The sequence below is a fragment of the Sapajus apella genome, unplaced genomic scaffold (genome assembly GCF_009761245.1).
Source record: "Sapajus apella isolate SASKATOON/1434 unplaced genomic scaffold, GSC_monkey_1.0 scaffold77, whole genome shotgun sequence".
Lineage (NCBI taxonomy): Eukaryota > Metazoa > Chordata > Mammalia > Primates > Cebidae > Sapajus > Sapajus apella.
In genome coordinates, this window is record NW_022437017.1 from 1573797 (window position 1) to 1640365 (window position 66569).

Below are 66569 nucleotides of genomic sequence, written 5' to 3' on the forward strand. Positions count from 1 at the left end.
CCTGTTCCTTTCACCCTTGGTGACTTCTGACCTCGGGCCCCCAGAGCGTGTGGAACGGATCCCCTGGATGGCCCCCGAGTGCTTGCCAGGCGGGCCCAACAGCCTAGGCACCGCCACAGACAAGTGGGGCTTTGGTGCCACCCTCCTCGAGATCTGCTTTGATGGAGAGGCCCCCCTCCAGAGCCGCAGCCCCTCCGAGGTATGTCTAGGGAACCCCTGGGCCCTCCCCACAAAGGGGGCCCCTCCAAAGATTCCAGAGGACAGAATCAGAGCTCAGAGCTGCCTCCCCTCTGGCTGCGTGACTTTAAGTCTCTCTGGGCTATCTGCAGGCAGTCCACTTGGGGTTCACTGCCGTCCTTTTTTTTTTTTTTTTTTGAGACGGAGTTTCACTCATGTTACCCAGGCTGGAGTGCAATGGCGCAATCTCGGCTCACCGCGACCTCCGCCTTCTGGGTTCAGGCAATTCTCCTGCCTCAGCCTCCTGAGTAGCTGGGATTACAAGCACGCACCACCATGCCCAGCTAATTTTTTGTATTTTTAGTAGAGACGGGGTTTCACCATGTTGACCAGGATGGTCTCGATCTCTTGACCTCGTGATCCACCCGCCTCGGCCTCCCAAAGTGCTGGGATTACAGGCTTGAGCCACCGCGCCCGACCTCCCTTTTTTTTTTTTTGAGATGAAGTCTCCCTCTGTTGCCCAGGCAATTTCAGCTCACTGCAACTTCCGCCTCCCGGTTTCAAGTAATTCTGCCTTAGCCTCCCAAGTAGCTGGGACTACAGGCGTTCGCCACCATGCCTGGCTAATTTTTGTATTTTTAGTAGAGATGGGGTTTCACCATGTTGGCCAGGCTGGTCTCAAACTCCTGACCTCAGGTGATCTGCCCGCCTCGGCCTCCCAAAGTGTTGGGATTATAGGCGTGAGCCATTGTGCCCGGTCAGTCCCAGCCTTTTTGGGTCCTTGTGGAAGTCACTTGTACCTGGCACACAGAAGGCAAGTAAGAGACTTGGCTTCAGTTTTAGGCAGAGTGACCAGGGCAGTGATGGGAGATACCCAGGCTGCAGAGAGGGGAAGAGGAACGGAGGATGTACCCTAGCATTGGGGTCAGATAAGGCTTCCCAGAGGAGGTTTATGTGTTGTTTTTGTTTTTGTTTTTTTGAGACGGAGTCTCACTCTGTCCCCCAGGTAGAGTGCAGTGTCATGGTCTCTGCTCACTACAACCTCCACCTCCCAGGTTCAAGCAATTCTCCTGCCTTAGCATTCCGAGTAGCTGGGATTGTAGGCACCCACCATCATGCACAGCTAATTTTTTGTATTTTTAGTAAAGACAGGTTTCCCCAGGGTCCCAGCACTGGGATGGATCTCAGTGCGGGGCTGCAGCCGGGTGCACAGCTAAATGTTGACCAGGCTGGTCTCAAACTCCTGACCTTGAGTGATCCGCCCTCCTCGGCCTCCCAAAGTGCTGGGATTACAGGCGTGAACTGCTGCGCCCGGCCCTGGAGGAGGTTTTATCTAAATGTAAAATTATGCCAACGAGCCTGGCTAGGAAGCACAAGGCAGAGTGCATGTGCTGTGCAAAGGCTGAGGCTTTGGTGTATTGAGGAGCTGTGGTCCATAGGAGGGGGGCGGAAGGGAACCCCAGACGGGAGGCTGACTGTGACACTCCAGTGCCGCATCATCACCGGACCTGGTTCCCAGTTCTGGCTCTGCAGCTGTGAGCACATCCCATTTTGCAGAGCCTCAGTTGCCTCATCTGTAAAATGAGACTGTGACAAGAGAGGGCACCTGGCCAGTCCAGCCCTGCAGCTCTGGGGCTTGACTCTGCCTCTTGGGGAAGGACGGGGGCGAGGGAAGGATGTTGACTCCTCGGGGTCTCTTCCCCAACAGAAAGAGCGTTTCTACCAGAGGCAGCACCGGCTGCCCCAGCCCTCCTGCCCAGAGCTGGCCACACTCACTGGCCAGTGTCTCACCTATGAGCCAACCCAGAGGCCGTCATTCCGCACCATCCTGCGTGACCTCACCCGGCTGCAACCCCACAGTGAGTTCCATCCCAGCGCTGGGACCCTGGGGAAGCGGGACAGAGCTTGGATCCCTGCTCTATTTCCACAGTACCTGCGAGGTCTCTGCACTGTATTTCAGGGTGTGTGCCAGTTTCTTGTGGTGGCGTTCACAAGTGTACCCTGCCTGGCTGCCCTGAGCTCTCCCTAATGTATTTATTTGTTTATTGTAAGGAAATCTTGTTCTGTCGCCCAGGCTGGAGCACAGTGGTGCTATCTTGGCTCATTGTAATTTCCACCTCCTAGGTTCAAGCTATCCTCCCACCTTAGCCTCCCAAGTAGCTGGGATTACAAGCATGTGCCACCATGCCTAGCTAATTTTTTGTATTTTTAGTAGAAGTTGGGTTTTGCCATGTTGACCAGGCTGGTCTCAAAGTCTTTTTTTTTTTTCCTGAGATGGAGTTTTGCTCTTGTTGCCCAGGCTGGAGTGCAATGGTACAATCTTGGCTCACTGCAACCTCTGCCTTCTGGGTTCAAGCAATTCTCCTGCCGCAGCCTCTTGAGTAGCTGGGATTACAGGCACATGCCACCATATCTGGCTAATTTTTGTATTTTTAGTAGAGATGGGGTTCCGCCACGTTGACCAGGCTAGTCTTAAACTCCTGACCTTGTGCACCACCCACCTTGGCTTCCCAAAGTGCTGGGATTATAGGCGTGAGCCACTATGCCTGGCTTCCTTAATGTTTTGTTTGGGGAGAGATACAACTTCTTTGGATTAATTAGAGAATTAGACCATTGCGGTTTTTTCTTTTTAAAAAATTTTTGTATTGTTTTCTTAAAAAAATTAATATGGTATTTTCAACTGGCCATATCCCATTTTTGTGTTTTTTGCTTTAAAGACTAGGTCTTGCTGTGTTGCCCAGGCAGGAGTGTGGTGGCTATTCACAGGCATGATCATGGCTCACTGCAGCCTGGAACTCCTGGGCTCTAGGGATCCTCCCGCCTGGGTCTCCCAAAGTACTGGGATTACAGGGGTGAGCCACCATGCCTGGCCAGTTTTCCCCTTTTCTGTTTGAAACATCTGTGTCCTCTATCCAATCTCAGAACATCCAGATGTCAGGTTTGTTTTTTATTTTTAAGAGACAGTCTCTCTCTGTGGCCCAGGCTCACTGCAGCCTCAAACTCCTAGGCTCAAATGATCCTCCTACCTCAGCCTCCAAAGTAGCTGGGACCACAGGCACATGCCACCACACTGGGGTAATTTTTTTTAAGCTTTTTTTTTTTTTTTCAGAGATGGGGTTTTGCCGTGTTCTTCAGGCTGGTCTTTAACTCCTGGGCTTAAACGATCCTTCCACCTCGGCCTCCCAAACAGGTGTCAGTTTTCATGCAGCCAACTCTGCATCATTTTGGCCAGAAAGTGGACTCTTTTAGCTGTTGCTGAAAAAGTCTTCTTACCTCTGGGATCAGAGGCTGGGGTAGCTGTGGCCAGCTTTGTGACTCCCAAGTGTGGGCCTGCTGGGAAAGGGTGGGGGTCAGGCCTTACCCCCCGCAGCTCTTCCAGGTCTTGCTGATGTCTTGACTGTGAACCTGGACTCACCTGCGTCAGACCCTACTGTTTTCCACAAGCGCTATTTGAAAAAGATCCGAGATCTGGGAGAGGTGAGGCAAGGGCCTGGGCTGCCTGCCTGGTAGGGGAGGAGTTTGGGGATTGAGGATAAACTCCTACCTAAGGTGACTCTCAGGAGATCTAGGTGCCAAGGAGTCTTAAGAACTTGGAGTAGTTTGAGCCTGGGGTATTCCAAATGGATCTGCCTGGAGGAGTGGCCTGGGAAATCGTGGGTTTGGGAGGGGTGCCGGGATTGGTGAGGTGGAGCTGATCCTCGTGGGCGCCCGACCAGGGCCACTTTGGTAAGGTCAGCTTGTACTGCTACGATCCGACCAACGACGGCACTGGCGAGATGGTGGCGGTGAAAGCCCTCAAGGCAGACTGCGGCCCACAGCACCGCTCAGGCTGGAAGCAGGAGATTGACATTCTGCGCACGCTCTACCACGAGCACATCGTCAAGTACAAGGGCTGCTGCGAGGACCAAGGTGGGCGGGACCCGGCGAGCCCCAGAGACCCGAGGGGCATGGTTACAGCGTGGGTGTGGCGTTGTGGCCGGGGCCATCTGGCCCAACCAATTTGAGCCTCAACCTCAAGCTGCTGGACGCGGTTCTTGGCAGCTGGGTGGGCATGGCCAGGCTGCCTCCTTCCCTTCTGGGGGGCGCTACCTGCTGGGGCCAGGATGGGTGGGAGCCACTAGCAGCTCCCTTAAGTTAGAATGGGGTGGTGGATGGGTCCATCCCATCTGAGGAATGGGTCTAGTGTGCGTGGGTCTTGGCCCTCGCTCCCGACCTTGGAGGGCCACTGCTGGGCTCAGGGTAGGTGGTCCCCGGCCCTCCCTCTATCGTCCCCCACCGGGGCCGCCCCTCTCTGCGGCAGGCGAGAAGTCGGTGCAGCTGGTCATGGAGTACGTGCCACTGGGCAGCCTCCGAGACTACTTGCCCCGGCACAGCGTCGGGCTGGCCCAGCTACTGCTCTTCGCCCAGCAGATCTGCGAGGTGTGTCGGCCCCGCCCCTGCTTTTGGAGCTTGCCCTTTCCTCTTCAGCCTGGGCTGGCCTGAGCTGTCTTGTCCCGTCTGCTCTCACGCCCCGCCCCTGCTCATTTGTCCAGGCCCACTTGTCCTTGCACTGACCTCCCAATTGGCCGGCTCACTTGGCCACACCCCTCCCAAGGGACCACGCGCGGCAGGCTGTGCCCCTCCCAACTCGCCCTCCAACCCAGCGTTGCTCTTCAACCCCGCCCCTGCTTTCTGGCTCAGATTCCTTTTGCTTGGTGCCTCCTGCTATCCGGCCCTCTATAGCGGCCGGGTCGCCACAGGCCTGACCTGACTGTCCCCCAGCCATCCGGGCTGCTCAGGTCCTGCCACCGCCCCCGGCCGAACCCCGCCTCATTGAAACTCACAAGCCCCGCCCCGCCCCCAGGGCATGGCCTATCTGCACGCGCAGCACTACATCCACCGAGACCTAGCCGCGCGCAACGTGCTGCTGGACAACGACAGGCTGGTCAAGATCGGGGACTTTGGCCTAGCCAAGGCCGTGCCCGAAGGCCACGAGTACTACCGTGTGCGCGAGGATGGGGACAGCCCCGTGTTCTGGTGACCAGTAGGGGTGCAGTGTGAGGGGGTGTTGAGGTCACTTGGAACAAGCAGGGTGGAGTAGAAGGATGCTGGGTCTCATGACAGGGCGTGGTCCCAGTGAAGTGGGGCGGGGCTTAGTCGTGCGGGGCGGGGCCTATGGTTGCAAGGAGCGGGGCATAGAGTGCGGCTTGGCTTGGTGGGCGGGGTTAAACCGGCCTAGCCTATAAGCGCCTCACCCCGCTCAGGTTGCGCTGTTAAGGGTGGGTGCCACCTGAGCACGGAAAGATCCTTGAGCCCCAGGTGAGGGCTTCAGCTTGCTGTGATCCCCTAAACCCTCAGTGCAGCACATCCTCAGTACAGCCTCCCCAGGCCTAAGTGTCCTTCTCCCCCTAGGTATGCGCCAGAGTGCCTGAAGGAGTATAAATTCTACTATGCGTCCGATGTCTGGTCCTTCGGGGTTACCCTGTATGAGCTGCTGACGCACTGTGCCTCCAGCCAGAGCCCACCCACGGTGAGAGCCAGGCCCGCAGCCTCACCTGGAGTTTGCTAGAGGAACTAGAAAGGCATGCAGTTTCCCTAGTCCATAGCAAGTGTTAAAAAACAAAACAACAAAAAAAACGGTGGGCGCGGTGGCTCACGCCTGTAATCCTAGCACTTTGGGAGGCCAAGGTGGGCAGATCACTTGAGGTCAAGAGTTCGAGACCTGCCTGACCAACATGGTGAAACCCTGTCTTTATTAAAAATACAAAAATTAGGCTGATGCCTTTTTCGGCCTCAGCCCGCCCACACCTGGGTGAATTAAAAATATATATAATACAAAAATTAGCTGGGCGTAGTGGCGGGCGCCTGTAATCCCAGCCACTCGGGAGGCTGAGGCAGGATAATTATTTGAACTCGGGAGGCGGAGGTTGCAGTGATTCTCCTGCCTCAGCCTCCTGAGTAGCTGGGATTACAGGCATGTGCCACCACACTCGGCTAATGTTTGTATTTTCAGTAGAGATGAAGTTTCACCATATTGACCAGGATGGTCTCGATTTCCTGACCTCGTGATCCGCCTGCCTCGGCCTCCCAAAGAGCTGGGATTACAGGCCCGAGCCACCGCACCCAGCTTTTTTGTTTGTTTTTGAGACGGAGTCTCGCTCTGTTGCCCAGGCTGGAGAGCAGTGGTGTGATCTCTGCTCACTGCAATTTCCACCTCCCGAGTGCAATTCTCGTGCCTCAGCCTCCTAAGACCTCGTATCTTAAAAAAAAAAAAATCAGCTGGTCATGATGGTGGGTACCTGTAATCCCAACTACTCGGGAGGCTGAGGTAGGAGAATTGCTTAAACCTAGGAGGCGGAGATTGTAATGAGCCGAGATTGTGCCACTGCACTCCAGCCTGAGCAACAGAGCGAGACTCCGTCTCAAAAAACAACAACAAAAAACACCTGGTGTGCTGGCTCACACCTGTAATCGCAGCACTTTGGGAGGCTGAGGTGGGCGGATCATCTGAGATCAGGAGTTAAAGACCAGCCGGGCAAACATGGTGAAACCCTGTCTGTACAAAAAAAATACAAAATATACAGTGGCTGCACAGGGGGGACTCCTGCTCCCTAACCCAGGAGGAAACCAAGAGGGGGAAGTCAGTCTCACCCACACACTGTGCCTTACTCCTGTCTAGAGACCCCACCTCTGTGAACCTATTTTTCTTCCACGGCCATTGTGGCGGGTGCCTGTAATCTCAGCTACTCAGGAAGCTGAGGCAGGGAGAATTGCTTGAAACCAGGAGTTGGAGGTTGCAATGAGCAGAGATCCTGCCACTGCACTCCAGCCTGGGTGACAGAGCAAGACTGTGTCTCAAGAAAAAAAAAAAAAAATTCTGGATGATAAGAACAGCCTGCTCTGAGGCTTAATAACAGCAAACACCTGATTCAGGCTTGCTCTATAACTATTACTTCAACGTTCACAGTTGTCCCAGGTGGCAGATGTTATCCTGTTTTAGGGATGAGAAAACTGAGGCCCAGAGAAGTAAACTCAAATTCAAAGTCACAGGGCCGAAAAGTGTAGGAGGGGGGATTAGAATCCATGCAGTCAATTTTGTGAAGTTGCATAGTGATATATATATATATTTTTTGAGATGAAGTTTCGCACTTGTTGCCCAGGCTGGAGTGTAATGGTACAATCTCAGCTCACCACAACCTCTGCCTCCCAGGTTCCAGCAATTATTTTGCCTCAGCCGCCCCAGTAGCTGGGATTAAAGGCATGCAACACTATACCTGGCTAATTCTGTATTTTTAGTAAAGATGGGGTTTCTCCATTTGGTCAGCCTGGTCTCTAACTCCGGACCTTAGGTGATCCACCCACTTTGGCCTCCCAAAGTGCTGGGATTACAGGCATGAGCCACCACACCTGACTTTTTTTTTTGAGACGGAGTTTTGCACTTGTTGCCCAGGCTGGAGTGAAATGGTGCAGTATCGGCTCACTACAACCTCCACTTCCCAGGTTCAAGTGATTCTCTTGCCTCAGCTTCCCAAGTAGCTGGGATTACAGTGCCTGCCACCATACCCAGCTACTTTTTGTATTTTTAGTAGAGATAGGCTTTCACCATATTGGCCAGGCTGGTCTCGAACTCCTGACCTCAGGTGATCCACCTGCCTCAGCCTCCCAAAGTCCTGGGATTACAGGCATGAGCCACCTTGCCTGGCCTTCATTGCCTCTTGAAAAGAGCTTGTCTTGTTTCTACCGTAGAAATTCCTTGAGCTCATAGGCATCACCCAGGGTCAGGTGACAGTGCTGAGACTCACCGAGTTGCTGGAACGAGGGGAGAGGCTGCCACGCCCCGACAAATGTCCCTGTGAGGTGAGACTTCCTTTGTTTTTCACTGTCCCTGCCATCCTGCTGTGGAGAGGGCAACCCCCACCTGCTCTGGTTTTTCCTTCCAGGTCTATAACCTCATGAAGAACTGCTGGGAGACGGAGGCATCCTTCCGCCCAACCTTCCAGAACCTCATACCCATCCTGAAGACAGTCCACGAGAAGTACCAAGCCCAGGCCCCTTCGGTGTTCAGCGTGTGCTGAGTCACAGTGGCAGCCCTGCCTGGGAGGATTGGGCCAGGCAGCGGCCGCAGAGGGGGCTTCCTGCTCCTTACCCCAGGAGGAAGCCAGGAGGGCGAAGTCATCACCCACACCCTGTGCCACACTCCTTTCTGGAGACCCCACCTCTGTGAACCGACTTTTCTTCCATGGCCGTAAGCCTAACCATGATCTTGAGGGACCCAAGATGTGTGGGGCACTAATCCAGCCCCTGAATCCCCAGCTCCTAAACTTGAGCCCACCATTTCCAACGTCTGGTAATAAACTCCTATTTCTTCTGCTGGAGCCCGTGATTCCGTTTCAGCAAGGTGTGTTAGCTAGGGATCTGGTCTCCTGTGGGCTGCAGCTAGCATAAGACACTGAAGTAGCTGGATTCAACTATTTATTTTTTGAGACAGAGTTTTGCTCTTGTTGCCTAGGCTGGAGTGCAATGGCATGATCTCGGCTCACTGCAACCTCCACTTCCTGGGTTCAAGCTATTCTGCCCCAGCCTCCCAAGTAGCTGGGATTATAGGCACTGGCCACCACGCCCAGCTATTTTTTTGTACTTTTAGTAGAGACAGAGTTTAACCATGTTGGTCAGGCTGGTCTTGAACTCCTAACCTCAGGTGATCCGCCTCGGCCTCCCAAAGTGTTGGGATTACAGGCCTGAGTCACTGTATCAGCCAGGATTCAACAATTTTTTTTTTTTTTTGGATAGGGTCTGGTTCTGTCACCAAGGCTTAGAGTGGAGTGGCTCGATCTCACTCACTGCAACCTCTGCCTCTTGGGCTCAAGGGATCCTCCAGCCTCAACCTCCCCAGTAGCTGGGACCATAGGCATGTGCCACCACACCAGGCTAATTTTTTTCTGGTAATTTTGTAGAGACTGGGTTTTGCCGTGTTGTTCAGGGTGGTCTTAAAATCCTGAGCTCAAGCCATGCATCCGTCTCAGCATCCCAAAGTGCTAGGATTGCACAGTGATGAGCCACTGCACCAGGCCTCAACTATTACACTTTTACCTACTCCCAAACCAACAGCCAGTCCAGTACCTGGTACACGGAAGTCACTCAATAACTACTTGTTTGTTTTGAGATGGAATCTTGCTTGTAGCCCAGGCTGTAGTGCAATGGCACAATCTCAGCTCACTGCAACCTCCACCTCCTGGGTTCAAGAGATTCTCCTGCCTCAGCTTCCTGAGTAGCTGGGATCACATGCCCAGCTAAGTTTTTTTTAGCCGGCTAAGTATTTTTAGTAAAGATGAGATTTCACTACATTGGCCAGGCTGGTCTTGAACTCGTGACCTCAGGTGATCCACCTGCCTCGGCCTCCCAAAGTGCTGGGATTCCAGGCGTGAGCCACCGTGCCCAGCCAATAACTACTTGCTGAATGCACAAAGTATTTGGTTGGGGTGGTCACATGCTACACAGGTTGGACTGCTAGTTTCACCCTTTCACATTTCTGTGTGACTTCAGGCAAATGGCTTCACCTCTCTGGGCCTTAGTCCTGCATTATGGGACCTTCACACTTGTTACTTCATAGGATTTATGTAAAGAACTCATGAGGTGGTGTCTGTAAAATGCTTAGCAGAAAGACATGCAAACAAGTGCTTAATAGTCAATATTATAGTTGGCTGGACACAATGAGTCATGCCTATAATGTCAGCACTTTGGGAAGCTGAGGCAGGAAGATTCCTTGAGCCCAGGAGTTCAAGATCAGCTTGGGCAACATAGGAAGACCTGATCTGTATTATTTTTAAATGAAAATTTTAAAAATGAGGTTGGTTGGCTATAGTGTCTCATGCCTGTAATCCCAGCACTTTGGAAAGCCAAGGTGGGCAGATCAGTTAAGGTCAGGAGTTTGAGACCAGCCTGGCCAACATGGAGAAACCCCGTCTCGACTAAAAATACAAAAATTGGTGGGGTACAGTGGCTCACGCCTGTAATCTCAGCACTTTGGAAAGCCAAGGTGGGCAGATCAGTTAAGGTTAGGAGTTTGAGACCAGCCTGGCCAACATGGAGAAACCCCGTCTCGACTAAAAATACAAAAATTGCTGGGGTACAGTGGCTCACGCCTGTAAACTCAGCACTTTGGGAGGCCAAGGCAGGTGGATCACCTGAGGTCAGGAGTTCAAGACCAGCCTGGCCAACATGGTGAAACCCCTTCTCTACTAAAAATACAAAAATTAGCTGGGCATGGTGGTGGGCACCTGTAATCCCAGCTACTTGGGAGGCTGTGGCAGGAGAATCACTTGAACCCAGGAGGTGGAGGTTGCAGTGAGCCGAGAGCATGCCATTGCCTCCTAGCCTGGGCAACAAGAGCAAAACTCCAACTGAAAAAAAAAAAATTAGTCAGGTTTGGTGGCATGTGCCTGTAATCTCAGCTACTGGAGAGGCTGAGGTAGAATTGCTTGAACTGGAAGGCAGAGTGCAGTGAGCTAAGGTCACACCACTGCACTCCAGCCTGGGCAAGAGAGCAAGACTCTCTCAAAAAAGAAAAAAAAAAAGTATTGGCCAGGCATGGTGGCTCACACCTGTAATCCCAGTACTTTGGGAGGCTGAGGTGGGTGGATCACGAGGTCAGGAGATGGAGACCATCCTGGCCAAGATGGTGAAACCCCATCTCTACTAAAATACAAAAAAATTAGCTGGGTGTGGTAGAGTGTGCTTGTACTCCCAGCCACTTGGGATGCTGAGGCAGGGGAATTGCTTGACCCAGGAGGCAGAGGTTGCAGTGAGCCAAGATCATGCCACTACCCTGCAGCCTGGCGAAAAAGGAAGACTTCGTCTCACCAAAAAAAAAAAAAAAAAGTATTATTGTTATTCTGGTGTTTGGCAAAGTGTTTCCACTTAACCTGTGTGACTTGAGATGGTGAGATAGATTATAAGTCAGACACATTTGTGAAAGGCAGTTAAATATCCCCCAAAAGGACTTCTTTTTATGGGGGTGGGGACTGAGTCTCGCTCTGTCACTCACACTGGAGTGTAGTCGTGCTATTACAGCTCACTGCAACCTTGACTTCCCGGCCTCAACTGGTCCTCCCACCTCAACCTCCCTAGGAGCTGGGACTATAGGCTTCCGCGGAGTCTGGCTCTGTCACCCAGGCTGGAGTGCAGTGGTGTGATCTCGGCTCACTGCAACCTCAGCGTCCCGGGTTTAAGCAATTCTCCTGCTTCAGCCTTCTGAGTAGCTGGGATTACACGTACATATCACCATGCCTGGCTAATTTTTTTATTTTTGGGAGAGATGGGGTTTCACCATATTGGTCAGGCTGGTCTCAAACTCCTGACCTCAGGTGATCCACCCACCTCAGCCTCCAAAAGTGCTGGGATTACAGGTGTGAGCCATTGTGCCCAGCCATTTGGCTAATTTTTAAATTTTTTGTAGACAGGGTCTCACTCTGCTGCCCAGCAAACTGCTGGACTCAAGTGATCCTTCTACCTTAGCCTCTTGAATAGTGGGATAACAGCTCAATTTGTTTAGAGCAGTTTTAGGTTTATAGCAAAGCTGAGTGGAAAATACAGAGTTCTCCTATACCCCCTCTCCCTATACCCCCCTGCACAACCTCCCTTGCTGTCTACATCCTGTGCCACAGTGATATATTTGTTAGAATCTATGAACCTCTGCAGTCACAGTGGCTCACGCCTGTAATCCCAGACTTTGGGAGGCCAAGGAGGGTGGATCATTTGAGGTCAAAAGTTCGAGACCAGACTGGGCAACATGGTGAAACCCCATCTCTACTAAGAATACAAAAATTAGCCAGGCATGGTGGCAGACAGCTGTAATTCCAGCTATTCAGGAGGCTGAGGCAGGAGAATCACTTGAACCTGGGAGGTGGAGGTGGAGGTGGAGGTTGCAGTGAACTGAGATAGCTCCACTGCACTCCAGCCTGGGCGACAGAGCGAGACTCTCTCACACAAAAAAAAAAAAATCTATGAACTTACATTTACATATCATTTTTCCCCCGAAGTCTGTACATGAGGGTTCACTCTTTGCCGTTGTACATTCTGCAGGGTTGGACAAACGTATAAGGCATGAACCCAGCATTATAGTATCATGTGGAGTAGTTTCACTGCCCTAAAAGTCATTCATGCTATGCCTACTCATCCCTCCCTTCTCACTAATCCCTGGCAACTACTGATCTGTTATTTACTGTCCCCATAATTTTGAACAGAGTCTTGCTCTGTTGCCCAGGCTGGAGTGCAGTGACGCAATCTCTGCCTCCCACACTCAAGCTAATTTCTGTATTTTTTGTAGAGGCAACATTTCGCCATGTTACCCAGGCTGGTCTCAAAGTCCTGGGTTTAAATGATCCTCCTACCTTGGCCTCCCAAAGTTCTGGTCTTTCAGGCAATGAGCCATCACGCCCAGCCAATAGATCATTTCCTTTCAGTTTTGAATAAAAAATAAAAATACAAACAAGGTCCCCAATTGCATTTGGTTGAGGCCAGTTTTCTGTAAATCTCTTTTTTTTTTTGAGACAGAGTCTCACTCTGTCGCCCAGGCTGGAGTGCAGTGGTACAATCTCAGCTCACTGAAACCTCTGCCTCCCCGGTTCAAGTGATTCTCCTGCCTCAGCCTCCCGAGTAGGTGGGATTACAGGTGCCTGCCACCACACCCAGCTAATTTTTGCATTTTTAGTAGAGGGGGTTTCACTATGTTTCCCAAGCTGGTCTCCAACTCCTGGCCTCAAGTGATTCACCCGCCTGGCTTCCCAAAGTACTGGGATTACAGGCGTGATTCACCATGCCTCGCCTGTAAGTCTCTTAGTTCTAAAAAAAGAAAATGGAATAGAAAAATAAAAATACAGGCCGGGGATGGTGGCTTACACCTGTAATCCCCGCATTTTGGTAGGCTGAGGCAGGAGGATCACCTGAGGTTGAGAGTTCAAGACCAGCCTGACCAACATGGAGAAACCCCATCTTTACTAAAAACACAAAATTAGCTGGATGTGGTGGCACATGCTAGTAATCTCAACAACTTGGGAGGCTGAGACAGGAGAATCGCTTGAACCCAGGAGGCGGAGGTTGCCATGAGTTGCGATTGTAGCCATTGCACTTAAGCCTGGGCAACAGAGTGAAACTCTGTCTCAAAAAAAAAAAAAAAAAAAATAGGGGATTCTGTCTCTCGGCTTTGGAGCCCCCCTCCCCCTGGCTCTGTACAGGGGAGCTGCTTCTTTCTTTCTTCCCCCTTCTTTCTTGCCTATTAAACTCCCTGCTCCTTAAAACTAATTAATTAATTAATAATAAAAATATAAACAAGGTCCCCAGTTGCATTGGTGGAGGCCAGTTCTCTGTAAGACTCTTGGTCTGTGGGTTCCTCTTTCTGTCTTTTGCCCCCTTGCAACATATTTATTGATGAAACTATGTTTTTTTGTCCTTTGACTTTCTTTTTTTTTTTTTTTTTTTTTTTTGAGACAGAATCTTGCTCTGTCACCCAGGCTGGAGTGCTGTGGCATGGTCTCGGCTCACTGCAACCTCCACCTCCTGGGTTCAAGCACTTCTCCTCTCTCAGCCTCCCGAGTAGATGGGATTACAGGTGTGGGGCCAGCATACCTGGCTAATATTTATATTTTTAGTAGAGATGGGGTTTCACCATGTTGGCCAGGGTGGTCTCGAGCTCCTAACCTCAGGTGATCCATCTGCCTCTGCTTCCCAAAGTGCTGGGATTACAGGGATGAGCCACTGCGCCTGGCCTATACTGTTGACTTCGCCAATATGATGTCATCGTCATGGTATGGAGTAATGTGTTCTCTGTCAGCTGAAGTTGACTTGCTAAACTGTTAGATTCACTTTAGATTTTTTGGTAAGATTGCTTCCTGGAAGGCATTCATGCTCTCAGAGGAAGCACACAAGTTCTGCTTGTTCTTCCTTTTGCGACATGAGTAGCCACCACCCAGATCCATCAAAGATGCAGTTTGTATTTTCCTTTTTTTTTTTTTTGAGATTGAGTTTTCTCGATTTATCGCCCAGGCTGGAGTGCAGTGGCACAATCTCGGCTCACTGCAACTTCTGCCTCCCGCGTTGAAGCAGTTCTCCTGTATTAGCCTCCAAAGTAGCTACGACTACAGGCAGTTGCGCCCGGCTAATTTTTGTATTTTTAGTAGAAATGGGGTTTCACCATATTGGTCAGCCTGGTCATACATGGTGGCGAGTGCCTGTAGTTGTAGCTACTCAGGGAGGCTCAGGCAGGAGAATCACTTGAACCTGGGAGGTGGAGGCTGTAGTGAGCCAAGGTCTCGCCACTGCACTCCAACCTGGGAAACAAATCAAGACTCCATCTCAAAAAAAAAAAAAAATCTTTCAACATGTACATAGCCGAATGTGTCCCATGCTTTTATTGAGGATTCCCAAAAGGCTTTTAGAAGGTTTTTTCTTTATTCTTAATTTTTTTTTAATAATAGAGACAGAAAAAATAATAATAATAAAGACAGGGGTCTCCTTATGTTGCCCAGGCTGGTCTCAAACTCCTGCACTCAAGTGATCCTCCCAAAGTGCTGGGATTATAGGTGTGAGCCACCATGCCCAGCCAAGTTTAATTTTTTCACAATAAAGGAAAGGAACAGTGTTAATCTATGATTGTCAGAACAGCAATTTAATAAGAGCATCTTCAGCTGGGCCCAGTGGCTCACACGTATAATCCTAGCACTTTAGGAGGCTGAAGCAGGAGGATCATCTGAGGTCAGGAGTTCAAGGCCAGCCTGGGCAACATGGTGAAACCCCACCTCTATTAAAAATACAAAAATTAGCCAGACATGGTGGCAGGTGCCTGTAATCTCAGCTACTCAGGAGGCTGAGGCAGGAGAATCGCTTGAACCCGCGAGGCAGAGGATGCAGTGAGCCACGATCGCACCACTGCACTCCAGCCTGGGCAACAAAGTGAGAACCTATCTCAAAAAATAATGATAATAATAAGATCATCTTCAGAGCTCAGTTCCTGGTGCATGAAGAGACTCAATACAGCCCTCTCGCTCTCAGTTCTTAGAAGAATATGAAAGAGATAAGATCAATAACTACCTTCACTGTTTAATAGCCGAAGAATGAAAGCCAGGCAGAGTGGTTCACCCCTGTAATCCCAGCACTTTGGGAGGCTGAGGTGGGAGGATTGCTTGAGCCCAGGAGTTCCAGACCAGCCTGGCCAATATGTCAAAAGCTCGTTTCTAAAAATTAGCCAAGTGCGGTGGCATGCACCTAGTCCCAGCTACTAGGGAGGCTGAGGTGGAAGGATCACCTGAGCCTGGGAGGTCAGGGTTGCAGTGAGCCGTGATCATGCTTCTGCACTCCAGCCTGAGCAACACAGCCAGACCCTGTCTCAGGAAAAAAAAAAAAAGGAGCCAAATCTTTTCATCCCAGGATATCTGAAAAGGACAGATTCTATAGAGTATGGGTGCAGAAAAGGAGTTATTCCTACCAGAAAAAAAAAAAAAAAATGAATTGTGGACACAGCCACTCAAGATCAGAGAATCAACCAATGAAAGCAATTAGCTTCGATTCATTGTCACCAGGAGGGCACACACTAGAGAACCTGGGAGAAAGCCCAGGCTAGAGTCCTTAGCATTCTCAGTGTTACTGGTGCTGTGGTTCAACAGCCTCTGTGGGAATGAGGAGAACGAGAGACCATTGCCATCAGGTGGAGAAAGGATACTACAGCAACAGTGTGGCTGTCAAAAATCGGCTGGAGGCCAGGTGTGGTGGTTCATGCCTGTAATCCTAGCACTTTGGGAGGCCAACACGGGCAGGTCACTTGAGGTCAGGGGTTCAAGACCAGCCTGGTCAACACGGTCAAACCCGTCTCCACTAGAAATACAAAAAGTTAGCCAGGTGTGGTGGTAGGCACCTGTAATCCCAGCTACTTGGGAAGCTGAGGCAGGAGAATTGCTTGCACCTGGGAGGCAGAGGTTGCAATGAGCCCAGATAGTGCCACTGCACTACAGCCTGGGCAACAAGTGAGACCCTGTCTCAAAAAAAAAAAAAAAAAAAAAATCAGCTGAAGCTTAACATACAGTTTGCAATCCAGACTATACTTGCTTTCTTGTAAAGGTTTTGAGAAATGTGCAGAGGCTGCCCCCACTTTCTTTCCTCTTTTTTTTTTTTGAGACAGAGTCTTGCTCTGTGGCCCAGACTGGAGTGCAAAAGCAGATCTCGGCTCACTGAAACCTCCACCTCCTGGGTTCAAGCAATTCTCCTGCCTCAGCCTCCTGAGTAGCTGGGATAACGGGGGCATACCACCATGCCTGGCTAATTTTTGTATTTTTAGTAGAGACGGGGTTTCACTATGTTGGTCAGCGGTGGTCTCAAAACTCCTAACCTCGTAGTCCGCCCGCCTCAGCCTCCCAAAGTGCTGGGATTACAGACATGAGCCACCGTGCCGGGCCACAGATGCCCCTTAAACATGTAGGTGACCTTTCTCTGTCACCCAGGCTGGAGTGCAGGGGCGCAATCTCAGCTAACTGCAACCTCAATCTCCCAGGCTCAAGCAATCCTCCTGTTGCAGCCTCCTGAGTAGCAGGGACTACAGGTGTGTGCCACCACTCGTGGCTGATTTTTTTGTATTTTTAGTAGAGACAGGGTTTTGCCATGCTGCCCAGGCTGGTCTGAAACTCTCAACCTCAAGGGATCTGCCCACCTTGGCTTCCCAAAGTGCTAAGATTACAGGCATAAGCCACCATGCCCAGCCCAGAAATATTTCTTTAACAGAAATATTACTAGCGGGTGCAGCTGCAGTGGGGCATACCTATAATGCCAGCACTTTGGGAGGTCAAGGCAGGCAGGTCTCTTGAGCTTAGGAGTTCCAGACCAGTCTGGGCAAAATGGTGAAAGCTGTCTCTACAAAAAATTAGCCAGGCACAGTGATGTGCACCTGTGCTCCCAGCTCTTAGGGAGGCTGGGCTGGGAGGATTGCTTGAACCTGGGAGGCGGAGGCTGCAGTTAGCTGATATTGCATCCCTGCACTCCAGCCTGGGGGACACAGTGAGAACCTGTTTCAAAAAAAAAAAAAAAAGAAATATAATTTATTTTTATTTTTTTTATTTGAGACAAGGTCTCACTCTGTCACCCAGACTGGAGTGCAGTGGTATGATTTCAGCTCATTGCAACCTCTGCCTCCCAGGCTCAAGCAATTTCCTGCCTCAGCCTCCCAAGTAGCTGGGATTACAGGTGCACACCACCATGCCTGGCTAAGTTTTTTTGTATTTTTAGTAGAGATAGGGTTTCACCGTGTTGGCCAGGCTGGTCTCCAACTCCTGACCTCAAATGGTCAACCCGCCTCGGCCTCCCAAAGTGCTGGGATTACAGGTGTGAGCCACCCGGCCAGAAATATGATTTATTGACAAATATTTCTTTCTTTTTAATTTTTACAGACAGGGTCTCACTATTTATAAATATTATAATTAATTTAAAATAGAGTCTTGCTCTGTCGCCCAGGCAAGAATGCAGTGGTGTGATCTCATTTCACTGCAACCTCCACCTCCCGGGGTCAAGCAATTCTTGTGCTGCAGCCTCCTGAGTAGCTGGGATTGTAGGTGCGAGCCACCATGCCCAGCTAATTTTTGTATTTTTAGTAGAGATGGGGTTTCATCATGTTGTCCAGGCTGATCTGGAACTCCTGACCTCAAATGAGCTGCCCGCCTCCACCTCCCAAATTGCTGGGATTACAGGCATGAGCCACTGAGCCTGGCATCTTTGTTTTTTGGAAACAGGGTCTCACTGTATCGCCCAGGCTGGAGTGCACTTGGCTCATTGCAGCATCAACCTCCCAGGCTCTGATCCTCTCACCTCAGCCTCCCAAGGAGCTGGGACTACAGGCGCCAGGCCCATGATACTGGGCCCTGCTATTTACAAATACTTCGGACTTGGATTTAGTTGCTCTCTCAACACCAGGTGGGTGATGGAATGTCAGGAAGGCAGAGCAAGAGAGGAGGGACCTCGTTAGGAAGGCAGGGGCGCTCCAGATGAGAGAGAAGGTGCTGTGACCTCAAGGTCTGGGGAATGTGGGTGAATACAGGGCCCCATCAAGGCCCTCAACAAGGTCCCTCGCTGGAGCTCAGATGTGAGGCCCAGGAGGCAGATCAGAGGTGGGAGTCCCCCCTCCCCTTATTGGTGCCTCCCCTTGGAATGAAGTGACCAGCTGCCTGGAGGGGTGAGCAAGGGGGCAACAGGATGGAGTAAAGACCAGTTACAAATAGAATTCTGGAAGGCAGGGTGAGGTGGCTCAGGTGTGTAATCCCAGGACTTTGGAGGTCAAGGCAGGTGGATCACTTGAGGTTAGGAGTTCAAGACCAGCCTGGCCAACATGGTGAAATCCCATCTCTACCAAAAAGTGCAAAAATTAGCTGGGTATAGTGGTACACACCTGTAGTCCCAGCTACTCGGGAGGCTAAGGCAGGAGAATCGCTTGAACCCGGGAGGTGGAGGCTGCAGTGAGCCAACATCCCACCACTGCACTCCAGCCTGGGTGACAGAGTGAGACCCTGTCTCAAAACAAAACAAAAACCAAGTAGAATCCTGGAGTGACAGTGGCTCAGGGACCCAGCTGTCCCCAAAACATCTGCCTCCTCTCTTTGTGCAGGGGATGGGGGGGTCCCCAGATCTTCAAAGATAGGGAGGTGTCCTTAAGATCTTCAAAGGTGGCCAGGCGAGGTGGCTCAAGCCTGTAATCCCAACATTTTTTTGGGTCAAGATGGGAGGATCAGCCGTGCGCAGTGGCTCATGCCTGTAATCCCAGCACCTTGGGAAGCCAAGGCAGGCAGATCACTTGAGGTTAGGAGTTTGAGACCAGTCTGGCCAACATGGTGAAACCCTGTCTCTACTTAAAAAAAAAAAAAATTAGCTAGGTGTGGTGGTGCATGCCTATAATCCCAGCTACTCAGGAGGCTGAGGCAGGACAATCACTTGAACCAGGAGATGAAGGCTGCAGTGAGCCAAGGTTGCACCACTGCACTCCAGCCTGGGCAACAGAGAGAGACTCTGTCTCAAAACAAAGAAAAAAAAAAAAAAAAAAAGGGAGGATAGCTTGAGGCCAGGCGTTCAAGACCAGTCAGGGCAAAATGCAATACCCTGTTTCTGTGGTTTTTTTGTTTGTTTTGTTTTTTGATGTTGCCTCAAAATCCCGCCTTATCTCCTAAACAATGGTGCTGGCAGGTTTCCCCATTAATTTCCTCACCGGGGACCACAAATTCCCCTCCCCACCTAAGTTCAACCGGAAGGAGGTGTCTCATCCCCCCTCTACCCCAGGCTCCCAAGTGCTGAGAACATAGGAAGCCAGTTAAGTTAGCATTTCCTGTGAATTGAACTGGGGCCAAAAGTGCAACGGAGGCCAGTCCTGTCCCTGGGAGCGACTCAGCAGTGCTGGCCACTTTGCTGGGCCCCATCTGGGTCCCCCACCCTAGCCTTCTGGGCCACAGCATCTCCTTCCACCCCACAGCATCCCCTTCCACCCCATAGCATCCCCTTCCACCCACAGGCCTGGGCAAGGTGCAGCCCCCAGACTTCTGCAATCTTAACCGCTGGGCTTCCTCTCGAGGTGGGAGCCCCGCCTCCCTCCCACCCCACCCCTGTCTGCCCTTTGGCACCTCAAGAAGGCACCTTCCTCTGTCAGAATGGCCACCATGATACCTGCCGTGTCGTGGCTCCGGGCCTGCTGGACTCTGCTGGTCTGCTGTCTGCTGACCCCAGGTGAGGCCAGTCAAGCCAGGGAGGGCTGGAGAGGGCTGGGTTTTGGGGATCAGAAGAGGGTGGAGGAAGAGAAAGCAACCCTCTTCACATCCTGCCACACTGCGCCCTGGCTGCTGGCCCTGTATCTTCGGGAGAAAGTTCTGGTTCCTTAGTTCAGCCTTCAGGTGGTCAGGCCCCAGCATGCGACTTGTGCGCCACCCATCTCCCCCAACACACACACACACATCCCACGCTTCCTGCTCCATCTGAACTAGAGACATTTGCCCTTTGCGTATGTGGTTCCCTCTGCCAGAATCACCCTTCCCTTTCACTTGCTAACTCCTACTTAGCCTTCAGTTTCAGGCTGGCATGGTCCCCCTCCTCCAGGAAGCCTTCCCTGACTCACCTCCTCCTATGCTGGATCAGAGCCTCTTCTGGCCTCCTTCTGAATTCTCCCTCGCCCCTGATGGATCCTGCCTTACCCACTGGACCATGAGGGCAGGAATCCTATCTCGGCACAAGGAAAGAGGTGTTAAATGGTGGGACCTGCTGGTACTTGGGTTGGGGGGCAAAGAAACAACCACCAGGACTTCTTCGTGTTCCTGAAGGTGTCCAGGGGCAGGAGTTCCTGTTGCGGGTGGAGCCCCAGAACCCAGTGCTTCCTGCTGGAGGTTCCCTGTTGGTGAACTGCAGTACTGATTGTCCCAGCGCTAAGCAAGTCACCTTGGAGACGTCTCTATCAAAGGAGCTGGTGGACAATGGCACAGGCTGGGCAGCCTTCTGGGTCAGCAACGTGACTGGCAACAGCCGGATCCTCTGCTCAGGGTACTGCAATGGTTTGCAGATAATAGGCTCCACTGACATCACCGTCTACAGTGAGTCATTGTGTCCAGAGGTGGGACTGTTCTCCGGCAGTGGTGCGGGCAGGAGGCCAATGGCTCAGGAGAGTGGGGACTCTTGAGTGTGCAAAGAATGGACTAGGGCTCTCATCCAGAGCTCAGACCTGGACATTTCTGTGTGAGATACAAAGACAGACAGAAGGCTGGGTGCGGTGGCTCATGCCTGTAATTGCAGCACTTTGGGAGGCTGAGACAGGTGTATCACAAGGTTATGAGTTCAAGACCAGCCTGGCCAAGATGGTAAAACCCCATCTCTACTAAAAATACAAAAAAATTAGCCGGGCATGGTGACAGGCGCCTGTAATCTCATCTACTTGGGAGGGTGAGGCAGAGAATCACTTGAACCCGAGAGGCAAAGGTTGCAGTGAGCCAAGATCCTGCCACTGCCCTCCAACCTGGGCAACAGAGCAAGACTCCATCTCAGACAAACAAACAACAACAAAAAAAACAGACAGAGAGACACACAGAGACATAGAAACACATTTCAATCTCATGCCAAGGCAGCAGTTGTGAAATCAATTAACTTCTGCCGCAACAAGTATTTTTTTTTTTTTTGAGATGGAATTTTGCTCTTGTTGCCCAGACTGGAGTGCAGTGGGGCGATCTTGGCTCACTGCAACCTCCGCCTCCCGGGTTCAAGTGATTCTCCTGCCTCAGCCTCCCATGTAGCTGGGACTACAGGTGCAGGCCCCCACACCCAGCTAATTTGTATTTTTAGTAGAGATGGGGTTTCACCATATTGGCCAGGCTGGTCCTGAGCTTCTGACCTCAGATGATCGACCCAACTCAGCCTCCCAACGTGCTGGGATTACAGGCATAAGCCACATTGCCCAGCATCCCAACAAGCATTTTCAGTATGTGCTGGCCAGGTGCAGTAGCTCATGCCTATAATCTCAACACTTTAGGAGGCCAAGGTGGGAGCACTGCTTGAGCCCAGGAATTAAGACCAGCCTGAGCAACACAGGGACGCCCTGTCCCTACAGAAATAAATTAAAAAAAAAATTAGCTGGGCATGGTGCACATGCCTGAAGTCCCAGCTACTTGGGAGGCCAAGGTGGGATGATTGCTTGAGCCCAGGAGTTTGAGGCTATAGTGAGGTATGATTGCACCACTGCACTCCAGCCTGCACGAAAAAGCAAGACCCTGTATCTTAAGCCAAAAAAGGGGGTACCCCTCTCAGCCAGCAGGTGAATGGAGGTTTTTACATTTATGCTTTTTTATACTTTTATTTTAGAGACAGGATCTCCCATGTTGCCTAAGTTGGTCTCAAACTCATGGGCTAAGGCAGTCCTCCCACTTCAGTCTCTCCAGTAGCTGGGATTACAGGCCTGAGCCACTGTCCCTGGCTATTTATTTATTTATTTTTGGAGATGGAGTCTCACTGTGTTGCCCAGGTGGGGGTGCATTGGCAGGATCTTGGCTCACTGCAACCTCCACCTCCCAAGTTCAAGAGATTCTCCTGCCTCAGCCTGCTCAGTAGCTGGGACTATGGGTGTGCATCACCCTGCCCAGCTAATTTTTGTATTTTTAATAGAGACAAGGTTTTACCATGTTGCCCAGTCTGGTCTCGAACTCTTGGCCTTAAGTGATCTGCCCGCCTTGGCCTCCCAAAGTGCTGGGATTACAAGCATGAGCCACCATGCTTGGCCTACTTTTTAATTAATTTATTTATTTTTGAGGCAGTCTTGCTCTTGTTGCCCAGGCTGGAGTGCAGTGACACGATCTCAGCCCACTGCAGCCTCCGCCTCCCAGGCTCAAGCGATTCTTCTGCCTTAGCCCCCTGAGTAGCTGGGATTACAGGCATGTGCCACCACGCCCGACTAATTTTTGTGTTTTTAGTAGAGTAGTTTTACCATGTTGGCCAGCCTGGTCTCAAACTCTTGATCTCAAGTGATCCACCCACCTCAGCCTCCCAAAGTGCTGGGATTACAGGCATCAGCCACCTCGCCCACCCTTATTTTTTTTTTCTTTTTTTTGAGACAGAGTCTTGCTCTGTTGCCAGGCTGGAATGCAGTGGCACTATCTCAGCTCACTGCAGCCTCCGCCTCCCGGGTTCAAGCGATTCTCATGCCTCAGCCTCTGAGTAGCTGGGATTACAGGCACATACCACCATGCCTGGCTAGTTTTTATATTTTTAGTAGAGATGGGGTTTCACCATGTTGGCAAGGCTGGTCTTCAACTCCTGGCCTCAAGTGATCCACCCGTCTTGGCCTTTGAAAGTGCTGGGATTATAAGCATTAGCCACCATGCCTGGTCTGAGGCCAGGGTTTTGTAGGTGTACCTGGGAGGGGACCCAGCCTGGGGGTCAAGTCTCCCGTAACTGTGCTAGAGTATCCTCAGAGGCTGCCACAGGGCTGGTGAACCAGGAAAGCCCTGAGTGCCCGAATCTGATTGGAGAGAACTGAACTATCTCTGGTAGAGGCCAAACCAGCTGTTCAGGCCAGAGGCTAGGAGGAGAAGCCCATGGATTCCCTAGACATGACATCCAGGAGGCATGTCTGTGGTTTGGGAGACCCACATTCTAGCCTGGGATCTGCCACTTACTGATTGTGTGTCCTTAAGCAATTCACCTTCCCTCTCTGGGCCATATATTTCTCCATCCATAAAAGAGAAAAATGCCAGGTGCAGTGGCTCACGCCTGTAATCCCAGCACTTCAGGGGGCTGAGATGGGTGAATGACTTGAGGCCAGGAGTTCAAGACCAGCCTGGCCAGCACAGTGAAACCCCATCTCTACTAAAAATACAAAAATAGGCTGGGCGTGGTGGCTCAGGCCTGTAATCCCAGCACTTTGAGAGGTTAAGGCAGGCAGATTACCTGAGGTCAGGAGTTCGAGACCAGCCTGACCAACATGGTGAAACTCCGACTCTACTAAAAAAAAAAAAAAAAAAAAAAAAAAATGCATAATTAGCCAGGAGTGGTGGTGGGCACCTATAACCCCAGCTACCTGGGAGGCTGAGGTGGGTGAATTGCTTGAACCCAGGAGGCGGAGGTTGCAGTGAGCCGAGATCGTGCCACTGTACTCCAGCCTGGGCAACAAGAGAGAGACTCTGTCTCAAAAAAAAAAAAAGAGAGAGAGAAAGGGTTGGACACAGTGGCTCACACCTGTAATCTCAGTACTTTGGGAGGCCGAGATTGGTGGATCACCTGAACTCAGGAGTTCAAGACCAGCCTGGGCAACAAGGTGAAATTCCGTCTCTGCTAAAAAAAAAAAAAAAAGACCGGGCCTTTTGGCTCACCTCTGTAATCCCACCACTTTGGGAGGCTGAGGAGGGCAGATCGCGAGGTCAAGAAATAGAGACCATCCTTGTTAATATGCTGAAACCCCCATCTCTACTAAAAATACAAAACTTAGCTTGGCGTGGTGGTTCAAGATTTTAGTCCCGGCTACTTGGGAGGCTGAGGCAGGAGAATCGCTTGAACCTGGGAGGTGGAGGTTGCAGTGGGCCGATATGGTGCCACTGCACTCCAGCCTGGCGACAGAGGGAGACTCTGTCTCAAAAAAAAAAGAAAAAAAAGAGAATAGAGAAGATTTCACTAGGTTGTTGTGTGCATGAAGGTGGTTGACCCCTTAAAGGTCTAAGGAAATATATAAACAGGAACTTTTAATATTAATATCTTAGTCATAAACGTTAATCCTTTCCTTCCTCATTTTGTTTTTTAATTAACTGTGACATCCTTGAGAACAGAAAATTTTGTTTAGCACCTGGCAAGGTGTCTGACAACATAGGAAATGATAATCACGGCACTAATGATAATAGCAGACACCTCGACTGGCCCAGTTTTAAGCCCTCTAAGTTTATTAACTCAAAGCTGAAAGTTCTCAGCAGGGCTGCCCTGTCTCCACCCCCACCCCTGGGGGATGGGTTGCAGGACCCCCTAAGTGCCATCCTCCCTTTCTCCCTCAGGGCTCCCGGAGCGGGTGGAACTGGCACCCCTCCCCCCCTGGCAGCCGGTGGGTCAGAACCTTACCCTGCACTGCCAAGTGGAGGGTGGGTCGCCCCGGACCAGCCTCACGGTGGTGCTGCTCCGCTGGGAGGAGGAGCTGAGCCGGCAGCCCGCAGTGGAGGAGCTCACGGAGGTCACTGCCACTGTGCTGGCCAGCAGAGGTGACCACGGAGCCCATTTCTCATGCCGCACAGAACTGGACCTGCGGCTCCAAGGGCTGAGACTGCTCGTGAACACCTCAGCCCCCCGCCGGCTCCGAACTTTTGGTGAGAGAGGGAGCTTCAGACGGTGGGTGATGAGCTGAGCCACGGTAGAGGGTGCTCTGGCTTTGGGATTCCTAAGAGTGGGGTGCCCTGGACCTCACAGGCTTCTGGGAAGAAAAGCCCCGGGCTACTGGGCAGGTTGGCCCCAGAAGGGAGGCCTGAGCCATCGGATCTTTGGAGAAAGCCGTTTTCAAGGCTGTGTGGGTGTGTCCTGGAAAGAATGGGTGACCCAGTCAGCAAAATATCTTGATTGAGGGGGATGAGGGTGTCCTGGTGGAAGGCACAGTCCTGCGGGCTGTGCTGATGCCTACCTTTCTCCCCAGCCCTGCCGGTGACACCACCGCGCCTCGTGGCCCCCCGGTTCTTGGAGGTGGAAACCTCGTGTCCGGTGGATTGCACCGTAGAGGGGCTTTTTCCGGCCTCAGAGGCCCAGGTCCACCTGGCGCTGGGGGACCAGGTGCTGAATGAGACAGTCACGAACCACGGGGACATGTTAACGGCCACAGCCACAGCCACGGCGCGCGCAGATCAGGAGGGTGCCCGACAGATCATCTGCAACGTTACCCTAGGGGGCGAGAGACTTGAGGCCCGGGAGAACTTGACGGTCTTTAGTAAGAGGGGGCGTGAAAGGGGGCGTGAAAGGGGGCGCGGCCTCAGCAGTCTGGGGGCGTGTCAGAGGGGGCGGAGACTAGCTGAAAAGTTGGGGCCTGACTTGCCCCCGTAGTAGTTGCAACGTGGGCAGGGACCAAGTGCCCGGAATTGGACAAAGGCCACAAAGAGAGCGAGGCTTGAGACGCCGAAAGCGTGGCCCGGATATCCCAAGAGGAAAGGGGAGGGCGGAGGGCTCGGCTAGATCCACAGGAAGGTCCTGTTCCTTAAGCTCTTGGGCAATGCCCCGCCTTTAGATTTCGGAGGACCCATTCTGAACCTGAGCGAGCCCAGTGCCCCCGAGGGGTCCACAGTGATTGCGAGTTGCATGGCTGGGGCTCGGGTCCACGTCACGCTGGACGGAGTTCCGGCCGCGGCCCCCGGGCAGCCAGCTCAACTTCAGCTAAATACTACCGAGAATGACGACGGACGCAGCTTCTTCTGCAGTGCCACTCTCGAGGTGGACGGCGAGTTCTTGCACAGGAACAGTAGCGTCCAGTTGCGTGTCCTGTGTGAGTCGGTCACCCTGACCTTTAATCCCTCCGCCCCTGCCCTGGAAAAATTAGATGCTCGTCTGCCCCACTGTGCCTTGGGTGTGTTGGGTGTCTGATCACACATGGTGATTCCACAGATGGTCCCCAAATTGACCGAGCCAAATGTCCCCAGCACTTGAAGTGGAAAGATAAAACGAGACAGGTCCTGCAGTGCCACGCCCGGGGCAACCCATCTCCCCAGCTGCGGTGTTTGAAGGAAGGCTCCAGCCAGGAGGTGCCAGTGGGGATCCCATTCTTGGTCAATGTAACACATAATGGCACTTATCAATGCCAAGCGGTCAGCTCACGGGGCAAATATACCCTGGTCGTGGTGATAAACATTGAGGGTGAGCTAACACGGGTTCACGGGGCTGGACTGGCAGGCCCGGGAGGCGGGGGTGTTAGAGACGGAGGGACGCATATTGACTTCGCGCTTTCTCTGCACAGCTCGGAACTCCCACTTTGTCCCCGTCTTATTGGCGGTGTTTACGACCCTGGGCGTGGTGACTGTCGTAGTGGCCTTAATGTACGTCTTCCGGGCGCGGAAACAGAGAGGCCTGTACCATGTTAGGCAGGAGAGCCCCTCTCTGCCCCTCACGTCTATGCCCACAGAGGCAATTAGGGAAGAACCGTCCAGAGTTGAGTGACTCTGGGATCTTGGACCAAAGTTGGCAGGGGCTTGGCTGTACCCTCAGATTCCCCACCAATAAAGCCTTCAAATTCCCTAATCTGTGGTTTGATTCCACCCGCGCTGCAAGGCTCTCCCACTCAGGTGCACATCCGCTGAGTGGCGTCGCTGCGGCGGAAGGGGGCGGGATCTGTGGCACGCAGACGCAGCTTGAACTCCTGAGGAGCGGGCTGGGGTTTAGCCAATGGGCTGAGGGGGGAGGGAAAGAGGTGGGGCTTTTCCCAGCCAATCGCCAGGCGCGCCCTCGTTGCCGCTCTATGCCGCTCCGCCCCGGCTCGCTGGTCCCAGAAGGCGCCGGGTTTCCCAAGATGGCGGCGGACGTGTCCGTTACTCACCGGGCCCCGCTGAGCCCGGAGTCTGGGGCCGAGGTCGAGGCTGGCGATGCTGCGGAGCGCCGGGCGCCCGAAGAAGAGCTGCCGCCCCTAGATCCAGAAGAGATCCGGAAACGCCTGGAACACACCGAGCGCCAGTTCCGTAACCGCCGCAAGATACTGATCCGGGGCCTCCCGGGGGACGTGACCAACCAGGTATGGGGGGGGCGGTGTGGGATCGTGGCGGGAAATACCACGGTGCGCGTGCGCGGGAGGGAACTGGGCGACACCAACACTGAGGTGCGCAGGGGTCGTTGACCGGGGCGTCCAAGCACCCGATCCACGCGGGATCGGGAGAGACCAACAGCGGGATGTGGGGGGGCGGTGATGAAAGGGGAATGACTGTGATGTGAGGGAGGGCGTTGCTAGGGGCGACCACAGGCTTGGGCGACACCAAGTGATGGAAGGGGGCGGGGAATGGAAGGGGGCGGACAGCTTTGGCCTTGTTGGGGAATTGTGAATGGGCTAGTACATTGGGCCACCTTTGCCCCCTACTTGGATGGTGCTTTTCTGCACCCATTCTAGCACAGGGTGGCGGGACCTGAAATCTAGAAGTTTCAGGACTGCGGAGAGTATGCCCCTTCATATCACGCGTGTATTCACTGCTTCAGATAAATCCGGAAGTTACAGCAGTCTCTGGGTCTTGGCCCCCAAAACCTCAGGGTTAATTTGGGAAAATGGGGTCTCCTGTCACCAGCCGACAGACCTACATGAAGGAAGTGAGGCCTGTGTTCTGTGGAGCCCCTCGTGGCTAATCTTCCTGCTTGGAGTGCCTTTTTCATGGGGCCAGCATGGGGCAGCGTTTCCCATTGATCTTTGGACCCAGGGAAATGGCATCTGTACGCTCTGCCCTATGGCAGTGAAGTAGCTTCTCGCTTCCTGCTGCTGAGATTCCCTGCTCTCTGGCCCATCAGCACACCTGCCACTGGCCCTCCCTGCCCATTGGTGGGCATGTTGCTAGTAGGACGCCAGGATTTTGGGAGGGGCTGAATTTGGGGACAGATCGGGGCAGGCATCATTAAGGATGGTCAGGTTTCTTTCTGGGTGTTCCTCCCAGTGTCTGCAGTCTCAGCTGGGAACACATTTTGTTTCTCCCTCAAGATGCACAGTGTGTCTGGCCCCAGCACTTTGTCTTCAAAGCTGGCTTGAGAGGCTGGGCACGGTGTCTCATGCCTTTAATCCCAGCACTTTGAGAGGCTGAGGCAAGTGACCCTCTGGAGCCCAAGTGTTTGAGACTAGCCTGGGTAGCATAGCGAAACACCTACTCTACAAAAAATTTAAAAAATTAGCCAGGCATGGTAGTGTGTGCTTGTAGTCCCAGCTACTCAGGAGGCTGAGGTGGGAGGATTGCTTGAGCCTAGGAGGTTGAGGCTGCAGTGTGCTATGTTCGTGCCACTGCACTTTAGCCTAGGCGACAGAAAAGACCCTATCTGTAAAAAAAAAAAAAAAAAAAAAGAAAGGAAGAAAACTAAATGAGCTGGCTTGCAAGAGCAAAGCCTTGTCATTAGGAGGAAATTGGGAGGCACGTGCACCCACACAATGTGGGGCTAAGTATGTGGGCTCTATAGTCAGGTACCCGTGGGCAGCATCCGGCTGCTGTGCTGCCCCCACTGTGCTGCCCAAGTGCAGGGCTCCAGCAGGTCTCTTCACTTGGCCTAGCCTGTTTTCTCATGTACAAAATGACTTTGTTAATATCACTTACACAGTTGTTGGAAACAGTGAATCTTACAAAAGGAGGTATACAGGTTAAATGACTTCCCTAAAGGCATACTCTTGTTTTTCTTTTGAGGCAGTGTCTCCCTTTGTCACTCAGGCTGGAGTGCAGTGGCGTACTGCAACCTCCACTGCCCGGGTCCAAGCAATTCTTCCACGTCAGCCTCCCTAGTAGCTAGGATTACAGGTGCATGCCACCATGCCTGGCTAATTTTTGTATTTTTATTGTCAATTAATTGATTAATTAATTTGAGATAGAGTCTTGCTCTGTCCCAGGCTGGAGTGCAGTGGCACCATTCGGCTCACTGCAACCTCCACCTCCTGGGTTCAAGGTATTCCCCTGCCTCAGCCTCCTGAGTAGTTGGGATTACAGGCGTGCGCCACCATGTCTGGCTAATTTTTATATTTTTTTCACTTTTTTTTTCTTTTTATTTTAGAAAAAATATAGCTCCTGATCAGGAGCTGGAGTCGGCACCGCTGCTGGCAGAGGCAGGACACTAACCACCTGCATAATTTTTATATTTTTATTAGAGATAGGGTTTCACCGTGTTGGCCAGGCTGGTCTTGAACTCCTGTCTTCTTGATCCACGCCCCCCCGGCCTCCCAAAGTGCTGGAATTATAGGCATGAGTGACCTCGCCCGGCCTAATTTTTGTATTTTTAGTAGAGACCAGGTTTCACCATGTTGGCCAGGGTGGTCTCGAACCCCTGACCTCAGGTGATCTACCTGCCTTGGCCTCCCAAAGTGCTGAGATTACAGGCATAAGCTAAAGGAATTCCCTCTAACAGCGTGTTGTACTGGGTAATAGCACAGTCTGTAGCCAGGTTCTGAATCCCAGCTCTGCCAGGTATGGGCAGAATTACCTTGGCCAAATTATTGCATTCAGCCTCAATTTCCTCATTGGTAAAATGGGGGATGGTAATTGTCCTGCCTTCAGAGCTGGTGGCAGCTATGAAGGCAGCACTGGGTTGCCCTTTTCCATCTCTAGTAACTCTGTCTTTTTTCTTCTGTTTCCACAGGAAGTGCATGACCTGCTCCGTGCCTATGAGCTCAAGTACTGTTTTGTGGACAAATATAAAGGGACAGGTTTGTGGGGCCATGGGTGGGCCAGGGCAGGGGTGACTGTCCCTGAAGATGGGAGGACCCTGGCCCCATGTCTGCTGCCCTGAACTGTCGACATTGCTGCAGGCCCAGTATTGCCCCCCAGTCTAGCATGGCTGGTTGCCCCATCTGCCTGTCGTCCTGGGTGCCTGTCTTGGGACAGCCTTCATGTTCTCCTGGAGAACATTGGGCTGATTCTTTTCCTGCTCCACTCGCTTGGCATTGAATGAATAATTAACAATGCTTGGCCTTGGGCTCATTCTCTTCCTGCCCCTCTTGGCTCACCCAGCCAGTCGCCCAGTTACCCCACCTGTATAGTCTTTTTTTTGAGACGGAGTCTCACTGTTGCCCAGGCTGGAGTGCAGTGGCACGATCTCGGCTCACTGCATCCTCCACCTCCTGGGTTCAAGCCATTCTCTTGCCTCAGCCTCCTGAATAGCTGGGATTACAGGCGTGTACGACCATACCCAGCTAATTTTTGTATTTTTAGTAGAGATGGGGTTTCACCATGTTGACCAGGCCGGTTTCGAACTCCTGACCTCAAGTAATCCGCCCGCCTTGGCCTCCGAAAGTGCTGGGATTACAGGGTTGAGCTAGCATGCTCGGCCCTGTGTGGTCTTTTTAAACGCTGTATTCCTTTGGCTTCCACCTGGGCCTTGCCCCTCCATCTCTGCCTAAATGGCTGCCTTCCCCTGACCACCATGATTCCGTGTTGCTACTTGTTCCCTCCCAGGTAGCAAGCTCCAGTCTTGCTGCCAGTCTGATCAAACCTACTCCTAACCTTAATCATTCTTTTCTTCTCAAAATCTGAGGCTCCTCCTCACACTGCCTTGGAGGATGTGCGTTGCCATCATCTTCTCGGGTGCCATGGGGTTCTGGGCTGTTCACTCTGCCACTGTTCTTTGCTGTCCTCTCTTCTTTTTTTTTTTTTTTTTTTTTGAGATGGAGTTTCGCTCTTGTTACCCAGGCTGGAGTGCAATGGCACGATCTCGGCTCACCGCAACCTCCGCCTCCTGGGCTCAGGCAATTCTCCTGCCTCAGCCTCCTGAGTAGCTGGGATTACAGGCACGCGCCACCATGCCCAGCTAATTTTTTTGTATTTTTAGTAGAGACGGGGTTTCACCATGTTGACCAGGATGGTCTCGATCTCTTGACCTCGTGATCCACCCGCCTCGGCCTCCCAAAGTGCTGGGATTACAGGCTTGAGCCACCGCACCCGGCCTGCTGTCCTCTCTTCTAACCAGGCCCCACCCACGTGGGGTTGGACAGCTCCCCATTATAGCACTGAGCAGGCTGGGCTGTTGTTGCTGGCCCGCCCACCTGCCTCCTCTACGGAATGGTCAGCTGCATGAGAATGGGGACAGGTCTTGTCAGCCATGGTTCCCCCAAGTGGGAGGCCCTCAGTGCCTCAGTGGGTCTCTGTGTCCGCCATGCATTGTGCCAGGTGTTAGACCTCCCAGGGCCTTTGCTTGTAGCCTGTAACATGTGTGGGAAGGAGTGAAAGACAGGTGTCTCTCAGAGACCTACCTGGCAGGCTGGGGTAGTGATTAAAATCTTGGGCCCTCAAGGCAAAAAGACCTTGAGTTTGAATCCTGGTCTGTGGCTGTGGGCAAGTGATTTACCCTTCCTTGGGCTCAGTTTTCTCACCAACAAATTAAGCATGACCGTAATGTGTCTCCTAACATGTTATGACCTGCCTGAGTTGGCCATGGAACCAAATACATTAAAATGCCTAAAAGGCTGGGCACAGTGGCTCATGCCTGTAATCCCAGCACTTTGGGAGGCCATAGCAGGTGGATCACAAGGTCAAGAGATCGAGACCATTCTGGCCAACATGGTGAAACCCCATCTCTACTAAAAATACAAAAAATAAGGCCGGGCGCGGTGGCTCAAGCCTGTAATCCCAGCACTGTGGGAGGCCAAGGCGGGTGGATCACAAGGTCAAGAGATCGAGACCATCCTGGTCAACATTGTGAAACCCCGTCTCTACTAAAAATACAAAACATTAGCTGGGCATGGTGGCACATGCCTGTAGTCCCAGCTACTCGGGAGGTTGAGGCAGGAGAATTGCCTGAACCCAGGAGGCGGAGGTTGCGGTGAGCCGAGATCGCGCCATTGCACTCCAGCCTGGGTAACAAGAGCGAAACTCCGTCTCAAAAAAAAAAAAAAAAAATTAGCTGGGCGTGGTGGCGCACGCCTGTAGTCCCAGCTGCTTGGAAGGCTGAGGCAGCAAAATTATGTGATCCCGGGAGGTGGAGGTTGCAGTGAGCTGAGATGAGATTGCGTCACTGCATTCCAGCCTGGAGACAGAGTGACGAGACTCTGTCTCAAAAAAAAACACTGGGATTCCAGTGCATAGTAGTAGGCACTTGTTAAACAGTGGCAGGGTCAACAAGTCAAATGTTTGCTGAGCACCTAGTATGCTCTGGCACCAGGGATCCAGATGTTGAGTGACACTTTTGTTCGCATAGTCTTTTAACATGTATTTATTGAGCACTTACTATGTGCCAGGTGCAGGGGACATAGCTCTGAACCACACAGTCTGTTCTTGGGAGGAGGATGTTATTCAAACAACTGCAAATATGAAGGTGAAATGGTCCTTGGGGACCAAAAATTACAGGGCACTGTGGGGGCACAAAGCTGGGATCTGACACAGGAGCAGTCCGGGTAGGCTTCATGGGAGAAGTGACATTTGAGGTCTGATCTGTGGATGGGTACAGGTTAACAGGTAAGGAGGTGGGGCTCAGTGTTCCACGCTCAGGGAACAGCAGCTACAAAGGCCTCTCTGGAGCTTGCCTGGCGTGGTCCGGGGAGCAGTGGTGAGATGAGGGGAGGTCAGCGAGCCCATGCAGGCTGCCCTGCACCCTGCAGCTAGAAGCCACCAGATAGGTGCAGAGTGATCGGGTTATCGTTTTGAACAAAGCTTCCTACATCTGCTGGGTGGGTCGAAAATCCGGGCCAGCATGTGGCCTCAGGGTTGAAGGGCACTGGTGGCCTGGAAAGGTGGCAGGGGTAGGCAGTTTGTAGAGCGGGGCTCTGGAGCCTGGAGCCTGGCTACCTGGGTTCAAGTCCAGGCTCCCCTACTCAGGCACGGGGTGCTGCTCTGGGTCCGTTTCCTTGCTGTCAAATGTTGGTTGTGATGATTAAGTTATATCCATTTGACAGATGAGGAAACTGATACCCCCAAAGCCACCTGGGGCTTGGGGCTTAACTCCAGGCTCCAGTGAGCATGGGCTTAACCACCGCCCTTGATATCACCCAAGTGATCCATGGCATTCTTAGGACAGAGCCAGGCCCCAGCAGGTGGGTGCTGCTGTGGGTGCAGGTGGATGCAGGGCTGGGAGAGGGAGAGGGCTTCGTGGAGTCCAGAGGCAGTGGCAGGCACACTTGCCTGTGTGAGTCACCAAGGCTGGCACCTGTTCAGATCACAGGCACCCGAGATGCCCAGCATTTGCAGGTCCCACCTGGTTTGGAGGGTGGCGGGTGGAGGGGCAGGCCTTTGGGGCTCCACTGACCTGGAGCTGCTCTCTTCCCACCACAGCCTTTGTGACCCTGCTGAATGGGGAGCAGGCTGAGGCCGCCATCCGCGCTTTTCACCAGAGACGCCTGCGGGAGCACGAGCTGTCAGTGCAGCTGCAGCCCACGGATGCCCTGCTGTGCGTGGCCAACCTGCCCCCCAGCTTCACGCAGCAGCAGTTCGAGGAGCTGGTGCGGCCCTTCGGCAGCCTGGAGCGCTGCTTCCTGGTCTACAGCGAGCGCACCGGCCACTCCAAGGGCTACGGCTTTGCTGAGTACATGAAGAAGGACTCAGCCGCCCGTGCCAAGTCGGACCTGCTGGGCAAGCCGCTGGGCCCGCGCACCCTCTACGTGCACTGGACAGATGCCGGGCAGCTGACGCCTGCCCTTCTCCACTCCCGCTGCCTCTGTGTGGACCGCCTGCCACCTGGCTTCAATGATGTGGACGCTCTGCGCCGGGCACTGTCGGCTGTCCACACCCCCACCTTCTGCCAGGTGAGCCCTGTGGAGAGCACTGGGGAGCAGGCACCAGGCCGGAGCACTGGAAGGAGTCATCTGCTTTTTCTTTTTTTCTTTTTTTTTGAGATAGAATCTCACTTTGTTGCCCAGGCTGAAGTGCAGTGATGCAATCTCATCTCATTGCAACCTCTGCCTCCCGGGTTAAAGTGATTCTCCCGCCTCAGTCTCCCGAGTAGCTGGGATTACAAGTGCCCGCCACCAAACCTGGCTGATTTTTATATTTTCAGCAGAGATGGGATTTTGCCATGTTGGTCAGGCTAGTCTTGAACTCCTGACCTCAGGTGATCCGCCTGCCTCAGCCTTCCAAAGTGCTGGGATTATAGGCATAAGCCACCGCACCCAGCCTCATCTGCCTTTTCTAATCTCCTAGATCCTTTTTCAGTAAGGCACCGGTGACGTCATACAGCTTTGAATGAGGTTCTTGCTAGAGAGGCCACGTGGTGCAGGGAGTGAGAGTTCTGGGACTTGTTTTTTTGTTTGTTTTTGAGACAGAGTCTTGCTCTGTCGCCCAGACTGGAGTGCAGTCTCAGCTCACTGCAACCTCCACCTCCCGGCTTCAAGCAATTCTCCTGCCTTGACCTCCTGAGTAGCTGGGATTACAGGCACATGCCACCATACCTGGTTAATTTTTGTATTTTTAGTAGAGACGGGGGTTTACCATGTTGGTCAGTCTGGATTTGAACTCCTGACCTTGTGATTCACCCGCCTTGGCCTCCCAAAGTGTTGGGATTACAGGCATGAGCCCTGTGCCTGGCCACTTGTTTTGTTTTTTGAGACAGAGTCTTGATCTGTCATCCAAGATGGCATGCAGTGGCCCAATCTCGGCTTCCTGCAACCTCCACTTCCCTGGTTCAAGTGATTCTTCTGCCCCAGCCTCCTGAGTAGCTGGGATTACAGGTGCCAGCCACCATGCCCAGCTAATTTTTGAATTTTTCGTAGAGACAGGGTTTTGCCTTGTTGACCAGGCTGGTCTTAAACTCCTGACCTCAGGCGATCTGCCTGCCTTGGCCTCGCAAAGTGCTGGGATTACAGGCATGAGCCACTGTGTCCAGCCAAGGGATTTGAATCCCTGTGCAACCTCCAGCCTTACTGTCCCTCTGTCAGATGCAGAGGAGGTCACCCTTGTAACTGTGGATCTCAAGGCTTCCTCAACACTCACCTCCTCATTCACTACTAACCTCATCAGACCTCTCATGGGGTCCCTGACCCTGGCCAGGCATTGAGGAGGTTGCAGAGGAACCCACAGTCTATTTGAGCCTTGAGGTTAGAGACTGAGGCTTCACCAGATCCCAGCCCTGCCCTCTAGCTCCGGCCAGTCACTGGCTCTCTGATCTGCAGTTGCCCTTCTCCTTAAGCAGGGACTCAGTACTTACACAATGGGTTGGCAAAACAGTCCCTCGTTCATTCAGGCCACACATGCCAGACACTTCCATGTGTGTGCCTCGCCCTGAGATAGGCGCAGTGGGGCAAGAATAGGCCAGACACACTCTCTAAGAGCCCCCAAAAGGTCTTGATCCCCAGAGATCCCGAAGGGGTCATTCCTCCAGCACTCGCTGTGGATTCTGAGTATGTAACTTTCGGTTGCTTCATCCTATGTCAACCCTGAGAGGCAGGTAGCTCATTTCTCATTTTTAGGTGAGGATACTAAGGCACAGAGGGGTCAAGTAACTTGCCCAGGGTTTAATAGCCAGGGTCTGGCAGAGCTGGGATCAGAATGCTGCAGCCTAGCTCCAGAGCCTGGGCCAGCCAAGAGAAGGCCAGTGCAGAGGCTTAGAAGGGATAGTCCTGGCTGGGAAGAGTGACTCAATGCCTGTAACACCAACACTTTGGGAGGCTGAGGTGGACGGATCCCTTGAGCTCAAGAGTTCGAGACCAGCCTGGGCAATATGGTGAAATCCTGTCTGTACAAAATTTAGACAGGTGTGATGGCACGCCTGTGGCCCCAGCTACTCAGGAGGCTGAGGTGGGAGGATCGCTTGATCCTGGAAGTCCGAGGCTGCAGTGAGTCATGATCGCACCACAGCACCATGGCACTACAGCCTAGGCAACAGAGCTAGACCTCCATCTCAAAGAAAAAGAGAGACAGTCCTAGGCTCAGACCCTCACCTCTGTGGCTTTGAGTGGGTCCATCTTGTGTAAGTGGGGTATTGGTGCCCCATTTAAACTAGGTATCTGTTGGGAGGCTGAGGCAGGAGGATCGCTTGGGACCAGGAGTTCAAGACTAGCCTGGGTGAGATAGTGGGACCCCATCGCTATATTTAAAAAACATAACAGGCTGGGTGTGGTGGCTCACGCCTGTAATCCCAGCACTTTGGGAGGCCAAGGTGGGTGGACCACTTGAGATCAGGGGTTTAAGGTCAGCCTGGCCAACATGGTGATACCCTGTTTCTACTAAAAATATAAAAAAATTAGCTGCATGTGGTGATGCAGGCCTGTAACCCCAAGTACTCTGGAGGCTGAGGCAGGAGAATAGCTTGAACCTGAGAGGCAGAGGTTGCAGTGATCCAAGACTGCGCTACTGCACTCTAGCTTGGGAGACAGAGTGAGACTCCGTCTCAAGAAAAGAAAAAAAGGCCAGGAGTGGTAGCTCACACCTATAATCCCAGCACTTTGGTAGGCCAAGGCGGGTAAATCACCTGAGATCAGGAGTTTGAGGCCAGCCTGACTAACATGGTGAAACCCTGTCCCAAAAAATAAATTAATTAACAACAAGAAAAACAGCAGGGTGTCGTGGTCAAAAAGTTCGAGACCAGCCTGGCTAACATGAACCTCATCTCTACTAAAAATACAAAAAAAAAAAAAAAAAAAGCAGCCAGGTATGGTGGTGTTTGCCTGTAATCCCAGCTACGAAGAGGCTGAGGCACAAGAATCACTTGAACCCAGGAGCTGTTGGTGACAGCGAGTCCTTTGCATCACTGCACTCCAGCTTGGGTGACAGTGCTAAACTTTGTCTCAAAAAAAAAAAAAAAAAATGGGTATGATTATGGGAGATCCATGCCTAGACCTTGGCACAGAGCATGGGCAGAGGTGAAGGGGTGCTACCTATACCTTCCCTGCCCTGGCAGTTGGCAAGTGTGGGGGCCCAGGCCCAACTGTTTCCCATAGTATTGCTACCTTCTTGGCAACTGTCTGGAACGAGAGCCCTTTCACCTCATGGATGTCCTAGAAGAGAAAAAAAAAGAGAGCCCTTCCTTCTCTACCCCTTGCTGATTATTTCTTTTTTTTTGGAGACAGAGTCTTACTCTGTCGCCCACACTGGAGTGCAGTGGCTCGATCTTGGCTCTGCAACCTCTGCCTCCCGGATTCAAGTGATTACCCTGCCTCAGCCTCTGGAGTAGCTGGGACTACAGGCACATGCCACCACACCCAGCTAATTTTTTGTATTTTTAGTAGAGACGGGGTTTCACTGTACTGGTCAGGATGGTCTCAATCGCCTGACCTCCTGATTCACCCGCCTTGGCCTCCCAAAGTGCTGGGATTAGAGGCATGAGTCACTGCGCCTGGCCTTTTTTTTTTTTTTTTAAAGCAACAGGGTCTTACTCTGTCCTTGGAGTGTAGTGGCTCAATCATAGCTCACTATAACCCTGAATTCCTGGGCTTAAGCAATACTCCCGCCCCAGCTGGATCTGTAGCCCGGCACCACCTCATCTAGCTGTAGTACTGTTTCTTGGGACAGCCATCACCACCACCCTGATGTGGCCGGTCCCATGAAGGCTGTCAGTTTGGCCTTGTCTGATCCCAGCTCTAAACTGTGGCCTGGACAAGGGTCTATCCGTCTCTGAGCCCCAGTTTTCTGTCCTACAAAGTCTCTGAGCCCCAGTTTTCTCTCCTACAAAGTAGGGGTGCTGACAGTGCCTGCCTTTTTTCTTTTTTTTTTTTTTTTGACATGGAGTCTCATTCTGTCGCCCAGGCTGGAGTGCAGCGGTATGATCTCGGCTTGCTGCAACCACCGCCTCCTGAGTTCAAGTGATTCTCCTGCCTCAGCCTCCCAAGAAGCTGGGATTACAGGCATGCCCCACCACACCCGGCTAACTTTTTATTTTTAGTAGAGATGGGGTTTTGCCACCTTGGTCAGGCTGGTCTTGAACTCTGACCTCAAATGACCTGCCCACTTTGGCCTCCCAAAGTGCTGGGATTACAGACAGCCTGGAACCCAAGCCTGGAAGCCACCTGCTTCAGCTACAGGCTTGGCTTCTCCCCTCCCAGCCGCAGCTACAGTGCCCTTGGCCTGAGGCTGGTTGTCGGGCGGCACCCCGAAGCCACGTGCCTCTTCCCGCACTTTGCACCTTGGTGTACCCTGAAGTCCCAAGTCCCTCTGTGGCCTTGTCTTTGGTGGTGAGGCAGCTCCCGGCCCTGCCCTCCGTCCAGCTGCGTGGCCTTGGGTGCGCTGACCTCTCTGTGCCTCATTCGCCTTCTCTGAGAAATGGGTATGATGCAGCCTCCCAGGGTTGTTGGGAAGATCAGATGAGCTGATGCAGGAACGAGGGACAGGACAGAGCCTGGTGTGGAGTTCACCCCCCCACATCTCATTACAGTTGTCACTTCCTGGGATGGAACAGTCACTGCTTCCCAGGTGCTCATGACCGTCTGCCTTCCCCCCGCAGCTGGCATGCGGCCAGGATGGGCAGCTGAAGGGCTTCGCGGTGCTGGAGTATGAAACAGCTGAGATGGCAGAGGAGGCGCAGCAGGGGGTGGACGGCCTGGCCCTGGGGGGCAGCCACCTTCGAGTCTCCTTCTGCGCCCCGGGGCCCCCCGGCCGAAGCATGCTGGCCGCGCTCATCGCTGCCCAGGCCACGGTAAGCGTGTGTGGGTAGGGGTGGCAGTGGGGATGGACACCCTGTGGGGATGTGAGGGCCCCGGCGGCGCGCTGAGCTGGTTCTGCCCCTTCCCGCAGGCCCTCAATCGGGGGAAGGGGCTCCTCCCCGAGCCCAACATCCTGCAGCTGCTCAACAACCTGGGCCCATCCGCCTCCCTCCAGCTGCTGCTCAACCCTCTGCTCCACAGCAGCACGGGGGGGAAGCAGGGTAAGTCGGGGCTGGGCAGGGGCCCAGTGTGCTGAACACAGGCTTCAGCCCTGTCCCCGGCACTCCCCAAAACTGCTTGTCTCGGCCCCAGTGACTGGAGCCCCAGGAGTAGGGCTGAGGGGGAGAATGGAGTCGTGGGGGGAGCTGCTGCTGTCCACAGCTGGAGGCCAGGACCAGGGCCACACAGCGGCCTGCAGTGAGGTGGGTGCTGGCAAGAGGGGGCCACCCTTTACTGGAGTAGCCACTACCCGTTCTAGGCCCTTTGGGCAAGTCCACTGCCCACCCCACCCATGCCTCAGAGCGTCAGTTTCCTGCCCCATCAATGGGTTCATCAGGGCTGTGTGTCATAAGGCAGGAGGGAGGACATGGGCACCCCTGCCCATGCCCCTGTGTCTCCCTCCAGGCCTCCTGGGTGCCCCCCCAGCCATGCCGCTGCTCAGTGGACCAGCCCTGTCCACAGCACTGTTGCAACTCGCCCTGCAGACCCAGAGCCAGAAGGTAACACACATGTCCCCCTCACCCATTGCTCCACAGCCCCTCACAATCTGCAACACAGCTGGCGTCATCAGTGGAGTTTGGGGGGACCTCTGGCTGTGGCCTGGGGGCCCAGAACCAGGATGAGGCTGACTCCCCCCAGCCCCTGCCTTTCCCACCCACATCTCCAAACCCTCCGGCAATCACTCATGACAGGGTTTGCCTTCTTTCCCTCCATTCTGGAGAGGGCCCCTGGCCTTGGTGCCTGGGGTGGGGTCAGGGGACCTGGACATGCCCATTTACAGCCTGTAACTGGGTGTGGGTCGGGAGCACCGCTTTAGGGCACCAGGTTGTAAATAGACTGCTCGGAAACTCCCTTGTGGAAGAGCCACCTGGAGAAGAAACTCCAGGTCCACCCCCTCAGTGCGCACGCATGCACACACACACACACACACGTCACACATAAACACAGGTATACACAGAGTCACAAAGATGCTATACACACACAGAGACATAGACACACAAAGATGTGAGACAAAGACATGTAGACGAAGACACAGAGACATGAGACAGATTCACAGACACATAGAAACAAAGACACAGATCTACACACACAGACACACACAGATTCACAAACATACACTCATGCTCCGCCTTGTCTGGTGTCTGGATTCTATAAGTCAGTAGCATCGGTATGTCTGTGTCTGGTGGTAACTGACAGTATATGAGCTTGTGGGTCTGGTCTTCTGTGACTAAAAGTGGCTGAAATCCTGTGTGGCTGTCCCACTCCATATGGCTGCAGTTGATACTGTGCTGTGATCATCAGCCAGGGTACTGGGGCCGGATGCTCAGGAGACCCTCAGTCACCACGGCTGATGGGATGAGTGATGGGGGTGGAGGGTGGTGAGCAGTGGGGAACCCCATGCCTGTCTGCCCAGGACTGGTTGTGCCCTGGAGTCCGGGTGTGTCTGCCAAGACTCTGGGCCACACCTGTCTGCTTCCCTGGGCCACCCCACCCCCATCTGCAGCTGTCTGTATTCTGTCCCTAGAAGCCCGGCATCCTGGGAGACTCACCCCTCGGCGCCCTCCAACCTGGGGCCCAGCCGGCCAACCCCCTCCTTGGGGAGCTGCCTGCAGGTAATGCAGACCCCGCCCACAGTGTCCCCTACGCCCTTCCCCTTCCTTCCCTGCTGTGTGGCCTTGGGCGAGTGACCCAACCTCTGTGGGTCCCAGTGCCCTGGCCCCATCAGTTGGGTGTCCCCTACCCCAGGCCCAGGCATGAGCTCTGTTCAGTGGCCAGCATGGATTTGTCCCTTGAGCACTGGGCCCTGGTCCAGGTGGGAGCTGGAGAGCCCTAGGGAGAGGGGTCCTGTGTGCCTGGGCCCCTGAAATCCTCCTTCCCTCCCTAGGAGGGGGCCTGCCCCCGGAGCTGCCACCCCGGCGAGGGAAGCCACCACCCCTGCTGCCATCCGTGCTTGGCCCTGCTGGGGGTGACCGGGAGTCCCTGGGCCTGGGTCCCCCAGCAGCCCGGCTCACTCCTCCCCCTGCCCCTGTGGGGCTCCGAGGCTCTGGCCTCAGAGGCCTCCAGAAAGACAGTGGGTCTCTGCCGACGCCCCCTGGGGTAAGGCCCTGCCCCGCGCGCGGCACCACACAAGCCTCCTGTTCCACAGGGTCCCCTCTCCTGGGGGCCTTCTCGAATCCAGCCCTCCCGCTGCAGGTCTCACTGCTGGGGGAGCCCCCCAAGGACTACCGGATTCCCCTGAATCCCTACCTGAACCTACACAGCCTGCTCCCGGCCAGCAACCTGGCGGGTAAGGAGGTCCGGGGCTGGGGAGGCGCCGGGAGAAGCCGCCACCCAGCTGAGGGCCCTCCACCTAACCCCCCAGCCCCTGGAGGTGGCAGCAGCAGCAGCAAAGCCTTCCAGTTCAAGTCCCGCCTGCTCAGCCCCCTCAGCAGCACCCGCCTGCCCCCCGAACCAGGGCTCTCTGACAGCTACGGCTTTGACTACCCCTCGGTGAGTGCCTGGCTGTGGTTCTCTGTCCCCTGAGGCCAAATCATTTTCCAAATTGATATTTCTCTATGACTGGGCTAGGCCACATGCTAGAGAGGCAGCAGGGAACGTGCCGGATATGGTCTTTTTTCTTTTTAGAGACAGGGTCTCCCTCTGTTGCTTGGGCTGGAGGGGAGTGGTGCGATCATAGCTCACTGCAGCCTCTGCAGTCTCAACCTCCTGAGGTGCAGTCCTTGCACCTCAACCTCCCAAGGAGCTGGGACCACAGGCATGTGCCACCATGCCCAGCTAATTTTTAAATTTTTGGTAGAGATGTAATCTCACTGTGTTGTCCAGGCTGGTCTCAAACTACTGACCTCAAGTGAGCTGCCCGCCTCAGCCTCCCAAAGTGCTGGGATTACAGGCAAGAGCCACTATGCCTGGCCTTATGCTCTTAGTTTCCTGTTTCTGCACATCAGCCCTTGCTTCCTGTCCATCTGCCTGTCTGTCCATTCCCAAGACCTGGAGGATCTTTCATCTCAGTCTATCTGTCATCCTGCGTCTCTGTCAACCTTTCTCTCCTGAGAGACCATACTGTCTCTCTCCAGATATAGGGCTTGCCCTTTCTTTCCCTCTCTCCCACCTTTGATTCCTGTCTGTACCCCTGGGGATTTGGTCCTTCTGTGATGCCAACCTCCTTCACAGGTCAGAAATTGCAAACTGGCCACCCACATGTCACCTGGGTTATGTTTGGTTCCTGCGGAGTTTCAAACAAATAACCAAAATTAATGCCAACACAAGAAAACCACAAGAATCCACGCAGCTCGAATTCCCAGCTTGCCTGGAAAACTCCAAACACCTAGGCCGATGGGGGGTACACCCCTGTACAGCAGCCATCCCTGGCTGGAGCCGAGCTGTATCCAGCCCCAAATTTGCCCCCTCCTAGTCCCAGAGTGGTATCTCCCTGACAGATCTGCATGGAGTTCAGCCAGGGTGAGGCTGGGACATACCCCAACCCAATGTGCTTCTCCCACTTTCATTCAGGACATGGGACCTCGGCGGCTCTTCTCCCACCCACGGGAACCAGCCCTTGGGCCTCATGGACCCAGTCGACACAAGGTAAAGGCCATCCTGGTATGGCTTATGTAGCAATCAGCTTTTACTGCATGACAAGCCAGCTGTGCCATGACTTAGTAGCCTAGAATAGCAGATCTTGTATTTTGTATGTTCTTTGTGGGTTATTTTGAGACAGGATCTCACTGTGTTGCCCAGACTGGAGTGCAGTGGCTCCATCATAGCTGACTGTAGCCTCAAACTCCTCTCAAGCGATCCTCTCACCTCAGCCTCCTGAGTAGCTGGGGCCATAGAGACTCACCACCGTGATGACTAATTTTTGTACTTTTTGTGGAGATGAAGTCTCCCTATGTTGCCCAGGCTGGTCTGGACCTCCTAGGATCACAGGCATGAGCCACCAGCCATGCCAGGCATTGCATTACTTCTTGCTACTCTGCAGGGCAGTGGGCGGTCCCCTCCACTCTCTTGGGCCTCAGTGAGCTACGTGGCCTCACATATTTGGCATCCATAGGCTGCACGGTGTCTCTGTGCCCATTCGTGCAGTGTTGATCCCCAGGTTCCTGGAGGAGGAAGAGAAGGCAGGCACCCACGTGCCAGCTCTCTTCACTCCTATTAGCCAAAGCTAGTCTTTGCAGAGCCCAGAATCATTTGGGGAGGATCCTGTGCAAAAAGCTGGGTCCTACAGTTGTCTGCTTCACCCCACCAACCCTTCTTCTGCAGATGTCCCCCCCGCCCAGTGGCTTCAGCGAACGGAGCAGTGGTGGGAGTGGCGGGGGGCCCCTGTCTCACTTCTATTCAGGCTCGCCCACTTCCTACTTCACCAGCGGCCTGCAGGCTGGCCTCAAACAGAGCCACCTCAGCAAGGTGAGGAGCCTGTCTGGCTGAGCAGGGCCCCCTGGGACAGCCAGGATTCGGGGGCGCCTGCTACCGGGGCTCTGTGACCCTCAGTGCCCAGGCCAAAGCTGGGGTGGTGGCAGGGGTCAGTCTTGCTCAGGGTAGAGTAGAAACAGCCTGTCGTCCTCCATCCACCCCTGTGCGTCAAGCACCCAGCACTGCCAGCCTTCCAGGCTTTCTGGTACTTCCTCCCTCTACAGCCCGGGCTGTGGGTGCTATTGGCCCCATTTGACAGATGAGAAAACAGGCTCAGATAAAATGGAGCAATCAGCCCCAGGTCTCATAGCTAGAAAGTAGCAGAAGCAAAATTTGAACCTGAAACCCCTCGAACCCCTCGCTTTTCCTTGGGCAGAGGGTTGCTTCCTCTGGCCCCCAGGGAGTAACCTGTCCCTCCTCTCTCCATTTCTCCCAGGCAATCGGCTCTTCCCCGATGGGCTCCGGAGAAGGGCTCCTGGGCCTCGGCCCTGGGCCTAATGGTCACAGCCACCTGCTGAAGGTACGGGCAGGGGGTGGGGACATGCAGGGCTGGGGAGCCCCAGCCACCCAGTGGCCCCTGACCCGCCCTGCCCTGCCCTCTGTCTCCAGACCCCACTGGGTGGCCAGAAACGCAGCTTTGCCCACCTGCTGCCCTCCCCCGAGCCCAGCCCAGAAGGCAGCTACGTGGGTCAGCACTCCCAGGGCCTCGGTGGCCACTACGCAGACTCCTACCTGAAGCGGAAGAGGATTTTCTAAGTGGCTGGTGCCAGAGATAACTCAAAGGCCTGCACCAAATCGCTTTTGGGTTTTCTGGTGTTTTGTTTTGTGTTTTTTTAAACCATCTTCTCTCTTTCGGTAATAGAAAAATCTCTGAAAGACTTTACTGACCAACCAGCCGGAGCCCCAGGAGCCCAAGGGGTATGGGGGAGTCTGGAGGCTTCACTGTGCCTCTGGCCTGCTCCCACGCCGAAACCCTGCAGCCTTAAGAGAGAGGGGCCCCGGCCTGCTCTCCCCTCCCCTCATCTCTGCTGTGCCCGTCTCTCCGGAGCCCTCCTGCCTCCATTGCTCCTGTAATTTTGGCCTTTCGAGTGCCTTGGAGGTTTCCCTCACCTCCTGTGAGGATACAGAGACTGTCTCCTTTTTTTAACTTTGACAGCTGACTTCTGTTTCCTTTTCTAATTTTTATTCTTCAGACCACCCAGGACAACCCCCAGCTCTGATTCTTTCAAGGTCCGGCCTGTCCAGGCCACCATTCCACACTTTACGGTTCGAAACAGCTCCTTTTCCCACATCTGCTGCAGGCATGCTGTCTCCTGTCCCTGCCTGCCCATCTGGCCTGTACCCCAGCCCTGGGGTCCCTGCCGAAATCCCCTCCCTTTCTGATGCCTTAAAAGCTGGGCCCCAGGCCCTGCTGGCCAGAGCCACAGTTGTGGAGCTCTGGGAGCTTGACTATGGACCAAACAGCCCTGGCCTAGGTATCGGGCCACTCTACCCAGAATCTCCACCCTGGGGACAGTAGAAGGCCAAAGCCTTCATCTTGGTGAACCAGCCCCATCACCCCTTCCTGCCTGGGACTTGGTGCAGAGATGGGCTTTCTCTGCCAGTCCCCCTGACGTTTGTCTGTGGGAGTCGGGCATTGTACCCATCTCCCGGAGCCTCTGCTGTCACCCCCTTGTTGAAGATGAATTCTTGAAATCTGCCTGCCTGCCCCAGGCCAGAGCCCTGGAACTGGCCTCCTTTCAGCCCAGTGCCAGAAACCAGCACTCCATGCAGATAAGCTCTGGGCCTGTCCACCAGCAGGACCTGTCGACCTGAGGTGACCCTGGACCCTGCCGCAGGCCAACTGGGCCACCAGCTTCCCTCCCCTGACTCTGGGGACCCACATCCACTCCACGGGGATTTTTCCCCCCCAACCCCAATCTCCCCACATGGACCTTTGCTGAATTAAAGTTTGTAAGTAAATGGTTTTAAAGAAATCAAAGCTGGCTGGTTCTTGGAACAAACAGTGGGTTTGAGTGGGAGGTTTGGGATGGTCCCGCAGGACTACCTGCATTGGATCACGTGCTGCTCTTCCCTTATGGTGACTACAGACATTAAGCAAACATCTGCGCTTATATTCTGGTAATTAGGAGCCCTTCGCTCGCGCGTCCCCGAGGGCGCATGCTCAGTCGCCGGGTCACGTGACGCATGTCATGGCCGCCTCCATTGCCCGGGGCGGCGTGAAAGCCAGGTTTCTGCAGGCTGCCAGAGGCACCTGGTGGAATAGACCTGGGGGCACTTCGGGGTCCGGGGATGCGGTGGCGCCGGCAATAACCAGAAAGTTTCAGACGACAGGTACTTGGGGCGCCCAGAGCGGGCGGCATTAACCTATCAGATGCCGGCGGGGCGGGGCTCGGTGCAGCCGCTCACCCAACCGTGTTTTCCAGGCTCGCGCCCAGCGGGAGAAGAGGCGGGTGGCCCCGAGCGGCCCGGGGACGTGTGAGTGCAGGGGGGCCAAGTCCCTCATTCCTCATTCCACGAAACTCCTCCAGTCCCCATCTTGCCCTGTAACTTTATCTCGAGGTCCCCCTTCTGCTTCGCCCTGTTCAGTCCCTGTCTGTCAAGCCTCAACCCCGACTTCCTAATTCTAGATTCTACCCGGGTCCTGAGCCCATCATCCAGTTCGGCATTTGCACCTCCATCTGTCCCCAGGGTGAACGTGGTGTTCGTAGACCGCTCAGGCCAGCGAATCCCAGTGAGCGGCAGAGTCGGGGACAATGTTCTCCACCTCGCCCAGCGCCACGGCGTGGACCTGGAAGGTAGGAACCGGGCACGGAGAATTAAGGAGGTCTTTATCCATTTGTCCAAAAAAAACACAAATCAGGTGTGTCTCTTCATGGCTTTTCCGACCAAATACGGACTAAAATCCAAACCTCTCACTGCGGCCTCATCCGTTGCCCATCTTATTTATTTATTTGAGATGGAGTCTTGCTCTGTCACCCAGGCTGGAGTGCAGTGGCGCCATCTCGGCTCACTACAACCTACGCCTCTTGGGTTCAAGCAATTCTCCTGTCTCAGCCTCCCAAGTAGCTGGGACTATACCACACACCACCACGCTCAGCTAATTTTTGTATTTTCAGTAGAGATGAGGAGTTGGCTGGGCGCGGTGGCTCACGCCTGTAATCCCAACACTTTGGGAGGCCAAGGCAGGCGGATCACGAGGTCAAAAGATCAAGACCATCCTGGCCAACGTGATGTAACCCCATCTCTACTAAAAATACAAAAATTAGCTGGGCATGGTGACACGCACCTGTAGTCCCAGCTACTCGGCAGGCTGAGGCAGAAGAATTGCTTGAACCCAGGAGGCAGAGGTTGCAGTGAGCCGAGATTGAGCTATTGCACTCCAGCCTGGCAACAGAGCAAGACTCCGTCTCAAAAAAAAAGAGAGACGAGGTGTCACCACATTGGGCAGGATGGTCTCAATCTCTTGACCTGCCCACCTCAGCCGCCCAACGTGTTGCATTACAGGTATGAGCCACCTCACGCAGCCAATTTTTTTTTTTTCTCTTTTTAAGAGACAGAGCCTTCGGGAGGCGGAAGCAGGAGAATCATTTGAACTTGGAGGGTGAAGGTTGCAGTGAGCCAAGATTGCGCCGCTGCATTCCAGCCTGGCAACAGAGTGAGACTCTGTCTTCAAAAAAAGAGAGAGTCAGAGCCTTGCTGTGTCACCAAGGCTTACTGCAGCCTTGAACTCCTGGGTTCAAGCAATCCTCCCAAGTAGTTGGGATTACAGGCACAAGCCACAATTCCAGGCTGTTTTCTTTCCTTCTTTGTCATCTGTCCCCTAGTGAGACCGGAGACACATGTTCTTGTTCATGCTTATCTGTAGCCTGTTAGGATGTAACAGGTGTTTGATCATTCGTTGAGAGAAAAATCATAATAAAAATTTATTGTCCAGGCACAGTGGCTCATGCCTGTAATCCCAATACTTTGGGAGGCCAAGGCAGGTGAATCACTTGAGGACAGGAGTTTGAGACCAGTCCGGCCAACATGGCGAAACCCTGTCTCTACGAAAAACACAAAAATTAGCTGGGCGCGGTGTCACATGCATATAATCCCAGCTACTCAGGAGACTGAGAGTTGAGAATCACTTGAACTTGAGAGGCGGACATTGCAGTGAGCCAAGATGGCACCACTGCACTCCAGGCTAGACGACAGAGCGAGACTGTCTCAAAAAATATATATATGTGTTTCTTTAAGCATGTTAATGCATATTCACTGATTGAATCTTCATGACAACTTTATTCAGTATAGTAGAGACTGTTATTCCATATTATAGATGAGGAAACCAAACCCCAGGTTAAGTAGACCTGATCTAAGGTCAAGTGAGTGACAATACAAGATTTACCTGCCCATTTTAGCCACTAATCTGTGCTGCCTTTCTATGAATACCTACTTGGCGTCAGGCAGCAATATACAAAACAAATAAGGCCTCTGTCATCTCATGCAATCTGCCTGCCTTGGCTTCCCAAAATGCTGGGACTACAGGTATATGCCACTGCACCTGGCCAGGAATTAGGGTTGAAAGAGATGGAACCTGAGGTTTTCTGCTGACCACCTGCCCTTGGTCACACCCCCCACATCCTCTGATCATAGAGACCCGTGCCTGGGGTTCACGTCCCTCCTGGCCTAAAACCTTCCAAAAGGTTTTCACACCCAGAATCGAATCCAAACTCCTCCACTTGGTCCTTCATCTCCCTCATTCATTCCTTTTCTTTTTCACCTTTTAAAGTTTTTTTGTTCTGTTTTGTTGTTGTTGTTGAGACTGTCTCACTGTCACCCAGGCTGGAGTGCAGTGGCGTGATCTCCACTCACTGCAACCTCTACCTCCCGGATTCAAGCGATTATCCTGCCTCAGCCTACCACGTAGCTGGGATTACAGACTCCCACCACCACGACCAGCTAATTTTTGTATTTTTTAGTACAGGCGGGATTTCACCATGTTGGCCAGGCTGGTCTCGAACTCCTGACCTCAGGTCATCTGCCTGCCTTGGCCTCCCCAAAGTGCTGGGATTACAGGCATGAGCCATTGCACCCGGCCTCGTTTTGCTTTTTCTGTTTTCCTGCTTTGCATGAACTGTACAATTCACTCCTTGATGCAATTGGAACCCCCCAAGCTCACCCCCACCACAGGGCCTTTGCACTGACTGTATCCCTGGCCTGGAGTACCTTCCTTTCTACTTTTTGTTTCCGTTTTTTTTTTTTTTTTTTTTTTTTTGGACATTTTTGAGAGGGAGTCATGGTCTGTCACCCAGGTTGGAGTGCAGTGGCGTGATGTCAGCTCACCGCAACCTTCACCTTCCGGGTTCAAGCAATTCTCCTGCCTCAGCCTCCTGAGTAGCTAGGATTACAGGCGCCCACCACCCTGCCTGGCTGATTGTTTTGTGTTTTTAGTAGAGACACGGCTTCACCACGTTGTCCAGGCTGCTCTTGAACTCCTGACTTTACACGATCTGCCTACCTCAGCTTTTCAAAGTGCTGGGCTTACAGGCTTTGATCCTGGCCTGTTTCAGTTCTTTTTTACTCTTTCTTTTTTCCTTGGCTGGACCCTTCTTGTCTTCAGGGACTCCACTCACCTGTCCCCCGATTCCCACATCTCCCGTGTCTTGTCCCTCTCCCTTTTACTTTCTGCATTTATGAGTCAGAAGTAACCGTCTTCCTCTCTGGCTTGACCTGCTCCCCATCAACCTGCCCTTCTCCGTCTGCACTCAGCCTGGCGTGTTACAGATGCGCAAGGAACATGTGTCAGGCTGGGTGCCTGTCATCCCAGCACTTTGGGAGGCCCGGACGGATGGATCGCTTGAGCCCAGGAACTTGAGATCAGCCTGGGCCATATATTGAAACCCTAATAGGGACAAAAATCCCACAGGTAAATATATAATTATGTCATGAGCAACTTGGGAAGGGTTGTCTGGAAGAAAATATACAGGGTTTGCTTTTAGGGTGAATATATCAGGGACCTTTATCTTATCATTAAAGGGGAAGATATGTTGGGAGGGGTTATGAAAGGCCTACCTAAAGTTCTGTTCTGGGGTCTAGTGGCCTGCAGTCTAGGACAGAGATTGGAATGTGAGATTGATTGATTGATTGATTGATTGATTGATTGATTGATTTGAGACAGAGTCTTGCTCTGTCTCCCAGACTGGAGTGCAATGGCATAATCTTGGCTCACTGCAACCTCCACCTCCTGGGTTCAAGTGATTCTCCTGCCTTAGCCTTCCGAGTAGCTGGGAGTACAGGCGCCCGCCACCACACCGGGCTAATTTTTTTTTGTAGTTTTAATAGAGACAGGGTTTTGCCATGTTGGCTAGGCAGGTCTCAAACTCCAACTCCTGACCTCAGGTAATCTGCCTGCCTCAGCCTCCCAAAGTGTTGGGATTACAGGCATGAACCACGGTACCCGGCCAGAATGTGAGTTTTGGAGGTAAATGGCCTGCCCAGGCATGAATTACTCATGCCTATAATTCCAGCACTTTGGGAGGTGGGGATGCTCAGATCACCTGAGGCCAAGACCAGGCTGGTCAAAATGGTGAAATCTGTCTCTACTAAAAATACTTAGCTGGGCATAGTGGCGCACGCCTGTAATTGCAGCTCGGGAGGCTGAAGCAGGACAATCACTTGGGCTGGGAAAGCAGAGGTTGCAGTGAGCCGAGATTGCACCACTGAACTCCGGCCTGGCTGACAGAGTGAGACTCTGTCTCAAAAAAAAAAAAAAAAAAGGTAAGTGGCTTGTGTTCAAAGTTTGCCTCTTACCAGATACATAACCCTGAGAAAGGGACTTAGCTTCTTTGGGCCTCTGTTTCCTCGTCTATACAATTGGATAATTTAATTCCGATCTCACTGGGTTGCTGTGAAGATTGAACAGTGTTTAGTAGTTTTTAGTAGCTGGCATGAAGTCAGTGTGAAGTGAGTGAGTGGTTGGAATTACTAGATTAGATTATCTCAGTCTCATGTGATGAGGATGCTAACGAGGTGGGTAACGGGGCTGACGAGACATGCAGGGACTGACTGGAGTTTCAAGGTCCAGACAGTTTCTCTCCAAGCGATAGAGAAGGGGCAGATTAGTCACAGAGTCCTAGCGGTGACAGTTGAAGCAAACAGGGAGGCGATGCCAGGTCAGGAGGCTGCCGTCCAGATCCGCCCTCATTGTCTGACAAGTCTAGAAAGGGGAGGAAAATTCTTAGTTTAACATCTTCCTGTGGACTGAGGACAAGTGTTTTTTCTTTTTCTTCATTTTTTCTGAGTACGTGATTTTTTTATTTAAGGTCTCCCTCTATTTCCCAGACTGGAGTGCAGCGGCACAATCACGACTTACAGCCTCGAACTCCCAGGCTCAAGCAATCCTGCTGCCTCAGCCTCCCAAGTAGCTGGGACCACAGGCATGCACCACCATGACCAGCTAATTTTTCTGTAGAGACAGGACCTCCCTGTGTTGCCCAGGCTGGTCTTGAGCTCCTGCCCTCGAACTCCTGACCTCAAGTGTGATCTTCCCGTCTCAGCCTCCCAAAGTGCTGGAATTGTAGTCATGAGCCACCATGCCCAGCTGATAAATGCTGCTTTTTGTTGCTGTTTTTTGAGACAGGGTCCCTGTGCTGCCTGGGCTGGGGTGCAGTGGTGTAAACATGGCTCACTGCAGCCTCGACCTTCCCGGGCTCTGCCACATAGCTGGGACTGCAGGCACATACCACAACGCCTAGCATTAGCAAGATGCTAATTATTTTGTATTTTTCGTAGAGATGGACTTTCAGTATATGGCCCAGGCTGATCTCAAGTTCCTGGGCTCAAGCGATCCATCCGTCCGGGCCTCCCAAAGTGCTGGGATGACAGGCACCCAGCCTGACACATGTTCCTTGCGCATCTGTAACACGCCAGGCTGAGTGCAGACGGAGAAGGGCAGGTTGATGGGGAGCAGGTCAAGCCAGGGAGGAAGACGGTTACTTCTGACTGATAAATGCAGAAAGTAAAAGGGAGAGGGACAAGACACGGGAGATGTGGGAATCGGGGGACAGGTGAGTGGAGTCCCTGAAGACAAGAAGGGTCCAGCCAAGGAAAAAAGAAAGAGTAAAAAAGAACTGAAACAGGCCAGGATCAAAGCCTGTAAGCCCAGCACTTTGAAAAGCTGAGGTAGGCAGATCGTGTAAAGTCAGGAGTTCAAGAGCAGCCTGGACAACGTGGTGAAACCGTGTCTCCACTAAAAACACAAAACAATCAGCCAGGCAGGGTGGTGGGCGCCTGTAATCCTAGCTACTCAGGAGGCTGAGGCAGGAGAATTGCTTGAACCCGGAAGGTGAAGGTTGCGGTGAGCTGACATCACGCCACTGCACTCCAACCTGGGTGACAGACCATGACTCCCTCTCAAAAATGTCCAAAAAAAAAAAAAAAAAAAAAAAAACGGAAACAAAAAGTAGAAAGGAAGGTACTCCAGGCCAGGGATACAGTCAGTGCAAAGGCCCTGTGGTGGGGGTGAGCTTGGGGGGTTCCAATTGCATCAAGGAGTGAATTGTACAGTTCATGCAAAGCAGGAAAACAGAAAAAGCAAAACGAGGCCGGGTGCAATGGCTCATGCCTGTAATCCCAGCACTTTGGGGAGGCCAAGGCAGGCAGATGACCTGAGGTCAGGAGTTCGAGACCAGCCTGGCCAACATGGTGAAATCCCGCCTGTACTAAAAAATACAAAAATTAGCTGGTCGTGGTGGTGGGAGTCTGTAATCCCAGCTACGTGGTAGGCTGAGGCAGGATAATCGCTTGAATCCGGGAGGTAGAGGTTGCAGTGAGTGGAGATCACGCCACTGCACTCCAGCCTGGGTGACAGTGAGACAGTCTCAACAACAACAAAACAGAACAAAAAAACTTTAAAAGGTGAAAAAGAAAAGGAATGAATGAGGGAGATGAAGGACCAAGTGGAGGAGTTTGGATTCGATTCTGGGTGTGAAAACCTTTTGGAAGGTTTTAGGCCAGGAGGGACGTGATCCCCAGGCACGGGTCTCTATGATCAGAGGATGTGGGGGGTGTGACCAAGGGCAGGTGGTCAGCAGAAAACCTCAGGTTCCATCTCTTTCAACCCTAATTCCTGGCCAGGTGCAGTGGCATATACCTGTAGTCCCAGCATTTTGGGAAGCCAAGGCAGGCAGATTGCATGAGCTTAGGAGTTTGAGACAAGCCTGGGCAACATGGTGAACCTCATCTTTAAAAAAAAAAAAAAAAAAGAAAAGGGCTGGGCATGGTGGCTCGGCTCACACCTGTAATCTCAACACTTTGGGAGGCTGAGATGGGTGGATCGCCTGAGGTCAGGAGTTTGCGACCAGCCTGGCCAACATGGTGAAATCTTATCTCTAATAAAACACAAAATGAGCTGGTTGTGGTGGTACATGCCTGTAATCCCAGCTACTTGGGAGGCTGAGGCACGAGAGTAGTTGGAACCTGGGAGGAGGAGGTTGCAGTGAGCCGAGATCGCACCATTGCATTACAGCCTCGGCAAGCAGAGCGCAACTCAATCTCAAAAAAACTAAACAAACATGGACTGCAAGTCTGTATAAAAAAAAAAATTAGCCAGGCATGGTGGTGTGGTGGGCACCTGTAGTCCCAGCTACTCAGGAGGCTGGGGTGGGAGGATTGCTTGAGCCAGGAGATTGAGGCTGTAAGCTGTGATGGAGCCAAGGCACCCCAGCCTGGGCAATAGAGTGAGACCCTGTCTCAAAAAAAGTCCTAATCCCTTACTCCTTCCCCTACCACACTGACTGCTGAGTCAGCTGGTCCATCCTCCAAGAGCAGCCAAGAGGTGGGGACACCTTTGCCTAGCACAGTGATAGGGTCACAGCCAGGGCTCACAGGCTGCTGGGAGCCTGCCTGGCCTTCCCCTCTCAGCTCCCTGGCAGCCAAGTCCACGCTCCTTAATGGTTCTGCATCGCAGCCTCCTGGGGAGGCCCTGAGAAACGGGGCACCCCGGGTGTCCCTTTGTAAACCCTATATGAAGCTGGGGAATGGCTAGCTGTGGGGCTGCAGGCCCGGGAGGGAGACTTGAGGCACATGGGGGAAGAGAGGGCTTCTCTCTGCCCTTCCCTTCACAGAGCGGGGCCCCCCCTCCTGACTGTGCCACTCACCTGCTCCCCCTTCACTTCCCACCCCTAGGGGCCTGTGAAGCGTCCCTGGCTTGCTCCACCTGCCATGTGTATGTGAGTGAAGACCACCTGGATCTCCTGCCTCCTCCTGAGGAGAGGTGAGTAGGGCAGCCCTGCCTGGCTGGGAGCTGCAGCTTGGACTTCTGGACAGCCCCCACTGTTCTCCCCGATTCCAGCTCCTAGAAGAGGAGCTGCCTTCCCCACCACCGCCTCCAGCGCTCAGTCAGCCTCCCCCACCCCACCCCGCCCCACCCCACAACCAGCATGCCCCCGGCTAACACTGCCCGTGTCACCACCCCAGGGAAGACGACATGCTAGACATGGCCCCCCTCCTCCAGGAGAACTCACGGCTGGGCTGCCAGATCGTGCTGACGAGGGAGCTGGAAGGAGCGGAATTCACCCTGCCCAAGATCACCAGGAACTTCTACGTGGACGGCCATGTCCCCAAGCCGCACTGACATGGGTGCCTGGACCTTTCCACGTTGCCAAGGCCCCAGGGCCCAGACTGAGGGAATAGCCTCGTGCCAGCCCCGCCCAGAGCTCGGACAGGCCCGGGAGAGATGTGCAAACCCCTGAGAAGGACAGCACCCCTGCTTGGGAGAGGTTCCCATGTCCAGGCTCTGGTGGGGACAGGGCACCTTGTTGGGTGGCCTTCCCCAAGCCCCTGAGAATTGGGGTGTGAGTAGGAGTGGACTCAGATTGGAGCTGCAATAAATCAGTATCACAGGCCCCAGCATGTTGAGTGTCCTTGGGGGACAGATCTGGGGTCTGCACATGGCTCACACCTGTAATCCCAGCACTTTGGGAGGCCAAGGCGGGAGGATCACTTGAGGCCAGGAGCTTAAGACCATCCAGGACAACATGGCGAGACCCTGTCTCTATAAAAAAGTAAAAATTGGCGTGGAGTGGTGGTAAGTGCTTGTGCTCCCAGCTACTCAAGGAGATTGAGATGGGAGGATCACTTAAGCCCAGGAGATTTAGGCTGCAGTGGAGCAGTGATCAGGCCATTGCACTCCAGCCTGGGTGACAGAGTGAGGCTCAGTCTCACACAAACAAAAACACACACCTGCATCTGCTGTGCTGAGACCCCGGCTCTCCTCTCTCTGGGATCTGAGATCCCACTGGGGATCTGAGGCAGAGGCCTGGGAGCCCCCATTTCCGAGGGGGAGGGCCAGCGTGGGAGGCCCCGCCCCCGCAGTTGCGGAGGGATTTGGTGGGGTGCAGGCCGCTTTTGGCACGCAGGGGTGCGCAGATGACCTGAAGCCAGAAAAAGGAAAGGCGCCGCCAAGGCTGGTCGCTCTCAGCTGGAAGTCATCACATCCTCAGTCAGGAGCGCCCACACCCCGCAGGTCCCGCCCCTCCCAGGTGGGTTTCATCGGGTGGGCTCAGAAGGGCGGGGCCAAGTGAAATTAGGGAGGGGACTGGGTCGGGGCACAATGGAGGCCAAACCAGCACCGAACTCCTCAATGGCAGCAAAGCTGCTGGCGTCGCCCTGTCTGGACCTGGAGCCGCTGGGAGGATCTTCCTCCCAGGAGAGGCCGAGGACCCCAGGATGCCGGAGAACCAGTGGGAGGTGCGTAAGGCCAAACCCCTTCCCCGGACCCTTCACCACCTGGCCCAGTGATCGGGGGGTCATGACCTCTTGTTGCTGGGGTGATAGAAAAGTGGCAATTTTATAATAGTTATTGAAACTTACAAAGAGGTTCTGGTCCACAGAGATACTTGGGGTCATCTCCGGGATCAGAGGCCATGCAATTCCATGTCTCTGGGGCTGATGTAGGCATTCCCCAGGAGTCATCCAGGGGTTATGGAGGGCAACGCAATAAGAATGAAAATGATAAAACTCGTAATCCTATCATCGCAAGGCTGCCGGCGTGGTGGCGCATGCCTGTAAGTCCCAGCTACTCGGGAGGCTGAGGCGGAAGGATCGCTCGAGCCCAGGAATTCTAGGCTGCACTGAGTCCTGCTCACGCCCCTGCACTCCAGCCGGGGCTACAGAGTGAGAGGCTCAGTCTCTAAAAGAAACACAAAGAAAAAAAGTAACCTTTTTCTGGATCGTGCAGCCAGAGGCTTGAAACCCTGCCTGGGTCACCCAGGGCGGCCCCTGCCTGGGTGATCTACGGGTGCCGTGAGGGGCTGATTGATGTGGAGGGCTGAGAGTGTGCCTGGCCGGCCCACAGTAGGCGAGGTGAGTTGCAATTACTTTGCAACTTGTAAACCTTCCACCCAAAGTTAGAAATGATTGAGCCTCAGGTGGGGTGTGTAGCCTGCCCAGGAGTACACAGCTAGCAAAGAGCCGGACCCTAGTCGGCTGAACCCAGGAGTCCCCCAAGAGTGACCCCACTGCCCTTGTCCCCAGGTCCCTCTGGCCTGCATGCCAGAACTCCGTCACCGCTCTGCGCTTCCTCCAAGAGACAGTGGAGGGGCTGGATCAGTCCCCTGCTCTGGACACCCAGGTCCTGGGACCTTGCTGGGAGCTGATGGCTCTGGGGACTCAGGGCTCCCTGCCGCTGGACAGGGGTTCCAAGGACACACAGACCCGGATCAGCCAGAAGGGCCACCGCCTGCAGCCCTCGGGTACTCCCCCTGCCCCACCCCAGAGAAGGCCCCGGAAGCAGCTGAACCCCTGCCGGGGCACCGAGAAAGTGGACCCCGGGTTCGAGGGGGTAACTCTGAGGTTTCAGATAAAGCCGGACGCCAGCCTGCTGATCATCCCCTCCTACAGGTAGGGGCTGGCTGAGGCCAGGGCACCCTTTCTCCCTGTAACAACGCAAACACGAGTGTGGGAGGCAGGGGTGCTTTCTGGCGTCAGTGTGGACCCTCACACGTGCCCTGCGTTACACGTGGCCCAGTCTCTGGTTGACACCTTGAGCTAGTGCCAGATCCAGGCCTGCCGCTCCTGACTCAGCCATCTGTCCCCACTCCCCGCTTCCCCAGTGTGAGACCCGGTGTCTCTATGAATCAGGCAGGCCTGGCCCTGCTTAGGCTGCAGCTGCGGCTGCGCTGATTTTTCCCAATAATGCTAACAGCTACAGTTTGTTGGTAATGACAATAAGAGGTAGGCGGGGCGCATTGGCTCATGCCTGTAATCCCAGCATTTTGGGAGACTGAGGCTGCTGGATCATGAGGTCAGGAATTCGAGACCAGCCTGGCCAACATGGTGAAACCCATCTCTACTAAAAATACAAAAATTAGCCGAGCATGGTGGTGGGCACCTGTAATCCAGCTACTTGGGAGGCTTAGGCAGGAAAATTGCTTGAACCTGGAAGGCGGAGGCTGCAGTGAGCCAAGATTGCGCCACGGCACTTTAGCCTGGGTGACAGAGCAAGACTACGTTTCAAAAACAAAAACGAAAACAAAAAGAGGTTAACAGGCAGTATTTGATGTGTATGGGCTGATTCAAAAGCCTTGGGAGGCTGAGCACAGTGGCTCGCCTGTAATCCCAGCATTTTGGGAGGCCAAGGTGGGTGGATCACCTGGGGTCAGGAGTTTGAGACCAGCCTGGCCAACATGGTGAAATCCCCTCTCTGCTAAAAATACAAAAATTAGCTTGGCATGGTCGCAGGTGCCTGTAATCCCACTACTTGGGAGGCTGAGACAAGAGAATCGCTTGAACCTGGGAGGTGGAGGCTGCAGTGAGCTGAGATAGCACCACTGCACTCCAGCCTGGGCGACAGAGCAAGACTCCATCTCAACAACAACAACAACAAAAAGCCTTGGGGAGCTGGGCGTAGTGGCTCACGCCTGTAATCCCAGCACTGTGGGAGGCTAACGTGGGAAGATTGTAGGAGCCCAGCCTGGGCAACATAGCGAGACGCTGCCTCTAATTTTTATTTACTGATTATCATTATAAAAATTATCATTATTTACAACCCCCAGAAAATTTTTATGCACTAAAATATATATATATATATATATATATATATATATATATATATAAAATTATGACTTTTTAAATCATGCTGCCAAAACAAGTTCAAATATTTTAATTTTTGAGATGGAGCTGTACTCTGTCACCCAGGCTGGAGTGCAGTGGCACAGTCTCGGTGCACTGCAACTTCTGCCTCCTGGGTTCCAGCGATTCTCCTGCCTCAGCCTCCTTAGTAGCTGGGATTACAGGCACCTGCTACCAGCCTGGCTAATTTTTGTACTTTTAGTAGAGACAGGGTTTCACCATGTTGGCCAGGCTGGTCTTGAACTCTTGACATCCACTTGGCTCAGCCTCCCAAAGTGCTGGGATTACAGGCGTGAGCCACCATGCCTGCCTGGCCTTTTCTTTTTCTTTTTCTTTTTTTTTTTTTTTTTTGAGACAGGGTCTCAGTCTGTCACTCTGGCTAGAGTGCGGTGGCACAATCATGGCTCACTGCAGCCTTGGCCTCCCTGGCCCAAACCGTCCTCCTACTTCAGCCTCCCAAGTAGCTGGGAGCAGAGAGCAGAGCCCTGCACGGCCACTCCTGGCTAATTTTTTATGTTTGTAGAGATTGGGGTCTCCTGTGTTGCCCAGGCTCCCATCTCTTTTTAAAAATCAATCAATAAATTTTTCAAAGAAAAAAAAACCGCCGGGCGCGGTGGCTCAAGCCTGTAATCCCAGCACTTTGGGAGGCCGAGGCGGGTGGATCACAAGGTCAAGAGATCGAGACCATCCTGGTCAACATGGTGAAACCCCGTCTCTACTAAAAATACAAAAAATTAGCTGGGCATGGTGGCACGTGCCTGTAATCCCAGCTACTCAGGAGGCTGAGGCAGGAGAATTGCCTGAACCCAGGAGACGGAGGTTGCGGTGAGCCGAGATCGCGCCATTGCATTCCAGCCTGGGTAACAAGAGCGAAACTCCGTCTCAAAAAAAAAAAAAAAAAAAGAAAAAAAACAATTTTGGGAAGCCAAGGAAACTGAGGCATTCTTTGGAGTGGGAGGGAGGTAATGTGTCCAGACTCACACAGCAAGGCCATGGAGAACTGGAATTGGAACCTGGCAGGCTGTCCTGTGCCTACTATTTTTCAAATAATAATAATAATTAGGTTGGGCGCAGTGGTTCATGCCTGTAATTCCAGCACTTTGGGAGGCTGAGGCGGGCGGATCACTTGAGGTCAGGAGTTTGAGACCAGCCTGGCCAACATGGCAAAACCCCATCTCTACTAAAAATACAACAATTAGCCAGGTGTGGTGTTGCACACCTGTAGTCCCAGCTACTTGGGAGGCTAAGGCACAAGAATTGCTTGAACCTGGGAGGCGGAGGTGGCAGTGAGCTGAGATGGCACCACTGCACTCCAGCCTGGCGACAGAGCGAGCCTCCATCTCCAATAATACTAATAATAATATCACTAATGAGAGGCAAAACCAGGCTGTTCAGATATCAGTTGCTTCCTTGGGGGATGCCTGATACCTTGATACTAAGTCTTCATTTTGAGGGGCTATCAGGGACAAGTTGTGGACCCCCCCACCCCCCGCTGCTGACACCTTGTTTGCCCCACAGCCTTCCCTGCAGTAGCCGCTCTCAGGAACCCCCTGCAGAAGCTGTTGAGGGCCCCGCAGCCCACCCAGGAGACACGGAGGCCCTGGGTGAGTCCTGAAAGCCTAAGAGCTATAAATATTTTGGGGGGCCAATTTCCTGCCTTCCCTGCTTTTCTCCCTGCCCCTCCTTCTCCATCTTGCTTCCTCATTTAGAGGCCTCCGGGAGGAGTCGCAGCGCCCCCTCCACTTGGGCTGAGTCACCCCCACCCCCAGCTTCCTCCTCTGCGGAGTACTGCCATCTGTCTCCCTTCCTGGCTTTTGCTGTAGCTTAGAGCTGGCAACTCCCAGGGCTGGCTCAGAGCCAGGTGGGGCCTTGACAGAGACCCCCACAAAATGCCTCTCCCCGCAAAGGCCTCCTGAGCTCACATGTGTCACCTCTGACCGCTGCCCTTTGACCTCTCACCCTTCAGGGCTCCGGCGCTGTGCTTCCTGTCGGACCCAGAGGACCCCGCTCTGGAGAGACGCTGAAGATGGGACCCCTCTCTGCAATGCCTGTGGGATCAGGTCCTTAGAATGGTGGAGGGAGAGGTGGAGGTCCCCAAATCAGTCCGTGTGTCACTAGCGTGGGGTTTGGGGAAAGCAAAAAGCAAAACACCTACCTCTGGCCAGGTGAGGTTTTCACGCCTGTGATCCCAGCGCTGTGGGAGGCCGAGGCAGGTGGATCACAAGGTCAGGAGTTCGAGCAGCCTGGCCAACATGGTGAAACCCTGTCTCTACTAAAAATACAAAAAATTAGCCAGGTGTGGTGGCAGGTGCCTATAGTCCCAGCTACTTGGGAGGTGGAGGCAGGAGAATCGCATGAACCTGGGAGGCAGAGGTTGCAGTGAGCTGAGACCATGCCACGGCACTCCAGCCTAGGCAACAGGGCGAGACTCCATCTCAAAAAAGACAAACAAAAACAAGACAAAACAAAACAAAATCTACCTCCTGGGAAAGGTGGTTTCCTGCCGTGGTTTCTGGGCCCCCACTGCATCTTAAATGGTAGTTTCTTGTCCCCCAACCCTAGGTACAAGAAATACGGCACTCGTTGCTCCAGCTGCTGGCTGGTGCCCAGGAAAAATGTCCAGCCCAAGAAGCTATGTGGCAGATGTGGAGTGTCCCTGGACCCCATTCAGGAAGGTTAAACTTGCCTTCCCCCTGCTGAGCCGCTTTTTCTGCCTCAGTTTCACCAGTGGGAGAATGGGCAGAAGCAGCAATCCTAGGAGGACCGGGGAAGGAGCTGGCCTGCCTCCTCTCTGCCATCTCCAGATTCAGGGACCCCGGGGGAAGACCCAGGCCTCAGGCAGCAGAGCCTGCTAGGGGTTACTGGCCCCCTTTTCTCCAGTCAGCCTTGGCCGAGGCCCCCTCAGGAGACGTTTTCAGGAATGATGAGCATTGTTACAGCAGGGACAATAAAGTACAGAAAGATACTCAGAAAGAGCCTGTGATTCGGAATCCCACCTCCTGTGCCCCTCCGCCAGCTGGGAAGGTGGACAGGTGTTTGCTCGTTTGGGTTGTGAGGGGCACACACACATACACACGCACAGACACACAGTCTTTTTTGTTCTAGCTGGGACTACAGGCACGTCCCACCATGCCTGGGTAATTTTTGTATCTTTTTAGTAGAGATGGGTTTTCACCATATTGGCCAGGCTGGTCTTCAACTCCTGACCTTGTGATCTGCCCTCCTCAGCCTCCCAAAGTGCTGGGATTACAGGTTTGAGACACCATGCACTGCCAAGACGCAGTCTTATATACAGGCAGCAGCCCCCTCCCACAGGGAATTAGCCACATTCACCACAACCTCCCATGCAGGGAAACAGCTGATACCCCCAGAGACATACAACAGACACACAAAGACACACACAAGTCAGGTGCAGTGACTCACACCTGTAATCCCAACACTTTGGGAGGCCGAGGTGGGCAGATCACTTGAGGTCAGGAGTTTGAGCCCAGCCTGGCCAACATGGTGAAACCCTGTCTCTACTAAAGATACAAAAATTAGCCAGGTGTGGTGGCATGGGCCTGTAATCCCAGCTACTTGGGAGGCTGAGGCAGAATAATTGCTTGAACCTGGGAGGCAGAGGTTGCAGTGAGCCAAGATCATGCCACTGCACACCAGCTTAGGTGACAGAATAAGACTCTGTCTCAAAAAAAAAAAAAAAAAAAAACACATGCAAGACAGACATTTGCAGACAGAGCCATGCATGCTGACAAACACATCAGCAGACACACATCGACAGGGATGTGCTGACACATGGCTGAGTCATACACAGATACAGACGGTCCACACAGGACACACCCACAAGACACACGTGAAACACATAACCTGTAATCCCAGCACTTTGGGAGGCTGAGGCGAGTGGATCATGAGGTCAGGAGTTCAAGACCAGCCTGGCCAAGACGGTGAAACCCCCTCTCTACTAAAAATATAAAAATCAGCAGGGCATGGTGGCAGGCACCTGTAATCCCAGCTACTCAGGAGGCTGAATCAGGGAATTGCTTGATCCCAGGAGGTGGGGATTGCAGGGAGCCAAGGTTGTACCACTGTACTCTAGCCTGGGTGACAGAGCGAGACTCCATCTCAAAACAAACAAAAACACACACATACATAGATGCCACACACTGGCAGTGTACATGAGTGGACCCTTCATCTCTCACCCAACCCCTGCCTGCAGTATGTCACTCTCCTTATTCAGTCCCTGCTGTGTCCCCCACCTGCTTTACGAGCTCCCTAACCCATCCAAAGGGTGTCTCCTAGGCCTGAAGTCAAAAGCCACAAGTCAGAGGCAGCCCTGAGCAGGCAGGACACACAGGCCAGCAGCACTTGGAGGGAGGGAGGAGAGAGAGTCAAGACTGGGTGGCGGGCCAGGCGCGGTGGCTCATGCCTGTAATCCCAACATTTCAGAAGGCTGAGGCAGGAGGATCGCTTGAGCCTAGGAGTTCGAGACCAGCCTGGGTAACATAGTGAGACCCCGGCACTACCAAGTGTCAGCTACTCAGGATGCTGAGGTGGGAGGGTCTCTTGAGCCCTGGAGGTCAAGACTGCATGCAGTGAAATGTGATCATACCACTGCACTCCAGCCTGGGTAACAGAGGGAGACACAGTCTCAAAAAGAAAAAAAAGGGTGTGTAGTCATGGTCCCCGCTGTGGGCATGAGTGAGCCACAGAGTCACACACCTTTATGAGATCCTCCGTGTCTCTCCTGGGAAGCCCTGAATGGGAGGCCTGGAGTCCAGATTCCTCTGCCTTTAAATCCCTGAATTACTTGATCTTACCCTTCCTTGGCCTGGAATACCCTCTCTCCACATCTCCCCATGGCTGACACTTTCCAATCACTTGGGGAGGCCTGGCCCCAACATCACCTCTTCAGAGAAGCCTTCCTTGACCACTCAGCCTAAAATAGACACTTACCCCTGCTCAGGCCAGGTATGGTGGCTCATACCTGTAATCCCAGTACTCTGGGAGGCTGAGGTGTGAGGATCACTTAAACTCAGGAGTTCGAGGCTAGGTTCGGTGGCTGATGCCTATAGTCCCAGTACTTTGGGAGGCTCAGGCAGGCCGATCCCCTGGGGTCAGGAGTTCAAGACCAGCCTGGCTAACATGGTGAAACCCATCTCTACTAAAAATACAAAATTTAGCCGGGTATGGTGGCGAGTGCCTGTAGTCCCAACTACTTGGGAGGCTGAGGAGGAGAATCGCTTGAACCTAGAAGGAGGAGGTTGCAGTGAGCCGAGATCTAGCCACTGAACTCCAGCCTCGGCAACACAGACTCTAAAATAATAATAAACTAGGGACCAGGCACAGGAGCTCATGTCTGTAATGCCAGCACTTTGGGAAGTCAAGGCAGGTAGATCATGAGGTCAAGAGATCGAGACCATCCTGACCAACATGGTGAAACTCTGTCTCTACTAAAAATACAAAAAAAAAAAAAAAGAGCTGGGCATGGTGGTGCGTGCCTGTAGTCCCAGCTGCTCGGGAGGCTCAGGCAGGAGAATCACTTGAACCCAGGAGGTGGAAGTTGCAGTGAGCTGAGATCACGCCACTGTACTCCAGCCTGGCGACAGAGCGAGACTCCATCTCAAAATAAAATAGGCTGGGTGTGGTGACTCACACCTATAATTCAAGCAGTTTGAGAGACCAAGGCAGGGGATCACTTGAACCCAGGAGTTCAAGACCAGCCTGGGCAACATGGTGAGAACCTGTCTCTACCAAAAATACAAAAATTAGCCAGGTGTGGTGGCGAGCACCTATAGTCCCAGCTACTTGGGAGGCTGAGGTGGGAGGATCACTTGAGCCAGGGAAGTTGAGGCTGCAGTGAGCCATGATCATGCCACTGCACTCCAGCCTGAGCAACAGAGTGAGACCCTGTCTTAAAAAAAAATAAAATAGACATTCCCCCTCTCACCCTATGTCAGCCTCTAGTTCAGCCCCTTGTTGGCCTCCCTCTTAGAACCTACCAGAATTTCCATTCTCTGTCTGGCTCTTGGTTACATTATTCACAGCAATCTCCCCTACCGTCACAGGAGTTCTCAGGTCTGAGGTCATCACAGCTACCTCCTTGCCGGTGACAGGCCTCTCCAATGCCAAGCGGAGAGAAGCTCTCTGCAGGGACACACCTTCAACACAGGTCTGCAAGCTCTTGGCTGTCCTTACCCACTTATTCATCATTTACTGAGCATCTGTGTGTGCTCAGCCCCAACGAGGACACTCAGTGGCTCTACTGGGGCTGATGTTCTTGGAGACAGTAAAAAAAAAAAAAGAATACTGAGGAGCCAGGCACGGTGGCTCATGCCTGTAATCCTAGCACTTTGGGAGGCCAAGGTGGGCAGATTGCGTCAGCTCAGGAGTTCGAGACCAGCCTGGGCAACAAGGCAGTCTCTACTAAAAATAGAAAAAAATTAGCTGGGCGTGGTGGTGCACACCTGTAGTCCCAGTTACTCAGGAGGCTGAGGCAGGAGAATCACTTGAACCCAGGCCCGGAAGGCAGAGGTTGCAGTGAGAATCACTTGAACTGGGGAGGCAGAGGAGGCAGAGCTGAGAATGGGCCACCACATTCCAGCCTAGGCGAAAGAGCGAGACTCCATCTCAAAAAAAAAAAAGTACTCAGAGGCCGGTCAGGGTGGCTAACCCCTGTAATCCTAGCACTTTGGAAGGCCAAGGTGGGTGAGTTGCCTGAGCTCAGGAGTTCAAGACCAGCCTGGGCAACACAGTGAAACTTGTCTCTACTAAAATACAAAAAATTAGCCAGGCATGGTGGTATGTACCTTTAGTCTCAGCTACTCAGGAGGCTGAGGCAGGAGAATTGCTTGAACCCAGGAGGCGGAGGTTGCAGTGAGCTGAGATTGCTCTATTGCACTCCAACCTGGGTGACAGAGTGAGACTCTGTCTCAAAGAAAAAACAAACAAAAAAACTCAGGTATATGTCTACTAAGATGTTAAGTTGTGACTGGGCCACAGAGAAAAACTGTGCAAGGAGATAAAAGAGTTAAGTAGGTCGGTCATGGTGGCTCACGCCTATAATCCCAGCACTTTGGGAGGCTGAGGTGGGCAAATCACTTGAGGTTAGGAGTTTGAGACCAGCCTGGCCAACATAGTGAAACCCCTTCTCTACTAAAAATGCAAAAATTAGCCAGACGTTACGGCGGGCGCCTGTAATCCCAGCTACCCAGGAGGCTGAGGTGGGAGAATCGCTTGAACCCAGGAGGCAGAGGCTGCAATGGGATTGAGCCATTGCACTCCAGCCTGGGTGACAAAACGAGACTCCGTCTCAGAAAAAAAAAAAAAAAAAAAAAAGTTGGGTGCCGTGGCTCATTCTTGCCTGTAATCCCAGCACTTGGGGAAGCTGAGGTGGGTGGATCAGGAATTCGAGACCAGCCTGGCCAACATGGTGAAACCCCATCTCTACTAAAGATACAAAAATTAGCCAAGTGTATTGGTGAGTGCCTGTAATCTCATTGGGAGGCTGAGGCAGGAGAATCTCTTGAACCCTGGAGGCAGAGGCAGCACTGAGCCAAGATCATGCCATGTGCTCCAGCCTAGGCCATAGAGTGAGGCTCATGCCCCACCCCAAAAAAAAAAGAAAAGAAAGAAAAGAAAAAAAAGAAAAAAAAAAAGCAATTGCAGTTTTTGCCATGACTTTCTCCCTCCCCACCAACCCCCTGCTGCCACCCAGACGGAGTCTCACTCTGTGGTCCAGGCTAGAGTGCAGTGGTTCAATCTCAGCTCACTGCAACCTCTGCCTCCAGGGTTCGAGCAATTCTCCTGCCTCAGCCTCCCAAGTAGCTGGGATTACAGGTGCGTGCCACCATGCCCAGATAATTTTTTCTGTACTATTAGTAGAGACAGGGTTTCACCATGTTATCCAGGCTGGTCTCGAACTCCTGACCTTGTGAACTGCCCACCTCAGCCCCCCGAAGTGCTCGGATTACAGCAATGAGCCACCAAGCCTGGCCTTTGCCATTACTTTCAATGGCAAAAACAGCAATTACTTTTGCGCCAACCTAATAATATCTCATCTGAAGGCTCTGAAAGAGACCTTGAGGGCAGCAGGAGTGGAGAGAGATCATTAAGCGGGGTGGGGGGGCACAGGCAGAAAAGTTGAGGTGGCGTGAGTGGCAGGGCTGCCCCTGGCTGGTGCCTTTTTGGCTTCTTTTTGGCTCCAGCACCCAGCACTGGCCTGCTCTCTTGTGTCATTTCCCTGTCTCATCTTTGCTCATTACATGTTTGCCTGGGGCTGGCTTCCTTCTCCAGGGCTCTGTGTTCCTACTTTTGAGGGAGGAGGGGGAGAGAAGGAGGCTGGGGGGGAGGAGGCCCAGCTGCCGTGCCTTATGCTGTTGGGGGTGAGGCGGATGATGCCGTGTGATGGGGGTGCAGCGGATACCCTTTGTGTGTTCTGAATCATGATGGGCCGAGTGGAAAGGCAGGGTGGGGGTAAACTGAGGCACTGTGGGTGGACACAGGATGAAGGATGCTTTGAGGGTGGGGCAGGGGTGCACCCTTTAACAGGGGTGACACGGTGAGGGCTGACACCCATAGCATCAGCCACCGCCCACCCAGGGAGGTCTCACCAAGGTCTCAGGGCAGGGGGGCGATGGAGAGGGGCTCCACCCATCTTGGCAAGGCGGCCTCAGCTCTGCCGGTAACCAGGCCTGGGGAAAGCACCTAGCTCCCACCTTCTAGAGTGACCCGGACCAGAGGGCAGTGCTGGGCGGAAGAGATAAGTGGCAGGGAGGAGGAGGGAGGAGTTAGGCCCCCACCCCTCCCCAGGAGTTCAAAGACAGCAGGAAACAGGCACCGAGAGATGATAAGCTCTAGGTCATGCTGAAAAAAGACATCTTGGATTGTGCCTGACATATAGTAGGTGTTCAAAAAAAGTTTTGGGGGCTGGGCGAGGTGGCTCATGTCTGTAATCCCA

General features: G+C 53.2%; 5 protein-coding genes and 1 long non-coding RNA gene across 25 annotated transcripts in view; 5 read left to right on the forward strand and 1 right to left on the reverse strand.

The window, feature by feature from the left end:
* The window catches only part of TYK2 (tyrosine kinase 2), a 26311-nt gene extending 17780 nt beyond the window's left edge, over positions 1-8531 (forward strand). For 7 of the 15 annotated variants that reach the window (XM_032251811.1, XM_032251810.1, XM_032251817.1 and 4 more), the window contains exons 17-25: positions 45-199; positions 1886-2036; positions 3548-3654; positions 3894-4086; positions 4478-4596; positions 5021-5193; positions 5569-5686; positions 7903-8013; positions 8097-8531. In XM_032251811.1, coding sequence (XP_032107702.1) covers positions 45-199; positions 1886-2036; positions 3548-3654; positions 3894-4086; positions 4478-4596; positions 5021-5193; positions 5569-5686; positions 7903-8013; positions 8097-8231 — 1262 coding nt within the window. In that variant the 3' untranslated portion in view covers positions 8232-8531. Of the gene's footprint in view, positions 1-44; positions 200-1885; positions 2037-3547; positions 3655-3893; positions 4087-4477; positions 4597-5020; positions 5194-5568; positions 5687-7902; positions 8014-8096 lie in introns of those variants that run through there. The other 8 variants (XR_004260908.1, XM_032251816.1, XM_032251818.1 and 5 more) reach the window with 8 other exon arrangements.
* An 11135-nt stretch (positions 8532-19666) lies between these two features.
* On the forward strand, positions 19667-26892 carry ICAM3 (intercellular adhesion molecule 3). 4 transcript variants are annotated; one of them, XM_032251828.1, is made up of 7 exons: positions 19667-19896; positions 20484-20750; positions 24681-24986; positions 25307-25594; positions 25889-26143; positions 26263-26405; positions 26612-26892. In XM_032251828.1, exons 1-7 carry the CDS (start codon positions 19821-19823, stop codon positions 26669-26671), a joined length of 1395 nt encoding a protein of 464 aa, XP_032107719.1. In that variant the 5' UTR covers positions 19667-19820; the 3' UTR covers positions 26672-26892. The 4 variants fall into 4 exon arrangements, with proteins under 4 accessions (XP_032107719.1, XP_032107720.1, XP_032107721.1 ...); XM_032251829.1 differs by having other exon boundaries at positions 19668-19896; positions 26263-26399; XM_032251827.1 differs by having other exon boundaries at positions 19673-19896; positions 26263-26511.
* LOC116532574 lies at positions 24291-25383 on the reverse strand. Its single transcript, XR_004260911.1, has 2 exons — positions 25295-25383; positions 24291-25194 (listed from the first exon to the last, which is right to left on the reverse strand). It is a non-coding gene; the product is annotated as an uncharacterized LOC116532574 (long non-coding RNA).
* Positions 26893-27035: 143 nt separating the features above from the next.
* RAVER1 (ribonucleoprotein, PTB binding 1) lies at positions 27036-45480 on the forward strand. 3 transcript variants are annotated; one of them, XM_032251825.1, is made up of 14 exons: positions 27036-27379; positions 29956-30022; positions 33579-34048; positions 38677-38868; positions 38967-39096; positions 39500-39594; positions 40620-40707; positions 40980-41191; positions 41288-41381; positions 41457-41584; positions 42605-42679; positions 43355-43498; positions 43941-44024; positions 44114-45480. In XM_032251825.1, the coding sequence occupies exons 1-14, from the start codon at positions 27110-27112 to the stop codon at positions 44258-44260; spliced, it is 2196 nt and encodes a 731-aa protein (XP_032107716.1). In that variant the 5' UTR covers positions 27036-27109; the 3' UTR covers positions 44261-45480. The 3 variants fall into 3 exon arrangements, with proteins under 3 accessions (XP_032107716.1, XP_032107715.1, XP_032107717.1); XM_032251824.1 differs by having other exon boundaries at positions 41288-41584; XM_032251826.1 differs by lacking the exon at positions 40980-41191 and having other exon boundaries at positions 41274-41584.
* Positions 45481-45484: 4 nt separating this feature from the next.
* FDX2 (ferredoxin 2) lies at positions 45485-54394 on the forward strand. The gene is made up of 5 exons (XM_032251832.1): positions 45485-45838; positions 45931-45982; positions 46196-46302; positions 53672-53759; positions 53963-54394. Exons 1-5 carry the CDS (start codon positions 45697-45699, stop codon positions 54117-54119), a joined length of 546 nt encoding a protein of 181 aa, XP_032107723.1. The 5' UTR covers positions 45485-45696; the 3' UTR covers positions 54120-54394.
* Positions 54395-55050: 656 nt separating this feature from the next.
* ZGLP1 (zinc finger GATA like protein 1) lies at positions 55051-60589 on the forward strand. Its single transcript, XM_032251831.1, has 5 exons — positions 55051-55234; positions 56021-56386; positions 59135-59220; positions 59583-59676; positions 60179-60589. The coding sequence occupies exons 1-5, from the start codon at positions 55098-55100 to the stop codon at positions 60294-60296; spliced, it is 801 nt and encodes a 266-aa protein (XP_032107722.1). The 5' UTR covers positions 55051-55097; the 3' UTR covers positions 60297-60589.
* Positions 60590-66569: the final 5980 nt, after the last annotated feature.

Bases quoted from the DNA above. Each gene is read 5' to 3' on its own strand.
- ICAM3 (XM_032251827.1), top strand. From the start codon at position 19,821: ATGGCCACCATGATACCTGCCGTGTCGTGGCTCCGGGCCTGCTGGACT. The intron at 19,897-20,483 runs GTGAGGCCAGTC...GTGTTCCTGAAG, and splicing joins CTGCTGTCTGCTGACCCCAG to GTGTCCAGGGGCAGGAGTTC. The intron at 26,144-26,262 runs GTGAGTCGGTCA...GTGATTCCACAG, and splicing joins CGTCCAGTTGCGTGTCCTGT to ATGGTCCCCAAATTGACCGA.
- RAVER1 (XM_032251824.1), top strand. From the start codon at position 27,110: ATGCCGCTCCGCCCCGGCTCGCTGGTCCCAGAAGGCGCCGGGTTTCCC. The intron at 27,380-29,955 runs GTATGGGGGGGG...CTGTTTCCACAG, and splicing joins CGGGGGACGTGACCAACCAG to GAAGTGCATGACCTGCTCCG. The intron at 39,097-39,499 runs GTAAGTCGGGGC...GTCTCCCTCCAG, and splicing joins CAGCACGGGGGGGAAGCAGG to GCCTCCTGGGTGCCCCCCCA.
- FDX2 (XM_032251832.1), top strand. From the start codon at position 45,697: ATGGCCGCCTCCATTGCCCGGGGCGGCGTGAAAGCCAGGTTTCTGCAG. The intron at 45,839-45,930 runs GTACTTGGGGCG...CGTGTTTTCCAG, and splicing joins CAGAAAGTTTCAGACGACAG to GCTCGCGCCCAGCGGGAGAA. The intron at 53,760-53,962 runs GTGAGTAGGGCA...TCACCACCCCAG, and splicing joins CTGCCTCCTCCTGAGGAGAG to GGAAGACGACATGCTAGACA.
- ZGLP1 (XM_032251831.1), top strand. From the start codon at position 55,098: ATGGAGGCCAAACCAGCACCGAACTCCTCAATGGCAGCAAAGCTGCTG. The intron at 59,221-59,582 runs GTGAGTCCTGAA...CTCACCCTTCAG, and splicing joins AGGAGACACGGAGGCCCTGG to GGCTCCGGCGCTGTGCTTCC. The intron at 59,677-60,178 runs GTCCTTAGAATG...CCCCAACCCTAG, and splicing joins TGCAATGCCTGTGGGATCAG to GTACAAGAAATACGGCACTC.